This window comes from Dermacentor albipictus, chromosome 9 (assembly GCF_038994185.2).
Source record: "Dermacentor albipictus isolate Rhodes 1998 colony chromosome 9, USDA_Dalb.pri_finalv2, whole genome shotgun sequence".
NCBI classification, from domain to species: Eukaryota; Metazoa; Arthropoda; class Arachnida; order Ixodida; family Ixodidae; genus Dermacentor; species Dermacentor albipictus.
The window spans coordinates 42,642,812-42,714,900 of record NC_091829.1 but is presented as its reverse complement, the minus strand read 5'-3'; the positions used below and the strand labels follow the sequence as shown (position 1 = coordinate 42,714,900).

The 72,089-nt window shown below is 48.1% G+C and overlaps 1 protein-coding gene and 1 non-coding gene across 2 annotated transcripts; both read left to right on the top strand.

Annotated features, from left to right (window-relative positions):
• Positions 1-20,940: 20,940 nt before the first annotated feature.
• LOC139049830 (ATP synthase subunit b 1-like) lies at positions 20,941-62,108 on the top strand (the record flags this gene model as incomplete). The annotated part of the gene is made up of 3 exons (XM_070525648.1): positions 20,941-21,234; positions 28,430-28,479; positions 62,036-62,108. Coding segments are annotated over 3 exons (417 nt in total), but the record flags the coding sequence as incomplete, so codon positions are not given.
• Positions 61,800-61,871, top strand: TRNAA-UGC (transfer RNA alanine (anticodon UGC)). The gene has a single exon. It is a non-coding gene; the product is annotated as a tRNA-Ala (tRNA).
• Positions 62,109-72,089: the final 9,981 nt, after the last annotated feature.

Genomic DNA, 72,089 nt, shown 5'->3' with positions numbered 1-72,089 from the left:
ACGAGCGTTTTCCATCACGCGCAATTGTGCAACAACCTCGCAATCAGATTCTTTAAATAGAGTTGTTGTCTTATTCATACATGCAGCTGCGAAAAGTATTGCGCGCTTTCAAAAAGTGGCGCAAGGCCGTGCCAACAAAGCTGTTCTAAAATAAGACAATCTTTTGCCGATAAGCTTTACGAGGAATTGTGTTTCCCCCGAGCATTTCAACCAACCAGGTCATAATGACCAACCAACCAGATCATTTCAACCAACCAACCAACCATTTCAACCAACCAGATCATTTGATGAACTTAAACTCTACATCTTGCAGTCAGATTTCCATCCTGAACGACAAAGAAAATACAGAGAATCATACCTTATCCATAAATTCAAGACATTGCAACCAATAGGCATAAACGTTTCAAAGGGAGCTTTAGCAGCTATTTCAAGCTATAGGCAACAACACTTAGTTTGGTTTCTTGGCGTATCACCCCATCCCCTTTTTTTCCTTTCCTTTCCTCCTCTTTTTTTTTTTAGCCGGCGTGTCAGACGCGTTGACATGCCGGCTAACACGCGTGCGTTGACACGTGGTTGACAGAAAATGGGGGGGGAGGTCTGGCCTTGGCCTTGTGCACAGCATTCCTTTATTCTCAATTCGACATGCTAACACACCTTGCCTCACTACCGCACCCACCCGCTTTATCCCCTCTCCCCTTTAGAAGAACCCCACCTATATATAATGTGGCGAGGAAATCATACGTCGCCTTGAAGAAGACAAGTCCACTGTCGAAACGTTGGTTCCTGCTTTGACCTCGCTCTCGTTTTGCTCATCGTCTTGAATTGCAACGGCGACGTAGGACATGATCTACTAAGCGCAAAATTCTCCCATTTTTGCCACTCGATTAATAATAAATACCACGAAGACTAAATTCGTTATCGTAAAATTCAGTGCCTTTTCTCGTTGTTCATAAATCATGAGATTATGGAAAAATGTGTCATCGAAGGGCTGGCTATCCCAAAAATGTGTCATCGATTGCAGGGCTGGCTATCCCTGCAATCAAAACTATACTACGAGTAATGGGTATATGAAAAAGCCAAATTAACAAGAAAAGCAGACAAGACGAAAAAAAAGAGCCAACGCGCCAAAACACAATGTCATCGACCTCACTGGTTCCGCTTTACCATAGCCAGTTATCTTAATGACCGAGAACAAATTGTTTGTATTTCTGGAATTTCCGGCCTGTCGAAGCGGCCGGATCGATGACGCGCAAAGCTTCTCGTCACCCTGCCTGGCTTTCCTGCGAAAAGTCTCTTTTATTGAGGTAAATAAAGGATTATTGGGGCAGCGCGGACAGGAACTGCCGCCGAGGGTGATAGGAGTTTATACGAGTAGATTAGAAATTTGCCGGCAGAGGGTAAGCTCGATTAAACGAAGGCAGGAGCGAGTTATCGCCAGCCCCACTGGACGTTCATTGCAGGAAGCACCAGGGCTCTCCCATCAATCCATGATTCCCCCTTTCTTCAGTCAGAAGGGTCCATCCTATTCCTGCAAATTCCTTAATCTCAACACACTACCTCGTTGCATAACCTTGTCTTGACTGCGCTTTCCTTCCCTTGGCGTCCATTCCCTAAATCGGTTATTTGCCCGGTTATTTGCTTAACACCGCTCATTAGATCTACGCATTACATGGCCTGCACAAATTAATCCCTTCCTCCTCACTTTAACTGCAATATCAGCTACTCTCCCTTGCCATCTGTACCGTCAATCTTCCTCTCTCTTAACGTTACGCCCATCCTTTGTCGTTTCACTGCTTGTTGCGAGGTGCTTAGCTTCTTTGCGGGGCTAAACGGATATCTTTTAAGGATGGCCCACTCCGGTAGTATATTTCAATCGACTAACGATGGCTGCTAGACTGTTTCACAGTTCTCGCAGGTGGCAGAGCATAACATTCATGCGACATTTTATTGCACGTATAAAAATAATGATAATCTATACGGAGAACATAAACATCGTGCTACTGTTCCTGCCTTGAATTTGTTGCCTGACCAAGTTGAATTGAGCTCACGTTGCGAACACTTGCACAAAACCTGAATACCGATGGTACTGCTTCACTTTTGACACCTTTGCGACAGCCTGCCTAACGAGAGGAATTTCCAAAGTAAGTAAGCAAAAAGAGAATCATTCCCGCATTTGTATGTTTCTCGCAACGGTTAAAAAATAATATACTGCGACAGGCAGAGGGTCGATGCCGACGAAATAAACGACAAGGCTAAAGAAAGGTTGCAGCCGTGGTCTAAAGTCAATCCACACTATTTGCCAAGCGAACCGCACAACACTCGCTGGTTTCTAGCCTCGCTAGAAGTGACCTTGACAGTTACTGGCAGCGTTTGCTCAAGGTTCCGCAGAACTACTACGTCAAACTCTTGCCTTTGCTTCGTGTTGTCGACAAATTCGACTTCGCCCTGCCATCTGCTAGCCGCCTGGTTAGCTCAGATGGTAGAGCGGCTGCCCCGGAAAGGCGGTGGTCCCGGGTTCGAGTCCCGGACCAGGACGAATTTTTCTTCAACTATGAGGCTTTTCTTTCGAGGAACCCGTATGGGTTTCCTTTGTAGCAATTGCTACGAACGGGTGGATGTCTGATTTTCCCTTTATTCATTGCTTCTCTCCACCTTGCGGGTTTCCGAAGAACTACTACGTCAATACAACATGCAGTGTTGCTGGCAGCTGCAAGGACGTTTTTCCACGTTTTATTTGTTTAAATAATCGCAGAATTCCTTAATGGAGCCGTATGTTTACTAGGAACCGGGGCTTACTACGTGATGTGGACGCCTAACTGACTGAAATGCGTGCGCCGGAGTTGTTTTCAACGTAGGCACGGCAGTACGCAACGACCACTTCGGCTGTCAGCCACAGGCACGCCTGCCCGTGACAGGTTCCTTCTGGCTATGTGGGAGCCACCCGATAAACAAGCTGTCAGTTTATTCCCTTCACTCTCGACTAAGTCCCCCCAATTCCTCAGCTTGTGTTCCTTCCATCGGCACTGAATAGAAAAATTGGGCAGTCGTCTGTATCCCGAGCTTCCAAAATGAACAAACTTCATGGTCCGGAAGAATTTTAATGAACTAAAGAGTTTCTGAAGAAATGTTTTCGATCCTTCACATGTAAGCAATTTTCTGCCGTTTCAGCGCAGCGTTTATTTTCTAAGTGCACGTCATGGTATGAGGGAGCCTTTCAAGTACCACGCTTGTGCCCGTGACAGAAGAGTCAATTACTAAGTCGTCCATTGTGATAAACTGCCATCATAATTTTGCTTCGATATATGATGCAGGACTGCGCAATAAACGCCACGCTATGAGACCAGTATGAATTATGCGCAGCAAGACCAAGAAATTTCCAGTTCCGCCCGAAAGGCACTGCCCCAATTGAGATAGCAAACTTGTATATAGCTATACGAAGTAAAGATACTAATTTTATCCGCCGTATAAACTTGTGAACATTCGCTTACTAACTCAATTAACAATGATGGAATATGTAAGCGTGACTCAATGAGGACGTCTAAAGAAACATACACAAAGAGACAACGCTGTCTTTGTCTGTCTGCTTTTGTCTACGTCCTTGTTCAGTCGCACTTACACATTCTATCGCAGATTCAAACCATCTAGCCCGCCAACGTGTTTTAACTAAATTAACCAGCACGGTGTCACGCGTGCACAGGTAAACACGAACACATCTCGCTCGATGAGCGCGGAAACTGTTTGTGAAAACGCTGGAGTTAGGAATCGCGGCAGCAGCCGCGAGCCAATTGACCTCCGTGCATCTGTCGCTTCAGCGCAAACGAAACGTCGAAAGCAGGGCCCATACGAAGCTACCGGCACTACGCGCGCTTTGCGAACATCGCAGATCGCTTGGAAGATGAAGCCCGCGCGGGCGCGCACTTTGTCCACGTCGCAGATCGCTTTCAAGACACACGAGTGCCGGCAACGCGTCCTTACGGCGTCCGCCAAAGGCGTCAACTAAAAGGCCTCCCCGATTCTCGTGGCCAACGCCGTAGTAGGCGCCACGGTTGTCTCCACTCTGTACGAAGCGGCGGGCGAGGAGGAGATCGAGGCACCGCATTACTCCGTTCCATACATAGCAGTCAACGCTATGGAAGCTACGCAAGGAGTTCGGTAAAGTTATCGTTCCGTGCTTTCCGTCTATGCTCATCTGGGCGTTCCGTCCATGCTTCACTGCGCGCCAACAGCATTCGCTCGAGCTAGCACGCACGTGAGGCTCTACGCGACGCGTTGCAAATAAAAAAAATCGAAAAGAACAACATAAATAAATGTGATCTAAAACAGGGCACTAGCAGCCTTATACCACAGTATGTTTGTTTCTGAGGATTAAAACTTCTTTCATTTATTATTGAGCCTATATAAGCAACAGTTGCGCAGAAGCGCGGTCAAAAGTAATAAATACCATGAAAGAAAGAAAAAAAACTCGTGGCTGAGTGGTACGGTCTCCGTCTCCCTCTCCGGAGACCCTGGTTCGATTCCCACCCAGCCCATCTTGCAAGTTGTTTTTTTATTCATGAAGTGCCTGCTGGGATTTATCGCTCACGGCCAACGCCGCCGACGCCGACGACGCCGGCGACACGAGCTCCTTAACGCTGTCGCGTTGAAACGTCGAACTATATCCAAGTGCGAGCAAAGCCACAGCAAGAAGTCTCTCTAGCCCCCACAGCTTTGACTGCTACGTGTGGAACGGAGTGAAGAACGCCCTTCCTCCCTCGCTTGACCCCCGCTGCCTCGTGCGCGGCAGGAGAGGGTATGCATTCAGGGCCGCGTTCCTCGCTCGCGCACGTGAGATTGAACCGCGTTCGCCGGCTCACCCTCGCAAGCTTTCACTCATACGGAACCTCACGCTGACACCGACGGCAGAAATGCACTGGGCGTGTACATATAATTGCCATCGCAATAAAAAGAAACTCTTATATTTCTGCAGTCGCAAGAACAACGACGTAAAAACACATTGAAGCTTGAGACAAGGGCTCTTTAAAGAAAACTGGAGAGGTTTACCTAACAGCATACCTAGAAAGCTCATCCAGGTGAATGCGGTGATAAATGAAATGAAACTGACAGGATATGCTAGTCTTACCACGCACATAACACAAACATCAAGCTGTAAAATGATTACGAAGCACATTCTATGGGATTGATCACTTAGAATTATTAGGCCACGTACTGGCCCCGGCATCTTTCACTAGTGCTTACAGCGTCGTCGCTTAGGGAGACAGCTGACCCGTTTGTAACTGGATACCGCCACCCACCTACTCCGGTACAACGATCCTAGCTCGCTGCTCGCTCGAAGAACATGATATATCTCAATGTATGGAAACGCTCACGTCCAAAAGATTCGCCCAAGCACTTTCGGGCTCATTAGGCGGAGAGATGGCGCGGAGGGTTCACAAGTGAAAAGCGCTTGTTGTAACATTACTTTGCTTCGCATTAGAGAATGCGAGGGCTGAGTATGTTCACGTTTTTTTTTTTTTGGACGCACAAGAAATGCGAGGACTGGGATTTAGGCAGAAGAAAGAAAGCCACTCTGGGAATCGGCCGGTGAACAAGATGCCCTGCTGCCTCTTATAAAGATTGTAACCTAACCTTCGGCCTGCTTCTCGGCCATGCACGTCATTATTTAAATTAGGCACTCGACCCAACGCGCAGTTACCCGAATCTCTCCTATATTCCACTCATATTAGAAGTAACGTGTGAACTTGCTCTTTTATACAGTCTTGAACACAGTTGCTACGGTCCTTTAGACGGTCATTTAAATTGTTTATTTTGTTTCTTTTTACCTTTTTTTTCGCGTTTGATGGAATTGATCGTCCGTGAGCGGCAAAATTTGACGCTGTTCGCAAACATTGTCTAAAGCTTCAACAGCGTTACTGAGACGAAACCTGATTGCGCTGGTGGGAAGCATAGAAGAGCGGTGAACTTAATATTAAACCGGCAACGCAAGGGCAGGTGCTCTTGTCAATCAAACGCGTTTGGGTCAGCCGACACTGAGAGCTAATCACCAAGCCCTTGAACGGGCAATTCCTCGCTGCTATCACGCGCCGTGGTTGCTCAGTGGCTATGGTGTTAGGCTGCTGAGCACGAGGCCGCGGGATCGAATCCCGGCCACGGCGGCTCCATCTCGATGGGGGCGAAATGCGAAAACACCCGTGTGCTTAGATTTAGGTGCACGTCAAAGAACCCCAGGCGGTCGAAATTTCCGGGGTCCTCCACTACGGCGTGCCTCATAATCAGAAAGTGGTTTTGGCGCGTAAAACTCCCTAATTTAATTATTTTTTTCCTCACTGCTATCGTTCGCTTTGAAAATCGTACCGTGAGCCATGCGCCGTAAAGGGACGTAGTCGCCATGTAAGCCACCCTCCCACCACTCGTACCCTCGTCCCGCCTAAGTTCTATCTATCAGTGGAAAATTATCGCAAACGTTTTCCTCTTACTTAAACGAAACGACGTTCTGCACGAAATGGCAGTATGTACGAAACAGTATTCTCCAATACGAGTTTCTTGTTGTTCACCTTCCTTAAGTACACCTGAGAATGAATACGTAGAACTATGTCCCTGTGAAATAGCCACTGTTATCTGGACACTGTTGTACGTATATGAGAGCCTGTACCTGGAACCACGTTTGCACGACGACAATCTGGTCCTGCAAGGGCTTCCGTTCTACAATGAAAACGCTTCTGGCGAGCATGAGAGGATCACCCGGTGTCGCGTGGTGACGCCAAGGCGGCCAACAGCACACAGGGACATGCGGGTGAGCATAGAGTTTCCTACAATAATAACTAGAGGGAGCTGTGGCAGTGCGATCGCTGAACCACCATGGAAATGATGGTTTCCACTCGGATTTGTCTGATTTTCGTGCTTGTGATTTTCGTGCTTTTATTACGCTTAATCTGCCTTCATAGGTCAAAATTTCACAGCAATCTTTATTCTTTTGAAATGCAGAAGACGATAAGAATCTGCGGACCCGAATATCGCTGCTAATTTCAGAGGTTCCGCTTGTTCATGCGTACAGGACTCAATGATTTCAGTATATCGGACTTCTGTACTGGAGATCCTGTCTTCGAATCTTACAATTGATCAAACTTAATAATGTTTATTGAACTATTCATAACGCAGTATTTTGTTCAAAAGGATCAGTTTGCAAAGTCACAAAGTCTGGTAAAACCAGAAGGACGAAGTTAGGCAAATCCATGTACTACCCATCATTCCCACGCTGACTGAACTGCCCTGCTTGAAGCTCCCATGGGCACTAGCGACACAGTTCCTTTTAGTAATTGTAGGAAACTCTGTGCAGGTGTGTACGAAATAATACGGTATTTGCGAGCGTGTGCCAAACTGCATTCTTGCGCCTTTACCTAATCAAGCGCCTTCTATGGCGTAGCGCATGCGTGTATTTTTATGCAAATTATCATCATAATTAGCCTATTTTTGTCCAATGCAGGATGAAGACCACTCCCAGCGATCTCCATTTACACCTGTCTTGCGCTAGTTGATTACAATTTGCGCCGGCGAATTCCTGAATTTCATCACCTCACCTAATTTCCTGACGTCCTCCACTACGCTTCCATTTCCTTGCCTTCGAGTCTTTTACTCCAATCATTCGTTGCAATTCATTCCCAGTGTTGCTGAACAGGACAATGTTATCTGCAAACTGAAGGTTCTTGAAGTATTCGCCGTTGATCCTCACTCCTATGCCTTCCCAGTCTAATAGCTTGAATATTTCTTCTAAGCATGTAGTGAATAGCATTGAAGAGATTGTAACTCCCTGTCTGACCCCTTTCTTGATAGTAATTTTCAACTTTGTATGTCGAGAATTAAGGCAGCTGTAGAATATTTGTAGACATTTCCTAGGGTATTGACGTAGGCCTCCTATGCTTCTTGATTACGCAACGCATTTCCGACTGCTGGTATCTATATTGAATCAAATGCCTTTTCGTAATATATGAGAGCCATATGGAGAGGTTGATTGTACTCCGCCGATTTCTCAATTACCATATTGATGACGTGCATGTGACCCATCGTAGAACATGTCTTCCAAAAGCCAACCTTTTCTCTTCTTTGGATAAAGTGTCGCCCTGGCTCTACTGAAAATTATTTTGGTGAATATTTTATACAATACTGAAAGCAAGCTAAAGGGCCTATATTTCTTCAAAACGTTAATGTCTCCTTCCTTGTGTATTAGCATAATGCTGGCATTCTTCCAGTTCTCTGGCACACTTGAAGTCGTGAGGCATTTCGTATAATATAAAGGGCCGCAAGCCTCACAAGCATAATATGTCCTCTATCTTTGACTAAATCGACTGTTATTCCCCTTTCTCCTGCCGCTTTTTTCCGGGTCATGTCTTGCAAGGACTTCCTAACCCCATCGCTAGTCATACAAAGAGCCCCTGTATCCTATTCATCACTACTTCCAATGGACGTTGCGTGGCATGACCTGGGTGTACAGGTCAGTATGCGATTCTTCTGTTGTTTTTACTATATCATCGAACTATTTCATGCTCGCGTGCCTGCACACGTTACCAACGTTCTGACGGCCCGCTCTCGGTATCACGATGGTCGCAGAAGATTGCGCTAGGAGAGCGCTCCGGTTTTTTGTCGACGGAGTGTGCAGTGCGTTGCCACACTGGCCCAAACATGCAGCGCTCTCGTCACTCCCACACCCTCGACACTCCCACAGCAGGCCGTCAAGAAGTGGGCACGCGAGCGGGCACGCGAGCGGGCATGCGAGCATGAAAGGACCCGCATGCCCAAGCGATATATGTCTCGGCAGTAGGCGCCTGCTTCGTTAAAAAGCGCAAGAACGCAGTTTCTTGCACACGCTCGTAGATCTCGCATTATTTTTGTTTTCCTCGCCTTTCCGCGCGTACGTTCCAATCCTTGTGCTTGACTGAAGGGGCTCCTAGCCCTCCCCGCGGCGAAGAACTTGTAAGCAGCTTTGACTCCCTTCCATCGGGCGCAGGAGAGCTCACATCCTGGAATGTTGGCTTCGAAGCCAGGAGGCTTTGCGGAGAAGACGAAACGCGGTGCCAGGTTTTGAGACCGGTAGGAGGCCACTTCACAGGGGGAAACCAATTCATTACCAAGTGAACTATAGCTATAATAGCGAACTTGTTCTTAAAAAAAAATATTGCGGCTCGTGTTTAACATATCGCGTAGCTCGGTTGAGTTGACATTGCAGTGTGGCCCTTGTGTTTCTATATAAGTTTTTATCGGGGAGCGCGAGAACCTCCTCTCTGGACTGCGCGGCTGGAGCACAAAGGCACGCGCGGCAGCTTCCGCGATATTTGTGCGCGGATGTATACACGCGCAATTAGCACAGCCCCGAGGGCAGTAGGGCGACGCCCAGGGCGTTCTCGTTGGAAAGGTTGATAAAATTCAAAGTCGCCTTGTTGAGTGAAACGACATCCTTAAAACTATTCAATAGATTTACCTCATTATGCTAGCGGAACCGCGAAGCGTGGCTTGCGTTGCGACCCCCCTGTGCCGTATAGTGAGGCGGCGTAAAACGAAGCTTCGCCATACCACGAAATAAAACGGTCCGTCTCAGCCCTACGGCTGAAGTTAGTATGCGTTCTATCAGGAAGCTGCTCAAAGCGCCAATCTGTCATCTGCGTGTGGGAAGGAAGAAGCGTGACGGCAGCTTCACGGTCAGCAACCATCCCTTCGGCTTCCGAACCAAAGTAGCGCTGGCGCTTTCCAATGCAATACCGTAGCGGACTAGTGATGTTCAGTTGTGCACATATCGGCGGAGTACAATCAACCTCTCTATATGGCTCTCATATGTTATGTACAGGTATTTGATTCAGTATAGATACCAGCAGTCGGGGATGCATTGCGTAATCGAGAAGCATTGGCGACATACGTCAATATCCTAGGAAATGTCTACAAATACCCTACAGCATCAATGCATCAGCTTGATGTTAGATTTTTTTGCATACACGAGTATGGCGGAATGTACAACTAACTACTATTCTAGACCGTCGATGCCGTGGAAAAATGGCTTTGCGTTTGGTCCCACGGCTCGTCCCAGTACCTGCTGTGACGAAACCAGGCACTGTGGTGAGCTTTTCCTGAATTGCGCATTTGCAACCGGCTCAATCAGTAGGACGTAAAATAGCTTTGCGTTTATTCAAGTAAATCTATTGCATTTTCTAGTGCCACCTTTCCATGTGCATGCTTATTTCTATTTTTTTTTATTTTTCCTTTCTTTTTACCTTCAGAAGCGGAAGTACTCTGTAACCTCTTTGAAAATCGCAGCCCGTATTTTAGCAGGTGCATTTCCTATTCGACTGCAAAAGCTTAACTATTCTGTAGTCTGTAGGTGCAGTAGTTGTATTATGCAAATGGGTGCAGCTGAGACTTCGGGAGGAAATATTTATATGCAAAGCAGATTCGCACTTTTTTTTAGTCTAATGGCACCAGCCGAACTTCTGACTCGAGATCGTGACGTAAAAGAATAAGGTACAGGTATTACATGTGCGTACACAGTATAGGTGAACTATCGGGGTTCGCACGTTCGGGTCGCTTCCTCAAAGCATTATGCAGGTGCTGTACTGTTAGCCTATGGTTCGTAACGTTTAAACTCAGAACCTGGAGCACACTTGGCTCGCTTCGTAGAAGAAGCTCGACGTGTTACCGCGCGAGAAATCAAGCTAGCGTAATATTTTAAAAAACCGGGACACTGTATGAATAGAGCGCCGATCCTTGCACTTCTAATGCAGAACTCATTGCACGTATAGACAACAGAAGTAATACGGCGCCTTTCTGTTTCTTTTGCATTGGAACTTATTTTAAGCTTTATTTCAGTATTCTTCAAAACCGTCTTCGCTAGTAAATTTCATCGTGCGTGAAACGGGAAAAAAGAAACGAAAGATAGACAGAGAAGGAACATACAGAACGGGCTACCGTGTTTACTCGAATGTAGGCCAATGCTCTCCTTTAAAACAAGAATGAAGTACGAAAATCGGGCGTCGGCTGAGATTCGAAGATGCGATTAAGGCGCGACCGTCAGGCATAGTTGACCGCAGAAAGGGCGAAATATACCACAAGGTGTACAAAGATGCTGCCGGCTTTATCGGGGCACAAAGATAGGCAAGAGTGCACGTAACCACGGAGATCGTATGCAGGCTATATTGAAGGAGCTTGCCAACAGCCAACGCATTCCTCGGGGCAAGTTGGGATGCCCTGTCTACTTCTGAATGGCTTCGACATGTCTCGCTTAGAAAAAGTTTATTTCAACAAAAGACGATACGAACACTGAGTCACAATGACGGGACAATTCCACCAGGATGGTAACATCTACAAAGCACAAAGCATTGCGTACATGGCAAGTTTTGAAAGAAGCGCTTGGGTTCAGACTCACTGACATATAACCACATGGACCCACGGAAACGCACAGTTACACATGAGCTAATCGTCACATTATACAAAATGTTGTTCAGTTTATACAGCATGCACAATGGTTATGTACAATGATGACGTGAGTTTACATTGTTTTGTAGCGGTGCTATGAGATGTGTATATAAAAGATGTCTACTTCACTAAGCCAGGCAGAGAGCTGGATCGCGGCGGCACATGGCGCTATTCCGGCCGATCTGATAATGCGACCATTCCTAATTTGCAACCTCTCGGAGATGTTACTTTTTTCTTCTCTTTTTTTCATCGGTGAATAAATTTTTCGTCGTTCGGCTTAGATTCCAGAAAAATCTCTTCCTTCTAGCCTTCCGAATTTCAGGAGGTCGACCTGTGGAATCGAGGCTGGCTTAGATCCGAATAAACACGGTATGCTTCGCAGCTCTGGATTTGTGCTCATAAGCCGCACGGTGAACCAGGAGCGAGACGCGCGTCCGTGAAATGCGCTGGCGGCACACCAGGCACGCGTGATTTCCAGGCGGAGCCGTGCTTATGCACCGCACGTCCGAGTGCGCGTCGTTACTACGGCTCGCGGAGACGCTGATGAGAAGTGCTCGTGACTCGAATAAAGCTGCGAAAACTATCTGCACGTGTTGCCCGATGAGGGGAGTCTGGTTGACATGGTGTGTGCGCGCTCTCCTCCGCGTTTTCTCTTGTCTCGCTCGGGTGCTTCTCGCCTTTCCTGCTGCTTTCGTTCCGCGTTTTCTTTTGTTTTTGTTTTCTCTTTAAGGCGTGTACGCGCCTGTTTGAACAAACACGCGGGGAGTTGCTCCGAGTTCCCAACGCATGCATGTCGTCGCAGCAACTTAGTTAACACGTGTATAACGAAACTGTTTAATATCATGCTGTCTTCTAGGTGCCGAGTGTCACACAGAATGATCCGGACCATGAGACCCGAGCTTGCCGCTACGTTTCAGTAATATAACGGTGCGGTGGTAATAACAGTGCAGCGAAAAGCGCGAATATCGGTGGCCTGAATTGGTGTTCATTGTGAAGCACGTGATCCCGAGCTGCGATAATCTGCGGCGACCATGACTCTTTGCGATATCGTCTCTCTTTGCCATTCCCCTCTCTCTCTATCTCCCTCTCTCTCTCTATCTCTCTCTCTTTCTTTCTCTTCTTCTTTCTTTCTTTACTTTCTCCTTATATTTCCACCTCCCCTTTCCCGCTTCCTCACTGTAGGGTGAGGAAGCGGGAAATTTCCGTTCTGAGTAACCTCCTTGCCTCTCTCCTCTCTTCCATCTATCTCTTGACTCTCTCGGCGAAGACACCCTGGACAGTCGAGAAAGAGCTCTTGGGCAGGGCGGTCCGCAGGTCAGCAGTGGGGCTGTAGCGACCCCTTCAACGCGGTACGAAATTCACTTACATTGTTTCGCGAATTCTTTGCGGAATAATTGGCAAAGCCTGCTCAGAATCCCTCTACTGAATCTATCACGTACTTAATTGGGCTAGCGACGCTGTATAGGGTTGCGTTCGAGTTTACAAGGACAGCAAGTTATGCGTCCCTGAATCAATTTTGTTTAAGTGCATTCGGTTTATGTCGTCGTCTTCAGCGGCAGTGACGCCGGTTACAATGAAGAGACGTGTGCGCTGCCGGCCGCCACAGTACAAAATCAGGACAATCTTGCTTCTGCCGCGTTAAGGAATAGGTTGTGAGTGTATCCATATGATTACGCAGGGTATGTAACAGAAAAGCAATCCGGATGCCAGCCATTCACCATCGATCGTAGAAAGTTGCCGTCGGTCGTAGAAAAGTGAAAAAGACATCTTTTCTTTGTCTGTATGTATCCCATAAAAATCCCGTTGTTTAAGGGGTTGCGGTGAATAAGGCTGTTTAGCTTTGTATCCTTACTGCACGGTGGTTATATTGTAGCGCCCCTATTTTTCCAGTACTTTGTATTCCATCTAACTTCTACAAGGGAGTATTTATTCTTCTGAAGAAGGCCTTCCTGGTTTGATCATTTTTGCAATTTTACAGTATTGATAGATAAATGAAATCAACTTATAATTCGCGACACTTCGCTCAAATATGCTCCGATAAAGAAACCGGACCAGGCTCCTCTTCGATATCCTCTCGTCATTCTTATAAGATGAGCATTGTTTTGCAGTATCCAGCTACAGATTGAATTGTGCCAGTTGCCTTCGGAAAGTCCTTTCCGGAATATGTAAAAGGAGTAGCAGCATATCAGAACACCTATCCAGAGTGTATTTTAATGAAAAAGCACGCCGAGTGACTCTGATTCCACAAAGCACACCGGCAGGCTTTTTCGGTCAAAGAAGCTGCTGCGGCAATGTAGCACAAAAAGCTAAGTACAGTTGTCAATCCATATGAAAGCTGATACGCCATCTTTTGATGTAGGGTTATACAAACTGAGAATCCCATGTGCCTTCTTTAGGCTTACGTCCCAGTGAAGTCAGTCAGGCAAGTGTCCAAATGCAAGAGCGTGCGGGTTCTTCATTACTGCGTCTCCCTTCGTGATATGTATCTGGTTGACGTTGCATTTCATGTTAGACGATAAATTATAAAGGCATAAAAAAAGGTCAAAAAGCAGTAGTAGTCATTCCGCCATGCTTATGAGCGACCTTGGCCAGTGACCATCGCGAAGTTGGACGTCACAGGAATATCTCTCACATGGCCGAAGTAACGGAAGTCTCAGAGTGACAACTAGAAATGATAAACAAACGTGACTTCCATTACACTGCGTCGCTAAATTGCTCAAATTATAATCGCGTTACCGTCGACAGTTATCGAGAGACGAGTTCGGCCGAACTTGTCATCCATGCCCCTTGACTCACATTAACGCAAACCACTAAGCACTTATGAACGCATACGTATACAGGGCTCCACTGAAAACGTCAAAGACACGCATTCCTCGGCCCTTCTCTGTATGAGCACAGAAAAGCGGTAGGAGGCGAGCAAGATATATATCCCTTACAAAAAACTTTATAGAAAGTCTATACACAGTCTATAGACGTCTATAGACTCTCTATAGACTTTCTATAAAAAAATTTGTATGGTGAGGTACCTGTTCCCGAGCTGCGAAGTCACACGAAGAGTGAAATCAGAACGATACGTAAAAGCACTGTGCCGGCATAATTACTTCAACCATGTGATCAGATGATATAATTTCAATATAAATAGTCAAGATCTTCGCGCAAAACAAAACAAATAAAACGCTCTAAAAGAAGATGACTTGGAAGAATTTAATGGGAAATTCACGAGCAGAATTTTTCGGCCCCTCTTGATCTCTCTGCTCGTAGAATATCAAACACGTGAAGAAAGCGGGCGTTTTTTTACTGAAGAGTGAGTTTATATTTATTTGCCATTGTAAAATAATTGCGTTCTTTTTTCTAGTCCATTGATTTAATTCATTCCGTGACAACGCCAGCATTGCCTTCCAAAGAGGAGGTGGGCACGTCTGCCAGTTCACTCCTCTCCCTGTGACGATGGCGGCCTCGAAAAATGGTACATATATATATATATATATATATATATATATATATATATATATATATATATATATATATATATATATATATATATATATATATATATATATATATATACGTATATATATATATATATATATGTGTGTGTGTGTGTGTGTGTTTGTGTGTTTGTGTGTGTGTGTGTGTGTGTGTGTGTGTGTGTGTGTGTGTGTGTGTGTGTGTGTGTGTGTGTGTGTGTGTGTGTGTGTGTGTGTGTGTGTGTGTGTGTGTGTGTGTGTGTGTGTGTGTGTGTGTGTGTGTGTGTGTGTGTGTGTGTGTGTGTGTGTGTGTGTGTGTGTGTGTGTGTGTGTGTGTGTGTGTGTGTGTGTGTGTGTGTACAGGCACGCGCCACGCGCAGACTTCGGGGTGGCAGCGGCAGATGGCGGCGCAGCGTGTCCATGCACGCTTCGTGCATAACGCGTTTCGGCGGGGGGGGGCCTATACGGTGTTTCGCCTACATTGTTGCAATTTTAATCGCATTACCGTCGACACTCATTCTGAGATGTGTTCTGCCGTAATTTGTTCAAGTTTGTCTACGAGTTGTACCTTAGCCCGCCTGCCATCTTTTTTTAGGCCTTTTCATGTTAATAGAAATGACAACCTGGCTAGTTGGTAATAACTCTTTATGATCAAGTATACGGTACAACGCAAGACAAGCCGCGGAAGTAAACATGAAGGGTACTAGCTCCCATCTATACCCAGCTACCCACATCGTGACTGTAACTCTACAGTGGACATGCGCGGAATGAGAACGAAAAGGCACGAAATGAAAAGGAGGGTTGGGATCGATGGCATATCCAACGCTTCTACTTCTCGTACCTTTAAACAGAAAGCTCGGCAACACCTTGTCTGGGCTAAGGCGCGCGCGGTTGGCTGAAAGGATGAACGTGCGCTGCGTGGAAACTGGTCGCGTGTAGTGCTTCTCTTTAATCAGAGAGCAGCACCGTTCGTTTAAGCGTACGCTTTGCGAGTCTCAGATTGTCTGAGTTATCGCGCTGGGGCAACGTTCTCGTTCTTAGTGGAAGGTTAATTAAGCAACACGCATCTGCCCGAAACACTTTTTTCCGCGAATCGCTCCGAAGCGGCGGCCCGGTGGCTCTGATTTCTTAATTAGGGGCTCGCGGAATCACTCGATCTCCTTTGTTCGGGAAGCATGCATTTCTCTTCGCTTCACGCTTGGCTCATAAGCCCTGCTTTTCCCGACACCGTCCACCATCGAATTTGTGAAAAAAAAATTTTAATCGTGACAATATTGTCGCCGTTAAGAGGAAGCTTTGGTTCGTCTGCTCCTATGCCAAATACTTGTAAAAGGAGAATTCGTTTTTCTCGGCGACCATTGCACCAAATTTGAAGAAATTTGTTCCATTTAGAAGAAAAAAATCTAGTGAGTTGTGGTTTCTATTTTTTTATTTAGGTCGCCAATTCTTTACCAACAATCGGCAAAGATTGCAAAAATTCAGACAACGAAACTATCAAGTTTACAACTTCGTAACTCAGCAACGAAAAACGATATCACAATTCTGTGAATTTCATGTCATAGTACATCTAATGCGGGCAAAATTGATATGTTGCACATTAATCTCCAAAAGTTTAGTAATGTGTAAATACAGGCTTTGCAGAACCCTAGTAGACAACGTAACAAACTCAAGTAATATATAAGTTGACATATTGAATGTGTTCGCTTTGTATGATCTAATGTATGCCGTTTACAGAATCGCGATATCTGTTCCTGATGCAAAGCGATTAACTTGTAAACTTCGTGCTTCTAATTTTTCTTTCGAACTTCCGAATTTTTGAAAGTTCTTTCAAACTTCAGGCTCTAAATCGAAATACCGTGGCCAACAGTCACTAGAGCTTAACTTTCTCTCTCAAATGCAGCAAATTTCGTTAAAATCGGCCCAACGGTTATCTCAAAAACGCATTTTTGCATTTTACTTCTATTTGAATAGGCCGCGTCGGAGTTGGGCTCGCGATGAAGCTTCCTCAAAACCCCTTTTTGTCTTTCCGTGAAGTTTTTTTAGCCTGGGTGCGGAGAAAATCACACAATAGAAAGGGAAATTTTAGCCTGGCTTTCTCTCTGTTATTTGAATGAATGCCTGAATTCCTACAGGTAGCTCTGTTAGCGAACCATCCACGAGTTAGATATAAGCATTGAACCCACCTGAGTTCCTTACACTGTGAGTTCGTGAACATACGATTGCCCTGCAAGATTTGGGAAAAACAATCCCAGCACGATTTCAGCGACTTCCTTTAAAAAAAAATGCAGGCTCCAAGTCGCAAGCACCAATGTTTAAAAGGGAGCGAGAGATAATAAATGCGGTCTCTAAAGACTCATACCCACTGGCTACTCGCAAGAGGCGTGCAAATGATCGAGAGAGAGAGAGAAAACAAGGGTAGGAAAGGCAGGGAGGTCAACCAGAACAGCATCTGGTTTGCTACCCTACACTGGGGGTGGGGGAAAGGGGAATAGAAAGAGGAAGAAAGGGAGAGAGTAACCACTGAGTACGTGTGGGAGGGACACCATACACGAGGACACTATAAGCGGTCTGTTAAGCCCGTGCACTCCAAGTACCGCACTAGTGCACGACTCGCCTTTCGAGCCAGTGACGAGTGTGGCCACGGTCCGAGTATCTTTGACTCGGTGAACGGTCTCGAGTCCAGTCTGCGTAAAGTTGCCCGCAGAGAAAGGCGTTGGACATCGTAGCGAGGGCAGGTACACAATAGGTGCTCGATGGTCTCCTCGCACCCACAGGAGTCGCACATCGGGCTCTCGGCCATTCCCATACGGTAGGAGTATGCGGTTTAGTCGAAAAGCTACTGGTGTGCGTCCTGGATGCTGCTCAACGTTTCACTCGCGCGACCAAAGCTTCTGAACCAGTCAGCGGTGCAAGAGGACGTCGGTATATGCTAGTGCTTATTTTCCCCAACGGTAGCAAAATGCGGGCCGACCCGAACGGCACCAATCGTGAGACATTTCTGGCGCATTCACACCGAAGGCGGGGCGGGCAAAGCGGGCAGGCGGAAAGCGGAAAGCGGCGAAAACCTCCTCGCCGAGCGGGCAAAGCAGGCGGAAAACGCGGCGGGCAGCCCGATCGCTCTCGGACCGATTTTTTCCGCCCCGCCGGAGCTTCCCGCTTTCCCGCAGCCAACCAGGGCTCGAGGAGACATGCCGACTCAAAAGGCATCCACCGAGACAGCTGAATTTTTCGCTGCACTTTTGATCGACACCTTGTTGCGCGATGCTATGTGACAAGAGACACGACGTACTCAAGGACACTGAATACAAGCATCAAAGCACTGGCATGACCAATTCGCTCTCGTTCTTGCAAGGCGGGGCGGACCCACCAGCGGTGTTGGCGGGCGGTCTTCGAGCTTTCTGCTGCTCGTCTTGAAAAGCTCCTGAAGTGGCGGCGAGTAGAATGCCAACTATTTCGTCTTCTTCGTCCGAGCTGCTTCACAAGTGGTTAGCAAGCGCGAGCGGTTGTCCAGACGACGGTGGTGCGATGACGACGCTCGCGCGCGCGTTGAGGACGGGCGACTGGTGTCAAGAGATGGCGACACGTGTGCCACGAAAACGCCGGATGCTCCGCCCTCGCTGCAACGCGGGCCGCCAGGCCAGCCGTCCGGTCTGAACAGGCGCGCGCGCTCACCGCCTCGCCGCGTTGAAAATCCGCTTGGCCGCTTAGCCGCTCCGCTTTCGGTGTGAATCGTTGCGGCGACAGGCTAGTCGCGCTTGCCGGTGTGAACAACGGCCGTCGTAAGTCACGCCTTGGTTGTCAGTCTAGGCCTTTCGTGCGACTTAAATCAATCGCTTGTGTGAATGCGCCCTAAAAAGCAGGCACATGGGGTTTTTTTAATTAAATATATATACATGAGTTGAGAAACTGTAGAGAGAGAAAGAGTATGCATTAGAAAGGCAGCAAGGATGGGAAGGCATGGCTCTTGTTGACTAGGCTACTCGGAAAGGAGTGAGGGTATGTGAGAATAGAAAGATAAACAGAAGAAAACGTTTGCAGCACCAACATCGTGAAGCCAGGTGTACACTATCTAGACTCAACAAACAGCGTTCGGATGAGAAGTCTGTGCTGGCTTGATGGCCAGTGGCCTCACAGGCGAGTGTTAGTTGAGAAAAGAGGTGATACAGCTAGTGATCACACAAACACGCAAACGGCGCACACCGCTTCCCACCCTTGCGCTGTTACGCGGCCTGTACAACTACATTTCTTCTTCTCAACCTGAACTGCAGTGTCCGCTACCCCGGTTAGTGCTTTTGTGCACACCGCTGCCTTTCGGTCTCTTACTTTCTCCTCACGTTACGCGCCACAGTTTTCCTTTTGATCGTTCGTGACGCGATCCTCAACGTCTTCTCAAGTTTCTTCGTTAACTTCCAGGATTCTGCCGCGTATCTTTTAACGAGAAAGTTACAAATATTCTACTCTTCTTTATTTTCTCTTTGTCCCATTCCATCAGAGATTAGCCTTAGGCCGACCCTAGTCTGCATTTGTCGTTTAAGCTTTTTTTTTTATTTCTGAATATAGTTCGCTGAAAATTTAGTCCTTCTAGGTCGTTTGTGCACCAACTCCCCGCAATGCGACGAAAACTGATTTCCAAAGAAAAGAGAGCTCTCCGCATAGACGTAGCAAAATAAAAGGTGCATATTTCTTGTAAACTGCAGGTGGGCTGTCTCAAGTTACAGTAACAAAGTAGAAACTCATATGGATAAATGTACCTCCCCTCCCCCCTCTTGCTCTGGGAAGTGTGGAGCCACCTCAACTCATCGCGTCGTGCCAAACCCAAGGAATGCTCCACGCGACAAATGATACGCATGGCACTGTGTCCCTGAGAATCCTCTCGACTTCTCCTCCAGTGCAAGATAGCAAGATAGCAAACCAGAGACTTATCCGGTTAACCTCTCTGCGTATTCCATTTCATATCTCTCTCTCTCTCTCCATATATATCTATATATATATATATATCGTCTTCGTATTTTCCTTATACGCCCATGACAGGGCCACTTGCGGTTTTTACTTTTCTTTTTCGTTTTCTTTCTTTTTCTGTCTTCCTCACTCCTCGTGTTTATATTTATTTGCGATTTCAACTGCTTTTCTTCCAGAACGACTCAGCTTTCAAGAATACGAAGGGCTTCCAGGGTGTGTGACTCGAGCGCGCTTCCTAATCCGCGTCTTTAACCCGCAAACCGAGCCCGCAGCAGGAGTTCCAGGTGCTACAGGGGAAGATCGGTCACGTCGGACTCTCTCTCTCTCTCTCTCGGAGACCGCGAGTAATCCGCGTAAAAGCCCGACCGAAAGACGTTTCCCGTCCGTCGCATCACGTTTGGAGGTCAGGATCTTTCCGTAATTCCCTCACACGGTGGGACCGAAATGTGTACGACCGTACGTCGGCGAGGAAAGTAACGTGGCTCGTATATCTCGCCGACTGCAAAGGCGAGCGCACAATTCCACGCGAGGCTACAGACAGCCGAGATGCGCATGTGGACAGTAGATGCAGCTCGCTGGCGCATACGTTGCCCAATATTTCTGTCACGTCGCGCGTCGTTTCTGCGAGGCGACTGGTGGGCGCTGCGACGCGAGGACGAGCCTTCCCTCCTAACAAGGTGTGCGTGGATTAGAGGAGCGGAGCGATAACACGCGTACCATTCCGCTATTCTCCGGAGATCGAAAGTTGTACGAAGTGTCTCTCGCCACCCTTGTTGTTGTTGTTGTTGTTGTTGTTGTTGTCGTCGTCGTCGTCGTCGTCGTCGTCGTTGCTGCTGCTGCTGCTGCTGCTGCTGCTGCTGCTGCTGCTGCTGCTGCTGCTGCTGCTGCTGCTGCTGCTGCTGCTGCTGCTGCTGCTGCTGCTGCTGCTGCTGCTGCTGCTGCTGCTGCTGCTGCTGCTGCTGCTGCTGCTGCTGCTGCTGCTGCTGCTGCTGCTGCTGCTGCTGCTGCTGCTGCTGCTGCTGCTGCTGCTGCTGCTGCTGCTGCTGCTGCTGCTGCTGCTGCTGCTGCTGCTGCTGCTGCTGCTGCTGCTGCTGCTGCTGCTGCTGCTGCTGCTGCTGCTGCTGCTGCTGCTGCTGCTGCTGCTGCTGCTGCTGCTGCTGCTGCTGCTGCTGCTGCTGCTGCTGCTGCTGCTGCTGCTGCTGCTGCTGCTGCTGCTGCTGCTGCTGCTGCTGCTGCTGCTGCTGCTGCTGCTGCTGCTGCTGCTGCTGCTGCTGCTGCTGCTGCTGCTGCTGCTGCTGCTGCTGCTGCTGCTGCTGCTGCTGCTGCTGCTGCTGCTGCTGCTGCTGCTGCTGCTGCTGCTGCTGCTGCTGCTGCTGCTGCTGCTGCTGCTGCTGCTGCTGCTGCTGCTGCTGCTGCTGCTGCTGCTGCTGCTGCTGCTGCTGCTGCTGCTGCTGCTGCTGCTGCTGCTGCTGCTGCTGCTGCTGCTGCTGCTGCTGCTGCTGCTGCTGCTGCTGCTGCTGCTGCTGCTGCTGCTGCTGCTGCTGCTGCTGCTGCTGCTGCTGCTGCTGCTGCTGCTGCTGCTGCTGCTGCTGCTGCTGCTGCTGCTGCTGCTGCTGCTGCTGCTGCTGCTGCTGCTGCTGCTGCTGCTGCTGCTGCTGCTGCTGCTGCTGCTGCTGCTGCTGCTGCTGCTGCTGCTGCTGCTGCTGCTGCTGCTGCTGCTGCTGCTGCTGCTGCTGCTGCTGCTGCTGCTGCTGCTGCTGCTGCTGCTGCTGCTGCTGCTGCTGCTGCTGCTGCTGCTGCTGCTGCTGCTGCTGCTGCTGCTGCTGCTGCTGCTGCTGCTGCTGCTGCTGCTGCTGCTGCTGCTGCTGCTGCTGCTGCTGCTGCTGCTGCTGCTGCTGCTGCTGCTGCTGCTGCTGCTGCTGCTGCTGCTGCTGCTGCTGCTGCTGCTGCTGCTGCTGCTGCTGCTGCTGCTGCTGCTGCTGCTGCTGCTGCTGCTGCTGCTGCTGCTGCTGCTGCTGCTGCTGCTGCTGCTGCTGCTGCTGCTGCTGCTGCTGCTGCTGCTGCTGCTGCTGCTGCTGCTGCTGCTGCTGCTGCTGCTGCTGCTGCTGCTGCTGCTGCTGCTGCTGCTGCTGCTGCTGCTGCTGCTGCTGCTGCTGCTGCTGCTGCTGCTGCTGCTGCTGCTGCTGCTGCTGCTGCTGCTGCTGCTGCTGCTGCTGCTGCTGCTGCTGCTGCTGCTGCTGCTGCTGCTGCTGCTGCTGCTGCTGCTGCTGCTGCTGCTGCTGCTGCTGCTGCTGCTGCTGCTGCTGCTGCTGCTGCTGCTGCTGCTGCTGCTGCTGCTGCTGCTGCTGCTGCTGCTGCTGCTGCTGCTGCTGCTGCTGCTGCTGCTGCTGCTGCTGCTGCTGCTGCTGCTGCTGCTGCTGCTGCTGCTGCTGCTGCTGCTGCTGCTGCTGCTGCTGCTGCTGCTGCTGCTGCTGCTGCTGCTGCTGCTGCTGCTGCTGCTGCTGCTGCTGCTGCTGCTGCTGCTGCTGCTGCTGCTGCTGCTGCTGCTGCTGCTGCTGCTGCTGCTGCTGCTGCTGCTGCTGCTGCTGCTGCTGCTGCTGCTGCTGCTGCTGCTGCTGCTGCTGCTGCTGCTGCTGCTGCTGCTGCTGCTGCTGCTGCTGCTGCTGCTGCTGCTGCTGCTGCTGCTGCTGCTGCTGCTGCTGCTGCTGCTGCTGCTGCTGCTGCTGCTGCTGCTGCTGCTGCTGCTGCTGCTGCTGCTGCTGCTGCTGCTGCTGCTGCTGCTGCTGCTGCTGCTGCTGCTGCTGCTGCTGCTGCTGCTGCTGCTGCTGCTGCTGCTGCTGCTGCTGCTGCTGCTGCTGCTGCTGCTGCTGCTGCTGCTGCTGCTGCTGCTGCTGCTGCTGCTGCTGCTGCTGCTGCTGCTGCTGCTGCTGCTGCTGCTGCTGCTGCTGCTGCTGCTGCTGCTGCTGCTGCTGCTGCTGCTGCTGCTGCTGCTGCTGCTGCTGCTGCTGCTGCTGCTGCTGCTGCTGCTGCTGCTGCTGCTGCTGCTGCTGCTGCTGCTGCTGCTGCTGCTGCTGCTGCTGCTGCTGCTGCTGCTGCTGCTGCTGCTGCTGCTGCTGCTGCTGCTGCTGCTGCTGCTGCTGCTGCTGCTGCTGCTGCTGCTGCTGCTGCTGCTGCTGCTGCTGCTGCTGCTGCTGCTGCTGCTGCTGCTGCTGCTGCTGCTGCTGCTGCTGCTGCTGCTGCTGCTGCTGCTGCTGCTGCTGCTGCTGCTGCTGCTGCTGCTGCTGCTGCTGCTGCTGCTGCTGCTGCTGCTGCTGCTGCTGCTGCTGCTGCTGCTGCTGCTGCTGCTGCTGCTGCTGCTGCTGCTGCTGCTGCTGCTGCTGCTGCTGCTGCTGCTGCTGCTGCTGCTGCTGCTGCTGCTGCTGCTGCTGCTGCTGCTGCTGCTGCTGCTGCTGCTGCTGCTGCTGCTGCTGCTGCTGCTGCTGCTGCTGCTGCTGCTGCTGCTGCTGCTGCTGCTGCTGCTGCTGCTGCTGCTGCTGCTGCTGCTGCTGCTGCTGCTGCTGCTGCTGCTGCTGCTGCTGCTGCTGCTGCTGCTGCTGCTGCTGCTGCTGCTGCTGCTGCTGCTGCTGCTGCTGCTGCTGCTGCTGCTGCTGCTGCTGCTGCTGCTGCTGCTGCTGCTGCTGCTGCTGCTGCTGCTGCTGCTGCTGCTGCTGCTGCTGCTGCTGCTGCTGCTGCTGCTGCTGCTGCTGCTGCTGCTGCTGCTGCTGCTGCTGCTGCTGCTGCTGCTGCTGCTGCTGCTGCTGCTGCTGCTGCTGCTGCTGCTGCTGCTGCTGCTGCTGCTGCTGCTGCTGCTGCTGCTGCTGCTGCTGCTGCTGCTGCTGCTGCTGCTGCTGCTGCTGCTGCTGCTGCTGCTGCTGCTGCTGCTGCTGCTGCTGCTGCTGCTGCTGCTGCTGCTGCTGCTGCTGCTGCTGCTGCTGCTGCTGCTGCTGCTGCTGCTGCTGCTGCTGCTGCTGCTGCTGCTGCTGCTGCTGCTGCTGCTGCTGCTGCTGCTGCTGCTGCTGCTGCTGCTGCTGCTGCTGCTGCTGCTGCTGCTGCTGCTGCTGCTGCTGCTGCTGCTGCTGCTGCTGCTGCTGCTGCTGCTGCTGCTGCTGCTGCTGCTGCTGCTGCTGCTGCTGCTGCTGCTGCTGCTGCTGCTGCTGCTGCTGCTGCTGCTGCTGCTGCTGCTGCTGCTGCTGCTGCTGCTGCTGCTGCTGCTGCTGCTGCTGCTGCTGCTGCTGCTGCTGCTGCTGCTGCTGCTGCTGCTGCTGCTGCTGCTGCTGCTGCTGCTGCTGCTGCTGCTGCTGCTGCTGCTGCTGCTGCTGCTGCTGCTGCTGCTGCTGCTGCTGCTGCTGCTGCTGCTGCTGCTGCTGCTGCTGCTGCTGCTGCTGCTGCTGCTGCTGCTGCTGCTGCTGCTGCTGCTGCTGCTGCTGCTGCTGCTGCTGCTGCTGCTGCTGCTGCTGCTGCTGCTGCTGCTGCTGCTGCTGCTGCTGCTGCTGCTGCTGCTGCTGCTGCTGCTGCTGCTGCTGCTGCTGCTGCTGCTGCTGCTGCTGCTGCTGCTGCTGCTGCTGCTGCTGCTGCTGCTGCTGCTGCTGCTGCTGCTGCTGCTGCTGCTGCTGCTGCTGCTGCTGCTGCTGCTGCTGCTGCTGCTGCTGCTGCTGCTGCTGCTGCTGCTGCTGCTGCTGCTGCTGCTGCTGCTGCTGCTGCTGCTGCTGCTGCTGCTGCTGCTGCTGCTGCTGCTGCTGCTGCTGCTGCTGCTGCTGCTGCTGCTGCTGCTGCTGCTGCTGCTGCTGCTGCTGCTGCTGCTGCTGCTGCTGCTGCTGCTGCTGCTGCTGCTGCTGCTGCTGCTGCTGCTGCTGCTGCTGCTGCTGCTGCTGCTGCTGCTGCTGCTGCTGCTGCTGCTGCTGCTGCTGCTGCTGCTGCTGCTGCTGCTGCTGCTGCTGCTGCTGCTGCTGCTGCTGCTGCTGCTGCTGCTGCTGCTGCTGCTGCTGCTGCTGCTGCTGCTGCTGCTGCTGCTGCTGCTGCTGCTGCTGCTGCTGCTGCTGCTGCTGCTGCTGCTGCTGCTGCTGCTGCTGCTGCTGCTGCTGCTGCTGCTGCTGCTGCTGCTGCTGCTGCTGCTGCTGCTGCTGCTGCTGCTGCTGCTGCTGCTGCTGCTGCTGCTGCTGCTGCTGCTGCTGCTGCTGCTGCTGCTGCTGCTGCTGCTGCTGCTGCTGCTGCTGCTGCTGCTGCTGCTGCTGCTGCTGCTGCTGCTGCTGCTGCTGCTGCTGCTGCTGCTGCTGCTGCTGCTGCTGCTGCTGCTGCTGCTGCTGCTGCTGCTGCTGCTGCTGCTGCTGCTGCTGCTGCTGCTGCTGCTGCTGCTGCTGCTGCTGCTGCTGCTGCTGCTGCTGCTGCTGCTGCTGCTGCTGCTGCTGCTGCTGCTGCTGCTGCTGCTGCTGCTGCTGCTGCTGCTGCTGCTGCTGCTGCTGCTGCTGCTGCTGCTGCTGCTGCTGCTGCTGCTGCTGCTGCTGCTGCTGCTGCTGCTGCTGCTGCTGCTGCTGCTGCTGCTGCTGCTGCTGCTGCTGCTGCTGCTGCTGCTGCTGCTGCTGCTGCTGCTGCTGCTGCTGCTGCTGCTGCTGCTGCTGCTGCTGCTGCTGCTGCTGCTGCTGCTGCTGCTGCTGCTGCTGCTGCTGCTGCTGCTGCTGCTGCTGCTGCTGCTGCTGCTGCTGCTGCTGCTGCTGCTGCTGCTGCTGCTGCTGCTGCTGCTGCTGCTGCTGCTGCTGCTGCTGCTGCTGCTGCTGCTGCTGCTGCTGCTGCTGCTGCTGCTGCTGCTGCTGCTGCTGCTGCTGCTGCTGCTGCTGCTGCTGCTGCTGCTGCTGCTGCTGCTGCTGCTGCTGCTGCTGCTGCTGCTGCTGCTGCTGCTGCTGCTGCTGCTGCTGCTGCTGCTGCTGCTGCTGCTGCTGCTGCTGCTGCTGCTGCTGCTGCTGCTGCTGCTGCTGCTGCTGCTGCTGCTGCTGCTGCTGCTGCTGCTGCTGCTGCTGCTGCTGCTGCTGCTGCTGCTGCTGCTGCTGCTGCTGCTGCTGCTGCTGCTGCTGCTGCTGCTGCTGCTGCTGCTGCTGCTGCTGCTGCTGCTGCTGCTGCTGCTGCTGCTGCTGCTGCTGCTGCTGCTGCTGCTGCTGCTGCTGCTGCTGCTGCTGCTGCTGCTGCTGCTGCTGCTGCTGCTGCTGCTGCTGCTGCTGCTGCTGCTGCTGCTGCTGCTGCTGCTGCTGCTGCTGCTGCTGCTGCTGCTGCTGCTGCTGCTGCTGCTGCTGCTGCTGCTGCTGCTGCTGCTGCTGCTGCTGCTGCTGCTGCTGCTGCTGCTGCTGCTGCTGCTGCTGCTGCTGCTGCTGCTGCTGCTGCTGCTGCTGCTGCTGCTGCTGCTGCTGCTGCTGCTGCTGCTGCTGCTGCTGCTGCTGCTGCTGCTGCTGCTGCTGCTGCTGCTGCTGCTGCTGCTGCTGCTGCTGCTGCTGCTGCTGCTGCTGCTGCTGCTGCTGCTGCTGCTGCTGCTGCTGCTGCTGCTGCTGCTGCTGCTGCTGCTGCTGCTGCTGCTGCTGCTGCTGCTGCTGCTGCTGCTGCTGCTGCTGCTGCTGCTGCTGCTGCTGCTGCTGCTGCTGCTGCTGCTGCTGCTGCTGCTGCTGCTGCTGCTGCTGCTGCTGCTGCTGCTGCTGCTGCTGCTGCTGCTGCTGCTGCTGCTGCTGCTGCTGCTGCTGCTGCTGCTGCTGCTGCTGCTGCTGCTGCTGCTGCTGCTGCTGCTGCTGCTGCTGCTGCTGCTGCTGCTGCTGCTGCTGCTGCTGCTGCTGCTGCTGCTGCTGCTGCTGCTGCTGCTGCTGCTGCTGCTGCTGCTGCTGCTGCTGCTGCTGCTGCTGCTGCTGCTGCTGCTGCTGCTGCTGCTGCTGCTGCTGCTGCTGCTGCTGCTGCTGCTGCTGCTGCTGCTGCTGCTGCTGCTGCTGCTGCTGCTGCTGCTGCTGCTGCTGCTGCTGCTGCTGCTGCTGCTGCTGCTGCTGCTGCTGCTGCTGCTGCTGCTGCTGCTGCTGCTGCTGCTGCTGCTGCTGCTGCTGCTGCTGCTGCTGCTGCTGCTGCTGCTGCTGCTGCTGCTGCTGCTGCTGCTGCTGCTGCTGCTGCTGCTGCTGCTGCTGCTGCTGCTGCTGCTGCTGCTGCTGCTGCTGCTGCTGCTGCTGCTGCTGCTGCTGCTGCTGCTGCTGCTGCTGCTGCTGCTGCTGCTGCTGCTGCTGCTGCTGCTGCTGCTGCTGCTGCTGCTGCTGCTGCTGCTGCTGCTGCTGCTGCTGCTGCTGCTGCTGCTGCTGCTGCTGCTGCTGCTGCTGCTGCTGCTGCTGCTGCTGCTGCTGCTGCTGCTGCTGCTGCTGCTGCTGCTGCTGCTGCTGCTGCTGCTGCTGCTGCTGCTGCTGCTGCTGCTGCTGCTGCTGCTGCTGCTGCTGCTGCTGCTGCTGCTGCTGCTGCTGCTGCTGCTGCTGCTGCTGCTGCTGCTGCTGCTGCTGCTGCTGCTGCTGCTGCTGCTGCTGCTGCTGCTGCTGCTGCTGCTGCTGCTGCTGCTGCTGCTGCTGCTGCTGCTGCTGCTGCTGCTGCTGCTGCTGCTGCTGCTGCTGCTGCTGCTGCTGCTGCTGCTGCTGCTGCTGCTGCTGCTGCTGCTGCTGCTGCTGCTGCTGCTGCTGCTGCTGCTGCTGCTGCTGCTGCTGCTGCTGCTGCTGCTGCTGCTGCTGCTGCTGCTGCTGCTGCTGCTGCTGCTGCTGCTGCTGCTGCTGCTGCTGCTGCTGCTGCTGCTGCTGCTGCTGCTGCTGCTGCTGCTGCTGCTGCTGCTGCTGCTGCTGCTGCTGCTGCTGCTGCTGCTGCTGCTGCTGCTGCTGCTGCTGCTGCTGCTGCTGCTGCTGCTGCTGCTGCTGCTGCTGCTGCTGCTGCTGCTGCTGCTGCTGCTGCTGCTGCTGCTGCTGCTGCTGCTGCTGCTGCTGCTGCTGCTGCTGCTGCTGCTGCTGCTGCTGCTGCTGCTGCTGCTGCTGCTGCTGCTGCTGCTGCTGCTGCTGCTGCTGCTGCTGCTGCTGCTGCTGCTGCTGCTGCTGCTGCTGCTGCTGCTGCTGCTGCTGCTGCTGCTGCTGCTGCTGCTGCTGCTGCTGCTGCTGCTGCTGCTGCTGCTGCTGCTGCTGCTGCTGCTGCTGCTGCTGCTGCTGCTGCTGCTGCTGCTGCTGCTGCTGCTGCTGCTGCTGCTGCTGCTGCTGCTGCTGCTGCTGCTGCTGCTGCTGCTGCTGCTGCTGCTGCTGCTGCTGCTGCTGCTGCTGCTGCTGCTGCTGCTGCTGCTGCTGCTGCTGCTGCTGCTGCTGCTGCTGCTGCTGCTGCTGCTGCTGCTGCTGCTGCTGCTGCTGCTGCTGCTGCTGCTGCTGCTGCTGCTGCTGCTGCTGCTGCTGCTGCTGCTGCTGCTGCTGCTGCTGCTGCTGCTGCTGCTGCTGCTGCTGCTGCTGCTGCTGCTGCTGCTGCTGCTGCTGCTGCTGCTGCAGCAGCAGCAGCAGCAGCAGCAGCAGCAGCAGCATGAACTCGGCATGCTCCCGTATTTATCAGGACCAGCAACACCAGGCTTTGAGTGTGGACTTCGCACACATCGAAGCTTCTGCGCGTCTGACTGGGGACGTATTCTGAAACGTTCGCCACGGCGAAGTTTCGCACTGGCCACGCCTTCGCCGTTGCGGCGCGCTCTGAATGGCTGCTTTGACAAAACCGGAAATTCAGGTGGCGCAAGTGCATTTCCAGTTTTGTCAAAGCAGCCATTCAGAGCGCGCCGCAACGGCGGAGGCGTAGCCAGTGTGAAAGTTCGCCGCGGCGAACGTTTCAGAATACGTCCCTGGTTACGCATTTAGCACGTTCGTAGTCGGCGGTATCTGCCACATTGCCCCCGAACAATCACCAAGTGCTCATACGTCACCTTGGGTGTGCGAGAACTTTAAGGAATAATTAAACTCGATATTTGGCGGGTGTTTGTTGCCTTGACCGCTTCGTAGCTGTAGTTTCATTGCGCTTAATCGCCAGAGCGGCGAAGTTAAACGAGTTAAGCGTGCGAGTGGACTGCTAACGTATTTATTCATTAGTGCATGAAAAGTCTTACACTGAATTAGCGCAGTATAACAGTATAACCTTTCGTAACTCCTGAGCAATGCGGACTGCTCCATTGTTTCGATGAGCGGCTTCCCACAAAGAGTTATCTGTGAGACATTAGTTGAATCAAAGATACGAGACCTGGGTGGCTTCGCAACTCTTCCTGCAAACTCAAAAAAAAAAGAAAACCACCTCTCAGCCTTTATTGCCTATAAATATTAGTTTCCTAGGATGACATGACGAACAATTTGTTCTTTAAGTTGCAGTTACTAAATGTCAAAAAGAAGAACGTTGTGCTCTCATCCATGCTGAGAAGGTGGTTGAGCAGCGAAGCTGTGGTATCACTTGATCCAATAGACCAATTTCACGTAGCCTTGAACGATTTAGCAATGCACTACATGAAATGAGCGACGGCAACACAATTAAATGCACTGTGTTAAAGCTTTATTCCTTCAAAATGATATTGATAACTGTTTTGTGATCGCTGTTGTAAGCACGGAGGTTTTCCTTTGCTAATTCAGAAAGATTCTTAGTTAAAGTTACATCTATACACGACCTGTGCACAGTTGTTGGCTGAAATGGTGGTGGTAACAACTTTATTGAGATTCTGCTCAGTTATCTGGCAGGCCCGAGTCCTAGGATGGCCCCTCACGAGGAGCGACCCTTTCGGCCCAGGCAACGATTAGATCAATATCGAGTGATCAATCAATATGAGTGATGAAGATTAGTTAATGAAAATGAGAATGAGTTAATGAGTGAGTTACTGAGCGATCGAAGCCCGACAAGCGGGACCCCGAAAACGTGCGAGCGAGGGACATGAGCCTTTGCAGGTGGAGTCCGCGCCAGTCGCAGCGGCTCTTCACAAATGTCTTCGCGCACGACCGGCGCACTCATACGTAACAATTCGCCTCATGCAATTTCTGTCTCATCGTACCGGAATCGAATTTATTGTAAAAAAAAAAATAAAAGCTGCCCGCATTTCCGATACTATCAAATGTGCCAGTCCATTAATTTCCATCTGCTGGAGAGAATCCCCCGTTCTTGGCGCGTGAAAGCCTTTATGTTCGTTTAACGGCGCGATATTTTATGACTACTTGATGCTGAGCTTGTTGTCCCAAATTTACTGCGGCGGTAAAGACGCGAAAACATACCAAGATTGGACATAAAAGACCGCCCCTTCCTGCCCGGTTATTTATTCATATTGTTTCGCTTTAGTACCACCATTAAAAGCAATATGTTTGTGTCTTCTTTCTTTCCCTCGTGAGCTCATTATATTTTAAACTATACTAAAAGTGATATTAAGAGCAGCATACTGCTTCGTTTCCCTAAGGGCCAGCCGAAATCACGTTAATAAATGCCCACCGATGTATATATATATATATATATATATATATATATATATATATATATATATATATATATATATATATATAAACTGGGATCGCTATGAATGCTTCTTCTTGAACTGTATAACTTTGAATTTCATAATTGTCATTACGTTCAGATCAATGGTGCTTCAATGGGAACTCGAATAGGCCCACATTACGCTAATATGTTGATGGGTATTCTGGAAAAGGATTTTCTATTCAGTACTAAACTACGTCCTCTCCCTTACAAGCGTTTTATTGATGATATCTTCTTGATTTGGGCACACGGGGAGGCTAGCCTGTTGGAGTTCACGGAAAGGTTTAGTCACGTTCACCCTTCAATGAAATGTTCGCCCAATTACTCGTCATCTTCGGCCAACTTTTTGGACGTCACAGTTACGCTGTCACAAGGTGAACTACTGACGAAACTCTATCGCAAACCTACCGATAGAAACCAGCTTCTACATTTCCAGAGCAGCCATGTGTGACATGGCAGAACCGGTATCGTCTAGAGTCAGGCTCACCGTTTCAAGAGATTGTGTTCCGATCGCAAAGGTTTTATTTCTCATTGCGAACAACTTAAAAGTGATCTCGTTAAACTGCGGTATCCATCAAATTTAATTCACGGCGCCATATGCCAAGCACATAAATTAAACAGAGCCGATATTCTTAACGGAAACTGGTTACCCGAAAGACGTATCAATACCAATATTGTGCTAACATTCACGGCAACAGCTCCAAAAGTTGTTTCTACATTGAAACGCCACCACAATATCCTTGCCCACAGTAAATATATTTTCAATATCTTTTCTGAACCGCCTCGCGTCGTGTACCGATGGTGCAAGGACCTCCGCGATATGTTAGCATTCTCAAAATTAAATGCGCACATCCGAGCATCTGGCTGCGCCTCATGCAACAAAGCAGGTTGCAAGGTGTCTGAATGCATATGCAAACCACCCAGGAAGTGATTAGTACGTTTTCAGACTTTACCCTAAAAATTAGCAGATCCTTTAACTGCGATACCACCAACGTTATATGCATGCTTAAGGGCACCGTCTCCAGAAAACAGTATATTGGCAAAACAAAAACCTCTTTTAGAATACGCTTTAGTAACCGCAGACCACATGCAAATGCGCTTCCTAACCTACCATTACCAAGACACATTCGCTTGCCAGGGCATTTTTCCAAAAGCTCAGGGCCACTGTAATTGAATCAGGCTTTCATTCCTGTCACGATTGCGAAGTCCGTGAGTCTAGCCTAATCCGACCTAATGGCATTACCGAAAGCACCGGCACACTAACTAGCGGGCATATACTAAGTATCCTTGGCATTAGCCGTGACTTCCTATGTATGCCATTAGACGCAGCTTTCTTTCAAAGATCCTCCATATTTCTTCTTTTTTCTTGCGCAGTTACGTTCATTTTACGTCACTAATTTCCATAGTCGCTGCACGACACAGTATTCCGCCGTGCACATGCCAGTAAAAGCCCTCATCATTCATCCTGCTCACTATATGGCGCTTAAATGACGTTCTTGCTGTACTGTCGCGCGGCGCTTTACTGTCTCGACGTTTTATGCGAAGCATACTAGCCGCACAACCACGCTCTTCCTTGCTGCGCCGCGCGCGGCCGCGTAGCTACCATATGACGTCATAACAGCTGCAAAAGCGGAGGCTCAACTCGTGCGCTCGCTTGCGGCCGCGTCGCTACATAGCCGGGTCTCAGCTCGTGCGCTCGCCTGCGTCAGTTGTTTCTTCGTCTAGCCGAACCAAATATAGCCAAGTAACAGCAGTTCACCAGGCTAAACAGTGGTTCAAGAACTAAAATAAAGGCTAGTATGCTTCGCATCCTGGGCTTAACCTTAGCTAAGCCACAGCCATTTTTTTTATTGTTCTCGAGTGCTTTGCATTGTAACGTTTAGTACACTAACCATTCATTTCCATACTGTATGCCACGCGTGTGCCACATTTCTGTGTTTCTTTTATTGATCTCGGAAGGTCTGCATCGCAATGCTTATTAAACAGGCGATTGATATCTGTGCTTTGCGCCGCGTGCGTATACTGTGCTGCCACCTCTGCTTACATTACGTGATTAGTTCCTGCCGGAACATGTCCGCATATATTGTAGTTGTGAAGTGTGTCTCTTTTCTGTCGCGTGCGATCTGGCTGCGCTGTCGAGAGTACTGTCTGCATGTAAGCTGTCTGTAATGTTTAATTCCCTGTCACTTACCGTGTGATCAACTTCACTGGTGTTATCGCTGCTTTTACGTTGTCACTATCGTGCACAATACTATTTCATGTATAGCGTGTTTATGTGGAAACCCACAGGCAGTACTTGCTACTTTCACAAAGGCTGGTCCACCAGCCTTTAGTAAAGTACACGGTGCAAATCCAACGTACGTCGTACTCTCATATATATATATATATATATATATATATATATATATATATATATATATATATATATATATATATATATATATATATATATATATAAACGAGAAGAAAGGGGGTTAACCGAGGGACCCGATAATTATTAGTCATATAATGAGAAGCCAACAAACACTGACACCAAGTACAACATAGGGGAAATTGCATGTGCTTAAGAAATGAAATAAAGCAATGATAAATTAATGGAAATTAAAGTGGATGAAAAAACAACTTGCCGCAGGTGGGAACCGAACCCACAACCTTCGCATGTCGCGTGCGATGCTCTACCAATTGAGCTACCGCGGCGGCGTTTCCCCATCCACTTTCTTGGGTATTTATGTGTACTAGTAGAACCCTGGGAGTGTTAGCCAGCGCCCCCACTCACAGACCTAGGCGGCGGACGTGGAACGTCTTTTTTGCCGCAGGCGTCACGAGAACGTGATCTTTTCGGGTGAAGGCAACTGGTCAATAAACCCACATATGCTACCTGAAGGCATCAATGTTGCCGGATTCGAGACCCTCGTTATGTAATAAACGAGAAGAAAGGGGGTTAACCGAGGGACCCGATAATTATTAGTCATATAATGAGAAGCCAACAAACACTGACACCAAGTACAACATAGGGGAAATTGCATGTGCTTAATAAATGAAATAAAGTAATGATAAATTAATGGAAATTAAAGTGGATGAAAAAACAACTTGCCGCAGGTGGGAACCGAACCCACAACCTTCGCATGTCGCGTGCGATGCTCTACCAATTGAGCTACCGCGGCGGCGTTTCCCCATCCACTTTCTTGGGTATTTATGTGTACTAGTAGAACCCTGGGAGTGTTAGCCAGCGCCCCCACTCACAGACCTTGGCGGCGGACGTGGAACGTCTTTTTTGCCGCAGGCGTCACGAGAACGTGATCTCATGACGCCTGCGGCAAAAAAGACGTTCCACGTCCGCCACCAAGGTCTGTGAGTGGGGGCGCTGGCTAACACTCCCAGGGTTCTACTAGTACACATAAATACCCAAGAAAGTGGATGGGGAAACGCCGCCGCGGTAGCTCAATTGGTAGAGCATCGCACGCGACATGCGAAGGTTGTGGGTTCGGTTCGCACCTGCGGCAAGTTGTTTTTTCATCCACTTTAATTTCCATTAATTTATCATTGCTTTATTTCATTTCTTAAGCACATGCAATTTCCCCTATGTTGTACTTGGTGTCAGTGTTTGTTGGCTTCTCATTATATGACTATATATATATATATATATATATATATATATATATATATATATATATGTATATATGTATGTATGTATGTATGTATAAACGAGAAGAAAGGGGGTTAACCGAGGGTCCCGATATTATTAGTCATATCATAAGAAGCCAACAAACATTGACACCAAGGACAACATAGGGGACATAAATTGTGCTTAATAAATGAAATAAAGAAACGAAGAATTAATGGAAATTAAAGTGGATGAAAGAACAACTTGCCGTAGGTGGGAACCGAACCCATAACCTTCGCATTTCGCGTCGCACGCGAAATGCGAAGGTTTTCATCCACTTTAATTTCCATTAATTCTTCGTTTCTTTATTTCATTTATTAAGCACAATTAATTTCCCCTATGTTGTCCTTGGTGCCAATGTTTGTTGGCTTCTTATGATATGACTAATAATATCGGGACCCTCGGTTAACCCCCTTTCTTCTCGTTTATTACATAACGAGGGTCTCGAATCCGGCAACATTGATGCCTTCAGGTAGCATATGTGGGTTTATTGACCAGTTGCCTTCACCCAAAAAGATCACGTTCTCGTGACGCCTGCGGCAAAAAGGATTTTCCACGTCCGCCGCCAAGGTCTGTGTGTGGTGGCGCTGGCTAACACTCCCAGGGTTCTTTCTACTAGGACACATAAATACCCAAGAAAGTGGATGGGAAAACAGCGCCGCGTTAGCTCAATTGGTAGAGCATCGCACGCGAAATGCGAAGGTTGTGGGTTCGGTTCCCACCTACGGCAAGTTGTTTTTTCATCCACTTTAATTTCCATTAATTCTTCGTTTCTTTAGTTCATTTATTAAGCACAATTAATTTCCCCTATGTTGTCCTTGGTGTCAATGTTTGTTGGCTTCTTATGATATATATATATATATATATGAAAGTGCATGGGAAGACGGACGGTGCCGCGGTAGCTCAACCGGTAAAAGCATGGTACGCGTAATGCAAAGACGTGGGTTCGTATCCCACCCGCGGCCACTCATAAAATATTGCCTTTTCTTGTTTCTGTCTTCAATTAAGCTTTTTAGTGTTGCGTCAGTTTATTCGATAACCCCGTTAATATATCTTGATCTAGTAGAGAGGCTGCTTAAGGTTTGTCAGCAAATAAAAGTTTCATACGAAATTGGCGTCTTAATTAAGATGCGAGACATGTTAATGACTGCCAGTATTTAAAGTCCACACGCATGTAAGGACGCTTTTGGAAGCTGGTAAATAAATTGACTGGCCTAATCACATACGCTATTCGTAGAAGTTAATTAAATAACACCTAGGTAATATCTGCACATTGCATGTCACTTGATATCAATGCTGGAAAATTTGTCGTTCTCTCTAAGGCGAACTATTTTGCATTGGTAATTTCAAGAAGCAACTTTCGTTCTTCGACTTTCTGCGCTGCTAATTGTGATCGTCACCGTCTCGTATCGAGATGTATTCATGTGCAGATTAAGTCATATCAGTTTTTGTTCCCGTGTTTTGTTTTTTTTTTATTTTATTATTTCGTGTTTCTCTCTTTGTTCCGAGCCACTGAAAGCGATGTTTTCCCATGGAGTAATGAACTTCAGTGAAAACGTAATTAGGCGGCTTATTGAAGAAACGATTGACATAGGTATGCTTAATTCGGTGCTCTAATTTGCGCATGCGCTATTGTTCGGTTTCGTGTTCGATTTCCCACAAGCTTCGGTATCGAAATTTCATCTGCTTCTCTAAGGCTTACTTGCGCACTTTTCGAAGCATATATTTTTCTCAGTCTGAGCCCGTAATTTTTATTTAGCTTTGCCTCTGAGTCATAGATATTTTTATTGTATATTTTACTCACCCCAAAACCTTTTTACGCAGTGCTTTTACATGCGTCCCAATAAAAACTTACTTTGAAGCAATAAAGCGCATATATGTAACACATCGATATTTTTCCACCCATAATTATATGCGCGTGTCCCCTTCAAAAAAATTTCAACGCAAATTATTAGAACGCGTACCTTATTAAAGTCTCTCTAAAGAAAGGACACATGGAAATGATAGTGTGTAGAAAAATCTTAAGGGGCTGAAGAATTGTCTTTAAAATTTCACTTACTATGAATTTCCTAAAGAACAGCATTTGTAACTGTATTCGCCAACATTACATTTGCTCGTTCGCCCCCAGATCAGGACGTCACTGCAGCTAATGTTCATCTGTGCGAATTTCACGAGGCTGGTGGCAGCAAGGCGCAAATGAGCTATAGCAGCCGACGCGATGAGAGTCATATTGCTTCGGATATACAAGTGTTCTATAGGTTGTCTACAGAGAAAGATAAGGTGTCTATTTGTTTTTTTTTTGTTTTTTGTTGTCTTTAAGAATAAGAACATAAGCTCCGCAGTAACCTCAGTAACGAAATGAAAGTGACGATTTTCGAAATTGTCTAATTCGTAAGTGCGACATGCCAGTGATTGCAATCAAAAAGTTAAACATTGTCCCACCTCTACGCTGCATACAGGGATCGTTCTCGTGTCTACGCAGATGGTTCACGTAAAAGCGGAAGATCAAGATACATCGGCAGATTATATCGGCAGACCAAGAGCGAAGATCATTTAGTCTGCGTCACCTTACAACGTCTGCCACGGCAGAGCTCTGTGCTATACTTCCCGCATTAGGCTTAATATGTCCGCACTGAGTGTTTTTTTCGATGGGTAATGGTGAGCCATTCGGAAGATTCACTGCCGTGCATAGAGCAAATCAGCTTTGGGAAAATAAACAGTACAATAATATACCAAATAGAAAAGGCTTACGCTACAGCAAATGGCATTCTTTACGAGCTCGTACTCCAGTGGATTCCAAGTCATTGCGACATTACAGGGAACGTGACTGCAGATGCCATGGCCTGCGTAGCTCACCAAAATGATGCGCATACTACCTCTACTGCCATAAGATGCTGTCAGTATGTGTGTTCGGGAGGAGGCTGAGGAAAATGTAGAGCATCGTCCATTACACTGCAACAGTTATCATATTTACCGTAAGAGGCTTTTCGCGAAGACGGGGGCTCTGGATAGCCGACGAATATCACTTGATATAAATAATGGGTGCGTGGCCATTAGCGAAACGAGTGCATTAAGTACAATGCGGTGCAGCAAGTGAATTACTACGTACAGTTTCTTGAAGAACACAAATGTATCAAGGTTACTAAGTGTTATTGCGGTAGCTTTGATCATGACGTTGTATTTGTAGAAGCTCTTATTTATTTTTTTTCCCCGCTCTTTCGCAAACTCGTGTTTTTTTTTTTCTCGTGTCTATGTCAACTTTAGAATGGTTGTCACTATAGCTTATTGTCCTACATTCTTTGTAAGCAATATTTCTTTTTTTTATGCGCGATCGTGAATTAGGAGTAGGAGACGGTGCTGCACGAAGTCGCGAGCTCGATTGCCGACCGCAGCTAAAGCATTGTTATAGGAGGGAAATACAAAAGCACTAGTTTATCGTACATTGGGTTTGCACGTTAAAGAACATCCCACATGGTCAAAATTAACGCGGAGCCACCCCCCCCCCTCCTCCCCTTTCACGACGTGCTTCATGATCAGAAATGGTTTTGACTTCTAATATCCGAGAATTTAATTTGGTTTCTGACCGCGTAGTTGTTCTTGTTTTTGCTTTGTTTTTCCTCAACCGTGGGTAAATGAGTTCGTTAAGGCACACGACGTTCCAAGGCGACCGCCATCGCCTGCAGACAGACGACGCCTTCGTGCCTTTCTCGAGAACTGCATCGTGCATCGAGCAGTTTTATAAGTTACGGTAGCGACATCTATCGTTTGTACTCTCCTCCATGACACGCTCGCCAATAGCTTGGCCAGCTTTCCGAAGGACGTGAGTAAGTTTTTCATCCCGAACCGCAGGTACATCCTTAATTTCAATGTTTCTAACCCGGGAATATTTCGGGCATTGTCCCCCGTACTTATCAGGTCATAAAGTCAGGCCCCACGCTCTATTCACCGTCCGAAACGACTGGCTGGCTGTCTGTAGCACGTGAAAGTGCAACTTCGTGCAGGGCGCAGTTAGCAAACGCAGCAGTGCGGCAAGTATACGTGATTACTGTTGTTGTTGTTGTTGTTGTTGTTGTTGTTGTTGTTGTTGTTGTTGTTGTTGTTGTCGTCGTCGTCGTCGTCGTCGTCGTCGTCGTCGTCGTCGTCGTCGTTGTTGTTGTTGTTGTTGTTGTTGTTGTTGTTGTTGTTGTTGTTGTTGTTGTTGTTGTTGTTGTTGTTGTTGTTGTTGTTGTTGTTGTTGTTGTTGTTGTTGTTGTTGTTGTTGTTGTTGTTGTTGTACGTAACACGCACGTACTGACGCACGCGCGCATACTTTTACACAGCTCGGGCGTCGCGGTGGTCCATGCGCGTTCCCATGTGACGCCGCGCATACATCTTACCACGAGAGATCTTCAGCAATGCGCTTAACGACGTGCAAGGAATGACGACATATTGAGGCCCGTTACTTCGGTCGTTAGCAGAGCGAAAAAAACAGGGTCACTGGTAACGCCATGTTCTACGAAGTATAATCGGTGGGTAGTTCATCTTCACAGACCTTTATTCCCTATAGGGTACGCAGAAAACGTCAAAGCGGCTAGGTCTAGCTAGGTCAGCTCAGTTCGTTCTACAAATGGTTAATACGCAGCAGCAGCAGCAGCAGCAGTGGCGGCGCGTCTACGCAGGCAGCGAAACACCGAGTAATCGCCGGCTCTCACCTGCGAGATTTCACTTCTTTTCTTTCTTTTTTTTTGCGCGGCTAGAAAAAGTTTCCCCCGAAACCAACCGCCATCACCTGAGAGCCCCCTCAACCAACTCCGAGTTCTCGCCTTTCAGGGGATCACGTCGCCTTCCTATCTTTTCTAAAGCGAGCCGCACACTCACTTCTCAACTCTCTCGAGGAAGGGGTTTCGGTGCTGGAGAAGTCGCGCGCCCACACATTTGCGGGGCATCGTCTCGCCGAAATTTTCACCCCCCTCGAGACCAGCGCACAACGGCGCCCAGCCCCGCCACACTGGGACGGCGCTCGCTTGGACCTTCGCTCGCTGTATAAGCGCTCTCCGTCCGTCGCGGCTTCTATACCTTTTCTTGTCGAAACAACCTTTTTTGTACTTTTTCGAAATTTCGAGGTCCTCCACCTAGCTCCCTTTCTAGAGTCGGGGTCTCCAGCGATCGGAATTCACACCATTTTTCTCAATACTGCAGCGAGTCTAGCGTCACTGCGTCGCTTATTCGGCGCCCGCTAAACTCTGTTCTTTGCCTCAAACTTTTTCCAGCCTTATAATTTCCCTAGCGACAAGCCCTTCGAGCACTTCTACCATCTGCCTTTGCTACTTGCTGCCTTTCGCTTTAGGCCGTCAGGGTGTTTCTCTCTGACCAAGTTTACTTGCCTCAGAGCTTGCTTGATTTCTATAACTTCTAAGTATACCAGCGTACTAACTTCCACAGAACACTATTGCCTCCCACAACACATATATACCTTTTTTTCATTTTCTCCTTAAAAATACATCTGCAGCCACGAATATCGTTCCCCTGTTTCATTATTGCTGCGAACTCGGCGAAACTTTCGACCTCGTCAGCCACTCACTGCTTCTGTCCAAGCTTACGCACTTTGATGTTTACTCTTCAGTTGTCCGTCTTCTGAACAGCTGCTTTCTTGGTAGATCATGTTATGCTAACGTCAATTGCGAAGCTTCTTCTTTGTACAAGACAATTACCAGCGTGCCTCAAATGTCAGTATCAGAACCGCTGCTGCTCTTCATTTTTATTAACGGCGTGTTTGTTTCAGCTTCCTCTTTCCTTCTACGTGCTTATGATACGAAGATATTTAGGCAAGTTCGCGCCAGATATTCATGGCTGTCTGGCGCTGCAGTCCGACCTGTTTTCATTTTTTACGAATGGCGCAAACTTACAGCCTCACCTTGAATGCAGCTAACACAAAAGTTATGGCTTTCACTCGCAGAACGTCAAGTATTTTGTTTTCTTATTCTGTGGATTTTGTTGAGTTGTTTAGAGACCTTAAGATTAATGATCTTGGTGAACCCTCTGATACAACGTTACACTTTTCTGCTCGCACTAAACACGTTGCAATGCCGGGTCGGCGCTGTCTCGGTTCTCTTCGTGGACTATCAAGGGAATTTAATTCTCCAGCCAGCACTCCACAGGCTGTACACTACAATCTGTCTTCCTCAACTTGAATACGCGTAGGTGAGCTGGAATGGCAGTTCTAATTCCAATATTAACGTCAATAGAATGGGCCCACACAGCGTTTCTAAGCACATACTGTGATAACGGAGTGACGTGACTGAATTGGCTATCTTGTGCGCATGTCTTCCGTGTTTAAACCCATCGCACGTGTGCCGATAAGCGATGCAACGTGCCTACTTAAACCCTTGTTTTTTGTGCAATAACGCAATCTTGCAAGAGCTGCTGCTACGTCCACATAGGTTATTACACATACCATCGTCCCTGTACAAACACCGTCACTTGACCTTGTTCTAGCACTGTCAGGCTACCATTAGGTTAGGGCACTGTGGTCCTGCCTATATAAAAATAACATGTATTTATATTTATCAGAAACAATAAACACTGATTGATTGATTGATTGATTGATTGATTGATTGATTGATTGATTGATTGATTGATTGATTGATTGATTGATTGATTGATTGATTGATTGATTGATTGATTGATTGATTGATTGATTGATTGATTGATTGATTGATTGATTCGATCACTTCCGTTTCCGTTCAATGGCCTTCATGGTATCCTCATCTGGCTCCAACACCTCCATTGTATCATGCTTAGATTTGCGCGTAGGATCACCAGAGGGCATAGTTCTTTCCGCGTCCGTTCCTGCCACAGCCAACATTCCGCTGTCCACATAGTACAACATCTTCATAACACTTATTTTATTGGTCTTGATATTCTCCACAAGTAACTGCAGCTTTGCCCATTGTTCTATTGCAGCCCCTTTCCCACACTTTTCGTCTTTATCTCCTCCTCTTTGTTGGGAAATTACATTGCGTTTTCTTGAATATATAGTAAACACACGGCGTTTCGTTTGAAGTTTCTGCTGTTTTCGCGAGGGGCGAGGGGGAGAGGGGGGAGCGCTGTAATATTTTGCAGATGCGATCATCAGAGAGCGAAGTGTGCGCTGCACCTTCGTCCGTTTACAGACCGAACTTGGTGAAGTGCCCGTTAAGGATAACAGACGTGCACGAATGGTTGTAACCTCAATTTGTGTTTCTTGTGCGGCACGGGATCTTCGGCTGTGATAGCGTGCGGTGATCACGAGCGGCAGTGATCGGGCGTCTCTGCCCTCTCTAATATCTTCTTATCTTTCGACGATCCCCATTTCCCAACGTATATATTGTTGGAATCGGGGTGGAATCGAAGATACCGGGTGGTGATCAGGGCGATGGGCCGAGCAGATGGTGTGAATACCCATGTTGGCGAACTCCTGGCGGACAACGGCCTGGATCAGGGAAACAGTGACGGCGGGTGCATTGGAGGGGCTGGAGTCGAACGCAGCCGGATAGGCGGCCTCGATCTCACGCCGGACAATCCTGGTAACATCGCCACTGTTGTTGGGACGAGGAGCGTCGGCACAGGAAGATGTCGCTGGGGTGTTGGGCAGACGGGCAAACTGTTGGTCGATACGGCGGCTTTTAGCGAATTCCAGGCGGTGGCACTCTTTTATAACTGCATCCACCGTCGCGACGTTGTTAAATACGAGCAAGTTGAAGGCGTCATCGGCAATGCCTTTGAGGATGTGGGAGACCTTGTCGGACTCAGTCATGTGTGCGTCAACTTTGCGGCATAGAGCCAAGACGTCCTGAATGTACGTGACGTAGGGCTCCGTGGACGTCTGCACACGACCGGAAAGCGCCTTCTGCGTGGCAAGTTGGTGACCGTAGGAGTTGCCGAACAAGTCGCGAAGCTTTAATTTTGCTTAAGCGAATCCCAACTGGTCAGCTCATCTTCGTGCGTCCGATACCAAACTCGAGGTGTGCCACCGAGGTAAAAGACGACGTTGGCGAGCATGATAGTTGGGTCCCACCGGTTATTGCGGCTGACGTGTTCGTAAAGGCTGATCCAGTCCTCGACGTCTCCCCCATCTTTTGCCGAGAATACGCCAGGATCAGGGGGAGCGGAGAGGGTGATGTCGGTCGTCGAAGTGGCAGCAGCTGTCGGAGCCGGTGGAGTCGGGTTGGCGTCGCCGGGAGCCATGAAGGTAGGCTCGACGTACCGTCCACTGCGAAGCTCCGTGACGAGGTACAGGAACGTCTACCTCCACCAAATATGTTACGTAGGAAGACACCGACGAAAAGCTATTTACAAGTATATTTACAAGGCAATACGCCGCAGTTGTTGTTGTTGTTGTTGTCCTTAGTGGCCGTGGCACCTACCCACAGTGGGGGATTGGCCAAGAATCGGGCGGTTTAATTAGGTGCCTAAAAATAATAATGATAACAAGGGAGTTAACAATTTGGGCGTGCGAGTTTAAAAGTAAACGTTTTGTGTTTGGAGAAAAAAGGAAATAATCAGATGAAAACCGGGTATAGGATAATAATAATAATAACAATAATAATCAATAAAAGATAAGAAATAAAAAGAAGCTATGGTTGGGAGGGAGAACGATCAACCTAACATGGAAATCGATTGGTTTCAATGATGTAATTTTGGATCGCCAAGCAAACATTTCTGTTGCTGAACCCAACAATGGAGGCTCCAAAAGACAGGATCACAGGCACTGATAAAGTTAGACCAATAGAGCGAAGCGGGATTTCGAGTAGTCGTTTTCTTATAATAGAAAAACGTCTGCAAGACGTTTTTGAGCAAGAATGAGCATAATGGTGAGGGGACCAGACCAGACCTGTGGAGGTAGAAGTTCAATGCAGGTATACGGCAGCGCAGCTTCGTGATGGACACTTCAATTTTCCGTGTTCGGCAAAAATCTCTGTTCCAAGGGTGCAGGAGATGTCCGTAATCCGCAGAGTTAGTAATTGCGGAGCCTGATACTGACTGTATAATGATACTCCTGCGAAATCTAGCTGCAGTAACATAAGCAGTCAAAGGGCAGCAAGGAAGAATCGGGCCACTTATCGATGCCTTGGCTAGAGAGTCTGCAGTTTCATTAATGATTAGTCCTTTATGGCCAGGCACCCAAATCAAACGCACGCTTCTCAAGTCACCAGGTACCAATGACTGAAATGTCCGCAGTTGACCAAGAGGCAACAGCCCGCGCTAGCTTCCAATCGTCGTCTTCGTCTTCTTCCTGCTCGGCTCTTCGTCATTGGGAATACTACCCCGTAGCAATATAAAGCCGTATCTTCCGTTCTGCTTAACCACTCTGCGTTTCTCCTTGCTTTCTTCTTTTTTTCTCTCTCTCTAGGCAGAAGAAAAAAATCAACAGAAAGGCAAAACAGTCCAGAGGAAGTCTGCAGACAGACAAAGTTTGTATGGCGGCACCTCTGTCAGCGTTCCGTTTCGTGAAGCCCCTGCCCCACCTTCCTAATTCGTGAGTAACTTGTTTCATCTGAGTCCCAACCCTATGCAGAAATAGTAACAACTCATTTTATATCGCCGTAAGGCCGGTTGAAAATATAATCTTACAATTTTGGCCAGCCCGGGTACGTATTGCAGTTTACGCAATTACGGAGACGCCAGATAAATGTCCGGTGATGATGATGATGATGATGATGATGATGATGATGATTGCGGTGGTGGTGGTTATTATGATTATGATGATGATGACAACGACGACGACGGTGGTGATGGTGGCGACCTCCTCTTTGAATCAGGGTGACAACAAATTGTCACTAATCCTGCGTGAGCTACTTAAGTGTTGCCATATTCTAACCTATAGCACTCTGCGTACCTCTTCTTTATCTCTTAAACTTACCTACCCCTATGGAGATACCGCCACCCGCCGCGGTGACTTAGTCAATATAGCAGTGCAGTGCTCGGGACGAGATCATAGGTTCGTCAAAACTGAGAGTTGGGCGAGTTTACGTGGTTCCATCTTAACGAAAAAGCACGCGAAAGAGACGCAGGCGAGAAAGAGAAACGACGAACAGGGGCGCTACTCGCCACTAATGGTTTATTTACAAAGAAACAGAATAAGAAAATTGTTCTCCTTTCAGCATAATTTTCTTCATATTCTGTTTCTTTGGAAATAAACCGTTAGTTGCGAGTAGGGCCCGCATTTGTCGCTTCTCTTTCTCGTCTACGTCACTTTCGCGCGCTTTTTCGTTAAGATGGAATCATAGGCTCCGTCCCAGCACCGCGCTTAGGGTGCACGTTTAGGATCCTCACTAAGCCAAAATAAAATCCGGAGTGCCCCCAACGAGGCTTGCCTGGTATTCGGATGGTAGCTTTAGCACGCAAAACCCCAGAATTACATCTTCTTTAGCTCATAATTTAGCAATCCTGCCCTGATCCCTTCTTTGCTTTTATTTTTCACCATTACATTGAACATCTCTTGCTTCTCTCTACAGTTGAATAGTTGAGCCCGCCATCAGCTTTGAACCCTAGTGCTCCTAGGAGGTCGACTGGATTACCCCGACGTGAACAGACTATGCTCTACCGTCTGTGGCTAGGCGTTGCCTTTACAAACGCCTATGCTTTCCTCATAGGAATGGCCAACAGCCCCACGTGCGACACATGTAACATCGACGAGACGCTCGCACACATTATCTGTGTCTGCCCGCGATACAGTGCTGAGAGACAAGTGATGTGCAGAGTGCTGGACCAGTTGGACAATCGTCCACTTTCAGAACTAAAAGCTTTAGGCCAATGCTCCGAAAGAACATCCGCGTTGAAGGCCTTACTCGCGCTAATAAGGTTCTTGCGGTCTACGGGGCTTCACGACAGACTCTAAGAATGCCGCCCCCTACCGCTCTGTAGTGTACGCGCTTTGTTCGTGCTTGTCTCCCTTTCTTTCTATCTCCCCCTTCTACTCTGTTTCTCTTTTTATCCCTCTTAATCCTTCCCCCTGCGCAGGGTAGCCAACCGGAACTACCTCTGGTTAACCTCCCTGCCTTTCTCTACATTATTTTCTCTCTCTCTCTCTCTCTAGGAGGTCGACGTTGAAGGCGCTTTCTGGATGGGTGAATATTTTGGTATTCCATTAAAATGTGCTGAGTCACGTGTAGAGAGAGAGAGGGGGGGGAGAGAAAGGCAAAGGAAAGACAGGGAGGTTAACCCGAGATTATCTCCGGTTGGCTACCCTGTACTGGGGGAGGGGCAAGGGGAGATTTCTTCCGCAGCAGGCACTTGTCTCACCCTGGTGGGACCATAAGCTTCAGCATTTTTTTTTTTTTTTAGCCGGAAGCCCCGGCCTCGAAAACGAGGTACTGTCACAGAAGCATTGGCGGCAACATCTTGCGACGTTGACGTAAACTGGATTGCGCTGTACTGTAATTTCAACGACCACGCTGGCGAAAGTCACCCACGGCAGCAGTCATCAACACATGGTAGATATTTTTGTTTTATCTTTATAGGGGTGCGCGGAATATTACAAACTGCGAGTACGAATCGAATAGGATTTGCTTTTCCATTCGTATTCCGGATATCGAAATTGCGAAGATGTGAAACACTGATTCTGGTTCGAATATGAGGGAGCCACATTTATTACTCTACGCGAAAGACGCCATGTGCAAGTGGTGATTGTTCCGGATGATTACGTTGCAAGGAAGGCGTGGCCGCTGTGCAGAGGCAGTTTCCGAGCGAAGCGCTTCAAGTGGAAAACTTCTGCTCAATAATTTCCAGTCATGAATCACTCTCATACGCGGAAGTTATGAATGTTAACTCTTCAATTAGTCGCAGTATTGCCCAGAAAGAAAAGCCACGTCTTATCTTTCCCGTTCGTTAGTTATACACGGATCATTAGATATTCCAGAGTAATTGCAGTTGCTCGCGTGCATTCGAAAAAAAATGTACGCGTCGCGCGCGCTCAATCGGATTCCACACGAAGAAGGCTCGGCGTGTTGCAACAAGCGATAACAGCGACAAGGGGATAAATGGTCTCCGGCGAAAAAAATAAAGGCAGAACAATGCACGCTGGACAACCTACAAACCAATTCTGTGCACGGCCCATCAAATATCGTGCATACAATGCAATATATCGATGTGCCGGCTGCCTAAACTTCATGAAGCGAAGTTACACGTCGTGACGACTGTCCCTACTGTGTCGTTTGATTTATCACGGACTTCGCTCCGTCTGGCCCAATCAATGCACATTACGTTCTCGGCACACCGCTCTCTCTCTCTCTCCACAGCTGTAAGCTCCCACCTTAGTGTCGCCTTACCCCTCTATTTTTTTTTTATAACGTTGCCGCTTTTACGCTACTGTCAGGGCGTCAATCATCGCTAAAGAGATAACCGCTCTCGGGGGGCCGATGACAGTCCCTGCCATTTGCTTTGATTTGTGAAGACAAAGCACGCCGTCACTCAATTTGCCCTGATCGTAAGCCTAAATCACCATAAGCACCTGCTCGCAGTGGTCCGATAATTTCTTTGTGTGTTTTACGCTTTGCCGGGTGTCGCTGTTTGCGCACCTATGGCGTGCGCACTGCACCGGTTATACACTGGAACGACACTGAATGACCTCCCCACCCTTTTAAGCTTTGAAAGTCTTGCCTTCTTGGGTAATACGAGAGTACGGCTGGTACGCTGTGAAATAACTTACACCCTTGTAAATCAGTCTATAACTCACACCACCCTTACACCCTCTTTGTGGTGTAAGGCTGGGAGCTATAGACAGCATTACACCTTTCTTAACAGCTAAGGGTACAAACAATTTTACAGTGATATAATTTTAAGCTAGTTCAATCTGTTTTTGTTCCGAATTCGTCATTAGCACTCCGTGATTGGTCAGAATAGCTCAGGCCTCGCCCATATGTTGCGCGGCGCCCAAATATATCGGCTGGGCCCGACCCGTTCTGACCCATGACGAAGGAGTAATGGCGGATTGAGAACAAAAGCTGATTGGAACAGCTTTGCGTTAAACCTGCACACGTTCGCTGATCTCACCTTCTGTGACAGGAATAATTGCCGTGCTCTTCTTTCCCATGGTTACGTGGAAGTTATTGCAGTTACTATCGCAGCAGAGGGCGACGAGGGCACTGTTGAAGTTTTTAAAGGCAACACAATTGGACAAGCGGCTATAGCCTGAACAGATATTTATAGTGCTGCAAGTGCTACTGTGCTGTGCGGTGACAGCATGCGGCGACAGTGACCGACTGTGATTGTATGTATGTCTATGCTCCTTTCTTTCTTTACCTCTACTTTGTTATCACTTTATCTCTCCTTCCCCTCTCTCCCCAGCGTAGGGTAGCAAACCGGATCTTCCCCTCTGGTTAACCTCCCTGCCTGTCCCCTTTTCTCTCTCTCTCTCTCTCTCTCTCTCTCTCTCTCTCTCTCTCTCTCTCTCTCTATTGCAGTTATTAATTACTATGTCTAATTATAACTCCTAAGTATAGCTAGGTCTCGAGCCTTTCTCCGAATCTCCCTTACCGGGATTCTTTTCTTACTGCCCAAAACTGTGGCACGAAAAACGAAGGCGTCAAATACTGTACACAAAGTGGCATGAGGCGGGAACAAACCACGTCTAAGACGCTTTCGGATGTCATTTACACCGAGGCCGTCCAATATGACGATGCGAAAAAAAAAATATGCTTCGAGGACAACGAAACTCACAGCCTTTTTTATTTGTTTCATCACTGCTTCTGAGAAAGTGGACTTTCGTAGACTATTGCCGACAACTCATAAAGCTTACACGCGTTGTGACATTGTTTCGGAGTAACCAGGAGCGGCGCCAAAGGCGAAGTTGATGTTCAGCAAAGAAGACGATTTGGCGAAAAGAGCTCGCAACTTTGAACTTCCCTTTGCGTCATCCTGCGTTTTTGATTACTGCTCTAAGGTTGTCATAATTTGGAGCTGTGCCCTTTCGGAAGCGGCCGCAAGCTAATATGCTTCGTAAGCTTCTACGAGCACCCAGCAGGTTACTTTGTTGCGGTCCCATCTCTCTGCCGAGGTTCTTGTCCCATGTTCTTTTAATTTCTTCTGTTTTTTTAGGTTTCGCTATATTCCCAGTGACGGCAGATCCGGATCATAGTGATGGCAGATCCGGATCATGAGACAGAAATAATCAGAAGAATAAGAATTGGCTGGGGTGCGTTTGGCAGGCATTCTCAGATCATGAACAGCAGGTTGCCATTATCCCTCAAGAGGAAAGTGTATAGTAACTGCGTCTTACCAGTACTCACCTACGGGGCAGAAACCTGGAGGCTTACGAAAAGGGTTCTACTCAAATTGAGGACGACGCAACGAGCTATGGAAGGAAGAATGATAGGAGTAACGTTAAGGGACAAGAAAAGAGCAGATTGGGTGAGGGAACAAACGCGAGTTAATGACATCTTAGTTGAAATCAAGAAAAAGAAATGGGGATATGGGCAGGACATGTAATATATTCCCAGTGACGGCAGATCCGGATCATAGTGATGGCAGATCCGGATCATGAGACAGAAATAATCAGAAGAATAAGAATGGGCTGGGGTGGTCATTAAGGGTTACGGACTGGATCCCAAGGGAAGGGAAGCGTAGCAGGGGGCGGCAGAAAGTTAGGTGGGTGGATGAGATTAAGAAGTTTGCAGGGACGGCATGGCCACAATTAGTACATGACCGGGGTAGTTGGAGAAGTATGGGAGAGGCCTTTGCCCTGCAGTGGGCGTAACCAGGCTGATGATGATGATGATGATATTCCCACATTAAATATGTGTCTTTTCGCGATATCTTGAAAAGCTTGTTAAATATATAGATGTGTTTTGTTAGTTATAGGTTCCATTTCATGTTTGTGTTGCCAATATTTGTGTGAGTAAAGAGCTTGCTGATATGTTTTGTTTTAGCTGTTTGTTTTTGCTTGACTAAAGAACTTGGGATTTCGGAATAGCCGGCTGCAACGTAGCCCGTACCTTCTAATGTTTCTAAATTCTTAAAAATCCTTTTCTGGGCGTGTGCCATGTTGGAAAGAAATCGACATCAACATGTTGTGACCTTGTTTTAGCAGCGATGTTGTTTATGTATCGTATCCCGGTTTGGAAACACTTTCTAAACATACCTTTACGCGTAACATATTCTGTTATTACGCCCCCTGCACAATACAAATGCTGCCGGAGGCGAATAACCGAAACGTGGGCAAGTCCGCTTCGTCCGTGTGTTTCGTGCGCGACACCGATGTATGAATGTGACCACCGGAAGCGCCGGACCGCCCTTCTCGGTATAGAGACGTGGCCTGCGCCACCTAGACATCGAGGTGTTCACTGTCTCGAAAGGAACGCCACCACCTGTTTCTTTCTGCGTTTGCACGGCTCCATGAGGCCTATATAGGTAGGTGGCGACAGAGGCACATAAAGCGGCGAAGCCGCTCGTGCCGTGCGAAAGTACGTCGTGCGCTTCCAACGGAAACACCGCGTCGAGCACTGCATTTCAGTGGCCGTATAGTAGCTGTTTACGGCAGCCGCAAATAGAAGAATGCGTAGTTAAAGCGTCTTTGCACCACTAAGCATTGCTGGCTGGTCCCATGGCTTGCGTTTTAAGACGTTTTGAGTTTTAGAACGTTTTCTGAGGAACATCACTCGCATTACCCGTAATTTCCCTTTGCGTCAGAATCTGAATGTCAGGTGGCGAACAAAGCCTAACCCCCGTATGCAGAAATGCAACTTAAGTTGAAGCCCATGCTTGACTTGATCTGAGTGACGCCTATCGGGAACGCGCCGAAGGAAACGCAGTGAGCGTCTTTCGGCACGTTAACGCCGTGCGTCATCTAAATCAAGTCAAGCATGGGCTTCGACTTAAGTTGCGTTTCTGCATAAGGGGGTAAGCGTATTCGCGTCCAATCGTGGACACTTGTGCACAGAAGGTGTGTTCTAAGACCTCGAGGTATACAGCTTCGCTAACTGGAACGAACTGCCTATATGCAGACCTTGCCGGCTTGCGTCATCTCTTCGCCTCCCGTATAGTAGCCATGCTAGGGTGGGGCCAGAATGGTGTGCGCTGGTGCGGCGTTTCTGCAAATAATAATAATAATAATATTTGGGGTTTTACGTGCCAAAACCACTTTCTGATTATGAGGCACGCCGTAGTGGAGGACTCCGGAAATTTTGACCACCTGGGGTTCTTTAACGTGCACCTAAATCTAAGCACACGGGTGTTTTCGCGTTTCGCCCTCATCGAAATGCGGCCGCCGTGGCCGGGATTCGATCCCGCGACCTCGTGCTCAGCAGCCCAACACCATAGACACTGAGCAACCACGGCGGGTGTTTCTGCAAACGAGGCACCGCGTCCCTAAACATCGCGCAAACATGCCCCCGCATGTGTACATAGAGCGTCGGCCGAACAGCTTCAGCGAAACGCTAATCGCACTTAAGCAAAGCGGGCTCGCACACGCGCCAAGACCACTCCGTTTGTTTAGATGCAGACACAATATGTACTTCCGCGCGTAATCCTGCGAATACTGCAATTCAAAAACGCGAAGCGGACGCGAACAGCATGCCCGCCGTGAACGTGCTGCAATACGGGACGGTGATGTCTTTGGGATGTCTTTGGGATGTCTTGATGAACTTTGGGACTCCCCGTGTAGTGCTAATTCTGTATACAATTCTTTGTAAAACTCACATCGCTGATGAATAAACTTGAACTTGAACTTGAACTTGAACTTGAACACAAGGCGACAACGCCGACGAGACCCCGTCGTTCCAATCGATGTTGCTCGCGCTCGTCGAGTTTTCTCCGTTCTCGTGCACACGTACGCCCCACCAGGCGTGTTTATTTACTTAGCTTACGTCTACTGCAATTCATCGTGTCACTACGACTACGAGCCCACGGTGTGCGAGCCTATCTCGCGCAATAGTCTAACATGTTGCAATCGAATTAATTGCTTCGCCCTTATGGCGACGCTGCAATTTTTCTTTTCTTTTTTTCATTGATCTGCGTCGAGTCGTTTCCAGATGAATGTGTGAAAAAGTACGAAACTATTTAGTACACTGAAAGCTAGAGACCTAGCGTTGGCGTCTATCCTTTTAGCAGCAACAGTAACAAAGGGTTCTTCTGGAACTTTCCTGCTTTTGCTCCTCTAAACTACTAATATTTCCCATTGGCAAGAAGCAAAAAGGCTACTTTTCGCCAAGAGCGTGGAACGTTATATTAAGTTTGAGAAAACGAGAAAACAAAGTTGGAATAAAACGCAATTATCCCCGAAATATTGCCGATTATTTTTCGCGTGTTGCAAAAGTCGGCAATGCGAATGGCGCGGCCGGTTCGAAACTGAGGAACGCGCTGAGAAAAGCCGACGCTTTAAAACGGGTCAAGCTGCACGTGTTCTTCATGAGGTGCAATAAAATATCAGCCAATATGCTGATTCATTTGTTTGTGAATCAGCATATTGCCTGATATTTGATTGCCAGCAAACAAATGATTCAGGACTTTACCAGAAAAATTGTAAGAGTGGGATCGAAGATTAATATGCAGCAGACAAAGATAACGGTCAATAGCCTGACAAGGGAACAAGAGTTCAAGATCGCCAGTCAGCATCTAGCGTCTGTAAAGAGTACGTTCGCCTAGGTCAATTACAGGGAACCCTGATCATGTAACGAAAATTTATAAGAGAATAAATGTCGGTTGGAGTGCATACGGCAGACATTGCCAGATCCTGACTGGAAGCTCAGCACTTTCATTGAAAAGATAGGCGTACAATCAGTCAGTTTTACCGGTGTTGAACTATGAGGCAGAGACTTGGAGTCTGACAAAGAAGCTTTAGAACAAGTTAAGGACCGCGCAAAATGCGATGGTACGAAGAATGCTAGGCATGACGTTAAGACACAGAAAGAGAGCGGTTTGGATCAGATAGCAAACGGGTATAGCCGATATTCTAATTGACATTAAGAGAAAAAAAAGGAGCTGGGCAGGCCATGTAATGCGTAGGTTAGATAATCGTTGGACAATTAGGGTCACAGAATGGTACCAAGAGAAGGGAAGTGCATTTGAGGACGGCAGAAGACTAGGTGGGGCGATGAAATTAGGAAATTTGCGGCCGCTAGTTCCAATCGGATGGCGCAGGACAGGAGTAATTGGAGATCGCAAGGAGAGGCCTTCGTTTTGCAGTGGACATAGAATGAGCAGACTATTATTATTATTATTATTATTATTATTATTATTATTATTATTATTATTATTATTATTATTATTATTATTATTATTATTATTATTATTATTATTATTATTATTATTATTATTATTATTATTATTATTATTATTATTATTACGTGTGAGGAAGTGGGAATGGCAGAAATGCAACTAACGTTAAATGCATGACAGTGTACTTAAAGCCAACGTGGTACTGTGGTTACGGTAGCAATACTTAAATCAATTTCGAGGCGTTTTGTAAATAGTAGATTTCTTTGTGCCCTCTCATCTATCCCCATTTCCTGGCCAAAGCTTTGTTAAATCATGTGGGACATTGAGTTCACTTCGTTGCTCTGAGATTTTCAACGAATTAGGCTTGACTAATGCCCAAACATAGAGTAGAGGAGTAATATACGAGTTTAGGGCGAATAAAAAACACTTTGTAAAACAGAAAATTTTCTGAGATTACTTTCCGGTAAGTCGAGGTATAACTGTGGATCATCCCTTTCAAGTGATGTGTACGAAATTACGCCAAGATAGTGCTGCAAAAGAAAAGGCACTCATAAAAATAATGCTAACCTAAAACGTGTCGCACACACATAGACTTCGCCTTAGACCTATGCTGCAGGTTTCAATAAGTGTAGTGTTTCAGTAAAAACGAGTTGAAAGATAAATGGCTGGTACGCGACAAAGTTATCTTCAACTGCGAAGCATCCTCTCTGTGAAACCCTTGAGGGTTTTCTTTGTAGCTTACACCTACAGCCAAGTGGATGATAATCTCTCCTTTCATAAATGTCATAATTTCACAAGTTTCATACAGGCATGTCTATTTTTTTTTCTTGCTTTAGTCGTTCGCTTTCCTATAAGCCCTGTGTCTCAGTCAAAATAAGTTCTTTTGGGGACTTGCCATGTCTAAAACGCGTGTTCCCTGTGTTTTTGTACACTCCTGAGCTTCTTCCTTGCGTGTTTACGAATAAATCACACTACTGCTTCATTTTCGAGATCATGCGCAATGCGTGGAAGTTTCCTGTTTATTTTTTTTTCCTTTGTATTTTAGATTGCGTTTATAGATGATTCTCAAACTTTATGTTAACCTGGTTGTATAGTTATTCCTAATCTCGGGCAAGCGCCTATATTCGTCTTTTCTCGAGCGGGTACTTCGCCCCGGAATTTTCGGCCTTGTGTCGGTCTTGTCATGGAGACGCAAATAGCGCCCAACTGCCCTCTATTAGTGCAAGTGCAAAACAATATGGCGCAGCCGCGCCAACCGTCTCGCAGGCTGTAAATCATGCCGTGGATCAATGCGAGCGCTCTCGAATAGGTGGCAGCACTCGACGGTGTCAACGATTGCAAAGATCAAGCGCTTCGATCCCTTTACTTTTTCTGCCAATACCTACTTCTCCCGGTCATCGCCTTCTTTCCGCATATCTGCTAGAAGCGTTACGATTAGTTATCATCAACAGAGTTATTTTTTTTTATTTGATTCACGCTACTGTCGGAACGAAGCCATCGTGCTTTTTGAGACGCTTGGTGGGTGCATCACGTGAAAGTTAATGCGTAAGCATTCGAAGCCTACCTCATTCAGAAATCCGTCCGTCCGTCCTTTTAAACCACGACACGATGTGTTATACGATGTATGATTATGTCTTATGACTACGTAATGACTACTGAGATTTATGATTATGACTATACAACACTTACATTTGCAGTCGGCACAGAAAGAAAGTAGGCCACTACAGTCGGCGCAACATGCAACGCTATCATGTTTTCGCAAGATGCAAAGCCTACGTAAGACAGCAGTTCAGACTGTTTCATTTGGTTTTACTTAGGGAAGCGTATAGAACACCTACAGTTGCCGCACCAGTCAGCGCAAAAAGGAAGCAGACAATAAAGTTGCCGTAACAAGTAACTATAACACGGAGAAAGAAAGCAGGCCGCTACAATTACAATTAACTATTCTGCAGCAAGTATGCCATACAGTCGGCCATGCCATGCAGTCCGTGCAGGCAGAAAGCAGGCCCTACAAGTGCCGCAACAAGTAAATAATTAAGGCTAATCAACATTAATTAAGACTACTTCAGATTTATTGAGCCTAATTTCGACTAACAATAAATTGAATAATACTAATCAGCATTAATCATTGTTAATTGAAATGTTTAAGCCTAACTTGCGACTAATTAACACTAATTTGACTAATTGTAATCAGAATGAATTAGGGGAGTTAAGGTGACTTATGCCTACATAATGTTAATTACGATTACATTACTTAAACCCAAGCAAGAATAGTAGTGGTAATGAAAATCAATTCATACTACATTACTTAACACTAATTCAGAATTATTAGGATTACAATAATTTTGCCCAATAATATATAATTCTAATTATTCCACCAAATAAGTAATTGCAACATGTCTATCTGTACTTGCAGAACAATGCGTCATTTTGCAGAACCGTGCGTCAATCGGCCACTCAATCAGTCATTCCTTGAATGAGCGCAAGATGAGCAACTGGAAATAGTGAATGAACTTGTCCGGCGTCCCTGTTGCGTATGTTCCAGATTGTGCTGTACCTTCCGGGACTGCTGTTGCATGTGCGGGTGAAGCACCGTGGAAATTCTCCACGGCAAGCGCAGACGCTGATAGCTCAAGTTAATATAAGAGGGAGAGTTGGAGATAAGGCCGGCATAAGGATCACGAACTAAAAAAAAAAGTTGCATTTGCTTTGTCAGATATATCCACTCATGCCATGCCACTAGAATGTCACACGATATTTATTTATTTATTTATTTATTTATTTATTTATTTATTTATTTCAAAATACTGCAGGCAGCAATGCTGCCCTAGCAGGAGAGGGTTACATCAAGTGCAATGACAAAGATTTCACAAAGGAATCTACATTGGCACAATCAACAACAGACGCTGGCAGACAATTCCACTCTTCAATTGTGAGCGGAAAAAAAGACTTCTGAAACATTTTCGTCCTCGCAAAGTACGGGCAGATAACATTCGAGTGATTAATTCTAGAAGATCTATGTTGTGAGCGGGAAAGATAAGTTTCGCGCGGGAGACCGATTTTGTTTTGATATATCAAATAAAGCATCTTTAGTCTCGCAATCTTTCGGCGTACACAGAGGGGTTCCAGATTCAGTCGCTGCAACATGTCAGTAACAGATGATGTAGATCGATAGTCAGACACAATAAATCGAGCAGCCAGGCGCTGAATTCGTTCTACTTGTGCGATATCTTTAACGTAGTATGGGTCCCATACTGCGGAAGCGTACTCAAGGACTGGTCGAACCAAAGTGCGATATGCCTCGAGTTTAACACTTGACGGCGAGTCTTTTAGCTTCCTGCGCAAAAAGCAAAGTTTATTGAACGCTGTTGTACAAACGTTCTTCAAATGTTTGTCCCATTTTAAGTTGCTTGTGATGGTTAGTCCTAAATATTTGGCAGACGTTACCGATTGAATAGCTTTATTAGCAATGTGGTACGTATGAGACAGTGGCTTTTTCTTTGTGGTTATTGTCATGGCAACGGTTTTATCAAAATTTATTTGCATACCGTTTCGTTCGCACCAGTCCGCGAGTGTACAGATGCTATTGTTCAGTAGTATTTGGCAAGAGGAGCTCTTGACAACACTATACATCACGCAGTCATCAGCGAACAATTTTATTGTAACAGAGTTATCGATGTTAGAAGCAATGCCGTTTATATAAATTAAAAACAACAGAGGACCAAGCACTGAACCTTGTGGAACTCCAGACAATACCGGCAGATCAGCAGACCTAACACCCGCACACTCCACAAACTGTGATCGATTACTCAGATAAGCCTGCAACCATAATATCAATCTCTCAGGAAGCCCGGCATCCCGACGATCAAAGGCTTTTGACATGTCAAGAAAAACCGCATCTATCTGCCAACAATTATCTAGAGCTGAAGCAAAATCATGTATAACTGAAATTAGTTGTGTAGTTGTTGAGACAGTCCTCCGGAAACCATGCTGATACTCAACGAAGAATTTTTTTGATTCAAGGTACTGAGATATATGGTGAGCTATTACATGCTCCAGCAATTTACAGCATGTGCTTATTAGAGAAATTGGTCTGTAGTTACGAGCTTCTAGCCTGTCTCTCGATTTAAATATGGGAACTACTCTTGCCGTGAGCCAATCTGCGGGTAAGGAGCATTGGTTGAGTGATGCGTTAAACAGAATATAAAGGTAATGGGACACAATCTCTGAGTACCGTACAAGGAAGGCATTCGGTATGCCGTCAGCACCACTTGACTTTTTCACTTTTATATTTAAAAGAAGAGAAAGTATTCCTTCGCGACCAAGAACTAGGTCGGGCATTGAGTTTGCATTGGGCGGTGGGTCAGAGTATTGCGTTCGTAAATGTTGAGCATTTGGTCTTGTAAACGCTTGATGAAAAGTAGTGTTAAATTCATTTACAACAAGAGTAAGATTTGTACACATGTTACCATTAATCTTTAGATAATTTACGCGCGGTTGGGAACCTGACAAGTAGCGCCAGAATTTCTCAGGAGATTCCTTCAAGAAAGCTGTAAGAGTTTGGCCATAAAATTTACTACGCGCAAGCTTCAATTTAGTAACCAGCTGTTCTTGAAGGGCGGTTAATGCTGACGTAGTTTTACCCTTCCTTTTTCGCTTAATACGCCGCTTTAGATGGATTATGTCCCGACTAATCCATGGGTTCCGACGCTTTGTAATCTTTCTACGCAAAGGAACAAACCTGTCAATGCATGATGACACTAATTTCTTGAACTCGTTCCAAAGATGAGAAACATCGCCACCATGCTCAAAATCAAAAAGTGAGAAATGCATTGCATCTAGGACAGATTCATCATCTGCAGCAGAAAAGTCATGAAGAGTTGCTACCGAGGGAGGTGCTTTTGTGCTATTGATCTTTAGGGTAACTTGAACAATCTTGTGGTCCGAGATGCCATCAGAAGTAGTAACTGAGTAATCTTCAGGAAAATTTTTCAGAAAAACAAGGTCGAGAACCGATTGCACAGTTGCAGTGGTGCGAGTGGGAATAGTGACTATTTGTTTCATGTCATGAAAAAATGAAGAATCGAGAAGTAGGCGTGCGTTGTCTGCATCATCGGGCCCCGAGATAGCGAGTACATTCCAGTCTATGCCTGGCAAATTGAAATCACCAGTGAGCACCAGCTTGTGATTTGGTTTGAGCATGCGCTCTAGGTAAGCGGCCAGTGCTTCCAGGTATGACACATTGCTTTTTGGTGGCCGGTAAACCACGCCAAACAAGGTACAAATATTTCTGTAATTGATTTTACACCAGACACTTTCATGGCTTCGGATCCCCTCAAGCTCGACACATTGTACTTCATTTTTTTGTTATTATAGCCACGCCCCCTCCTCGTCCTTCGCGATCGCGTCTTATTATTTTGTGGGAAGGCGGAATAATTTCATAATCATTAATATTAGGTGTAAGCCACGTTTCAGTTACGGCAAGTATATGTGGGTTGTGAAGAAAAAGAATATCTTCAAGCTGATTAGACTTATTGGCAAGACTTCTTGCATTAAGCAAGATAATACGGAGTTCTTTCGTTTCGGGTCAGTTAGATGTCCGTGTAGATCGAGATTTATGAAGAGCGACAACCTGCGAGCTTACTTCGTCCCATTCGTATATGTTGTCGTCTACACGTAGCCGGTCATAGTCCAGTGAAATTTTTCGCGCCTCATCTTTAAATTGCTTACCATACCGCCAAAGATGAGAACGCTTAGTCAGCGTAGCCTTACAGTAATCGTGACAGATCGATATACCTGTTTTCTTGAGCTTAAAGCAATTCTTCAATACAGACATTTTTTCATTGTAGTCAAAGAAATTAAGCAACACAGGTCTAGGTTTATCGCTGATTCTACCTATTCTGTGAATCCGTTCGACTGTATTGGTGGTGACACCTAGTTTAGCACAAAATATGTCATCAAGAACCCGCTTTCTCAAGTCACCAGCGCTCTCATTTGTTGGTTCATCAAGGCCAAAAATTATAAGGTTCCTTCGTCGACTTCGGTCTTCCAAGTCATTTAGCTTCTTCTTTTGATTGTGTATAGTTTCTTTCAAAGAGTTGACCTCTGACCGTAACTGAGCCAGTTGTTCTGTGTGTTTTGCAATAACAGTTAGTACGTCGTTTAGTTTATCGAACCTATCATTCATAGTTTTTTCAAGAGATGTTTGTGAAACAGAAACGCTGGTTATCGAGGCCTGCAAGGTTTCTTGCATGTTTTTTAACATTACCTCAATACCAGAAGGTCCGGGATTCACTTCTACATCCCCAGCCAGCAGTAGCAAAAGCACATTCCACGCTTCATCAATCAGTGACAAACATACAGCCGGGCACGGCAGGACAATCATGAACCTATTATCGCTACGAAGACATATAGATGAGCGTTGCACACCAACCTGTACAAAAATGAGCAACGGATTCATCGTTGTGCTCACGAAGGTCCCGCCGTGCCCTCTGATGTGGTCCCCGTCGGCGTGGCTTATATATCCCAGTGGCGGCGCTGATGTCATGTCCGGATGGTCTGGCCTCGTCATGAAAGCCCGTCTTCCGTAGGTGAGCACGTGGTCTTGAGCATCGGCGATTGTTGTCGTGTTATCCGATGAATTGCGAACTGGTATGGACGCAGTCCACAGCGTGACCTGTACAAAAAGGAGCAACGGATTCATCGTTGTGCGCACGAAGGTCCCGCCATGCCCTCTGATGTGGTCCCCGTCGGCGTGGCTTATATATCCCAGTGGCGGCGCTGATGTCATGTCCGGATGGTCTGGCCTCGTCATGAAAGCCCGTCTTCCGTAGGTGAGCACGTGGTCTTGAGCATAGGCGATTGTTGTCGTGTTATCCGATGAATTGCGAACTGGTATGGACGCAGTCCACAGCGTGACCTGTACAAAAAGGAGCAACGGATTCATCGTTGTGCTCACGAAGGTCCCGCCGTGCCCTCTGATATGACCTAGTACGGATTGCCCGCCCTACATAGTCGTCTTATTTTGGCAGACATTACGAACAAAAAGAAAGGAGTATTACTTTAGATAAATATATCTTTTTATTATTTGCACTTCTTCCAATAGTTACGGACCTTACAGTTATGTATTATATGTTCGGTGCTTTCTCTAGGTTGTTTATTTATATGATTTAACTATTTTGACCATGAGTTTCTAGAGCAGTGTAGAAGGTGCATCTATAGTAGGCTACAACTTAAGAAAACAGCAGTTGGCAAGCAAAGCACATGCGCCGCGCGACGTTGTGTTACTCCACTAGCCAATCACAGAAGCAAAGCCGTCGTCATGCGACGTTTTCGGAATGGCGTCGTACTTGATAACTCCGGAGCACCTGCTGTTCTTGGAGAGTACTTTCATCCGCGGGACCGATGAGGCGCGCAACAGACATGGATAAAGTGTATGGATTGAGTCTGAGCATTTGACTCTTTAAAAGTTCTCGGTGCAGTTAATTTCATTGCTGAGCCCGTTCTACTCGTGAAACGTCACTGCCAACTGAAGTGAAACTTGACAGTAAACAGCTGCAGCGAAGGAAGCGTTTCGTTTCAGTTCAGTAAAGAACTGGGCTTTCGCCGTTTCACTAGAATAGACGAGTGAAACCGTATGAAATTACGCGCGTATAACTTTTACTTTCGTGGTACAGCCTTATTTAGGTAACAAGAAAAGTTTCAAGTTCGAACTATTTGCAGCCTCGCGCAGGAACAGTGGCTGGCGGTTATGAGGGCGTGGGCGGGGCTTGTGTCGTACTATAGACGCGTTTGTGGCAGCTTAACCTTGTCACTGCTTTTACGACTGCTTGCTTTTGCAAAATTGTACTAGATGCCCACCTATCACTGCAGCCACCTTCTTGTTTTCAACTTTACAAGAATTCACGCGTAATTTATGGCTATATAAGTGCTATAGACAAAGTACCTAGCTCACATTATTTTTTAATATATAGGCAACATTAAAGCAGCAGTGAAGCAAACGTTCGGCGCTTTCCGCGACCACCAGGAAACGGTGGTCGCGAACGGTGTGCACGAAGGCGGGCTTTCTGGTAGAAACGCGGCCTCTTACGGGGGACATGACGCGGCGGAAGCGAGCGCCATCTGGAGGCATTGCAAGGAACTGGGCGCGCCGCTCCGTGGCCCCCAAGAACCTCGGGCGCCGGCGAGCTCAAATGGCGGCCGTCGTCGCTGGCCTATGAATGGTAGAACGGCTGGAAAATGTGTTTCTTTGAGTTTTCGCGTAATAAAATTATGTTTTCTCGTATAGTGAAATTGCAGTCCGACGCTGTGATGTCTGCAGGTTGTGCGTAAGTCGTACTTTACGATTTCTCTACGTTTTTTAGCTAAAGAAATGCAATTAGTCCAGTAACTTCCTTGCGTCACATGGAGGGCCTGAGTATGGGTGGTTAGAAAATCCTGTTGCCGAAACGACGTCCGACGCGGAACCAGTGATGCCACGGCTGCTGATTTATCAGTAGATCTACTGATTTTTAAAATTTTCTGCTGATTCAGTGATAAAGCTCTTGAATCTGGTGATTTTCTTGCTTTTCTACAGAAACGAAAGCGAAATCTGCAACTTTTTCAGTACAGGGAATAGATGGATAGATGGTTATACAGGTTACAGAGGTTATATTAATGTGATGTCACCTAGCGAGAGAAAAAAAAACGTGGTTGGCTCCGAGGTTAACATACACTCCTGCGCTTCCAGACAAAAACGTGGCGCTACCTCTGTCTTTGAGCAAAGCGGGGAAAAGGCATAGAGTTTCTATGCTCTATGGGAAACGGTGAGGCGGTGAATTTGTGAAAGTGGTTGCACCACCGAACTGCACAACTACGAAACGACAATTATCATCATCATCATGACAACCTATTCTTATGTGCACTGCAGCACGGAGGCCTCTATGGAGGCCTCTCCCAGCGATCGCCAATTACCCCTGTCTGGAAGATACTATACTCTAAAGCTTTCAGGGACTAACTACCATCTGACGCCTTTGAATAGGCCATCGGAGGGCTTCGCTGTTTTTAAATTCGTGCTTGACAATGGCTCTCTGGATCCCCGGGTTTTTCAGAAGTATCGCGAAGAATCTCGGGGTCAATTTTTGTACTATTTCCTGGAAGCTACAATACTTCAACAGAGTACTAATATAAGCGCTGAATTCGTGGGCTCATAAACTGAGTGCAAAAATTGAAATGAAAAATTTACTGATTTCTACTGATATTTCACAAAAAAATCTACTACTATTTTTTAATGTGTCGTGGCAACACTGCGCGGAACACCGACGCCGGGTCTCTGCGACGCGGGGCCCATAATGCTATCGCGTTAATACCTCGCCCACTGCATCCTTTTCCGCTCTTAGATAAATCAAATAAAGGACGATTATTCAGATAACGGCAGCAAATGCGAGACTGCCACGACGAAACGTTTGCTGTGAACAAATGAACGGAGCTTATGGAGCGCACCTCGAGCTACAGCGGCTTTCCTGCATGGCGCGCGCGGTAGGAGGCGTATACGCCGCGTCGGGGGTGTAGCTCAGTGGTAGAGCGTTCGCTTTGCATGTGAAAGGCCCCGGGTTCAATCCCCGGCACCTCCATGTGTGTTTTTTTTTTCTTTCCATAACGCTAGAGATGAGCATTGATTAAACATTTATACCTGATATTTGGGACATTTTTTGTTCAATCAAATTTGTGGATTTACTATATCGTGTCTGTGTGACAACTTTATGAATTATCCTGCAATTGATGGCCGTGGGTCTAGGGCCATGGCCGTGGGCCGTGGGTCTAGCTTCCCGGGCTTGCTGGATGGCCCAAAGTTGGTCCTGAAGATCTGAGCTAGTCAGTGCGGCTCTCCATAGCGCCTCTAGGTCATCCGAGAGGATTGCAATTCTTCTCTGAACTATTTCACAATCCCAGAGTATATGCTCTAGGGTGGCTCTTCTATCACATAATTTACATTTGGCATCAAGGTATAATTCCGGAAACATGCGGTTAGATGTACCGGGTTCGCGTAAGTTCTTGTTTGAAGGCGCCTTCAGTCGACCGCCTCAGACCTGTCCAATATTGGGCTAGGAGGTGGATATATACCTCGACTTTCTATAGAATTGAGTAATGTCGCTTAATGAGAAGAGTCTAACCCTATCCTTCCGTTCCATCTCCTCCTCGTCAGAGCTCCTCCCCCCCACAATAGGTCGCGGCTAATGAGTCCTCGCGCAATACGATGGGCAGACTCGTTAAGGTTGGGGGTTGTGGTGGATTCGCACTCTGTATGGGCTGTGAAGCAGATGATTTTCTTGAGGAATTCCTCAGATGATATGTTTGGCTTCACTTTAAAATTCTTGCAGCTTCAACTGATATCCGCCCTCTAGCGTAACTTCGCATCGACGATTGTGAGTCCCTAATTATGTATTTATATTTGGGAGAAGCGATAGCCAGAGCGATGGCAACCTCCTCCGCAACCTCACAAACCCTGGTTTTGATCGTGCACGTATGTACGCTTTCCTGTTTTGTATTAATCGCCACTGCTGTAAACGCTTGGTGAGTTGAATACTGCGCGATGTCCATGAATAGCGCTTCCTCGTCATTGCCATAGTGTTTGAGCAGAGCTTCAGATCTGCTCGTTCTCCAGCCGTGATTGTATTCCGAGTGCATATTTTGGGTGTAAATTTGGGATTTCAATGCTGCTCCTAATGTCTCTGGCCAACGCAACCTTCGGTCCTTGCTAGTTATGGTAATTAATTCGTAATTTATCAAGTATACTTCTGCCAGTCCGGGTGCTGGATAGTCTTTCCAACTAAGCTATCTGCTGAGCTTCAATCAATTCTTCCAAAGGGCTATGCATGCGCAGCTACATGAATATTTCAGTACTGGTGCTTTCAGGCAAGCATATGGCCTGCTTAAAAGTTTTCCTTATGAGTGTATTTATTTTGTCCTTTTCTGCCTTGTACCACTTAAGGTACGCAGCTACATAAATGATGTGGCTTATAGCAAAAGAGTGAATGAGCCTAGTTAATGCTATCCTCCGTCATTCCCAGATACTTAATTGTTCATGATTCTCGTGATCAACCTAATGGTGTTAGTGACCTTGGTATCGAGCTTTCTAAGAGTTTCGCCGTTAGTTCCCTTCGACTCAATGTTGAGTCCCAGGACGCTAATTTGTTTAGCGATGGGAATGGCGCCGTCATTCTTCGTACGAATGTGTATTTCCTCGTACTGTCTCTCCTTGATATATCCCTTGGGCGGCCTGCTCTTGAGGGTGGGTCCGCAGAGGAGGTCTGATTTATCTATGGTGCATTCAAGCCCCGTGCCTGTGACGTACTCCTCTACTTTATCTTCTACCGCCTCCTGTGTTTTTTGTTCTATCTCTCCGTCACTGCTTTGCGAGATCGATATGGTAACGTCATCCGCGTATAAGGAGTGATTGACTCCTTCGATGTTCTCGAGCTTTTCCAACAATGGTATCATAATGAGGTTAAAGATCATGGGCGATATCATGGGGCCCTGAGCTTCACCCGAACTGCCCGTGTCCCTCACCTCAGACGTGAGTTCCCTCGTGATGAGGGTAGCATTCCTATTCGTTAGGAAGTGTCGAATGTAATTGTATGCCCTTTCTCCTAAGTTTAGGTTGCTGAGTCGACCGAGTATTGCCGAATGGGCTGCTTTCTCAAATGCTTTCTTGAGATCCAACCCTATCGCTCTGGTGGACCTCGCTTTACAGTTTAGTACTTGCTGTTTGATTTGCAGCATGACGTCCTGAGTAGAGAGTCCAGCCCAGAAGCTCAACATAGTATTTGGATGTATTTCGTTCTCTTCTATGTAATTGTTTATCCTTATAAGTAATGCATGCTCCATAAGCTTTCCTGCGCAAGAGGTGAGAGATATCGGCCGTAGATTTGCGATTTGATTGGTTTGCCAGGTTTAGGAATAAGTATACCCTGGGCGTTCTTCCACTGTTTCAGCATTCCAGCATTCGTTTATGTATTTCGTAATGTTCTCTACTGCCTGATCATCCAGATTTCTCGGCATCTTGTTATTAATCCCGTCTGACCCCACGGCAGATTTCGTATTGAGTTTTTGCAGCACTGCTCTAGTGTTGCGAAACTCCTCATCTAAGGTCTCGTTAGGCTTTGCGTCATACCGCCATGCTCGACGATTGGGTTGGGGGAACGCATGTAGCACTTGCCTTAGTGATGAGTTCATCTTCCTTCCCTTTGTACCCATGCAGAAGCTTTCGCAAGTTATGTTTTTGAACTATCCTGCGATTGCCTGGATCTAGCAGGTATTTGAATTTGAGTACACGCCACATCTGGTCAGCAAAAAATTTGTCCATCCATAACATTGCGGAGAAATTGCCACCTTAGACCACATGCTCTGGCCGTGTGCCCAGTCACGCTCTATCATCGCTAACAGCTCGGCCACATGGGAGGCGGTTCTCTGCAGCCCTCTCTTCTGGCTGACCAACTCTGGGCTGTCTAGCAGGCCCACGATGCGGCCGAGAGGCTCGGCCTTCCGGTTCCCACGTGGGAGCGGCCCACTTCGTGAAGACTCACGATCTGCAGGACTTAACTAGAGTTTTCCCATACCATACCATACCATACCATACCATACCATACCATACCATAGCATTGCAGAACTCATCCCACTATTACGTGCATAAGCGCTTGCTATGCTCTTCAATCTTTTTCTTTAACTCAGCTATTCGCTTACGTAGACTCCCATTGTACTTTGCTGACGCCATCTATGTAGTAGCGATTGTTTCGCATCCCACATATGTGCGAGACGACTATCACTCTTCTCTACCGGTTGTTACGACGCCATAGTGTAAGTGGCTACGCTTACCTCTTTGATAAGGTCTCCAGCCCATTGTTCTGTTTTCGATCGGCTCTTCCTTCCTATGGTCTCTTATATTGAGAAACCTGTCCCCGTCGATTGATTTAACGTATCTAGTATTTTCGGCGTCTGCGGCTTCTTTGATCTTGATTTCTATAATTCTATGATTGCTGCCAAGGCCTTCGAAGGCGTTTCTCCGTTTGACCTTTGCAACCTTGTTTACGATTGTAAGATCCGGTGTGGTATTCCTCTTGAGCCCGGTCCCTATAGGTCCAGTGGAGTCGGGCTCATTTACGAGCGGTAACTCTATGTCTTGAATGTCTTGCCATAGCATTGTTCCCTTCGCTCTCGAATAACCACAGCCCCGGCACCGCGCGGGGAATTGATGCCTCCCGATATGATTAGAGGACTAGTCTGCCATCAATACAGCCTTTCTAAAGAGAGTTATGAAGCGCCGCCTTTTGAGGGTTGGATTATTATATAAGTTTAGAATAAATGTACTTGAAGATTTCCTCCATCTCGGGAGGAGCTCCATAAGCACGTGATCAAAACCCGAGATTTGGGTGTCGTGACGAATTACCACCAGCCCTTTCCTCACGAGCGTAGTTCTATTAACGCGACAGCGTTAAGGAGCTCGTGTCGCAGAAAAGCCAGTGTCGTCGGCGTCGGTGTCGGCGTCGTCGGCGTTGGCCGTGAGCGATAAATCCCAGCAGGCACTTTATGAATAAAAAGCAACTTGCAACATGGGCTGGGTGGGAATCGAACCAGGGTCTCCGGAGTGTGAGACGGAGACTCTACCACTCAGCCACGAGTTGGATGCTTCAAAGCGGTACAAAAGCGTCTCTAGTGAATGCGGTGTTGCCTTAAAAACGAGCTGTTCTAAGGCTCAGGCGTGCGTCGCTTGCTCAGGCGCACATTTCGTTGCCGCGCCGAACGCGGCGCTGCTCGACGCTCACCGCGTCCGATGCGGGGCGCGTAGTCGCTGCGCCGTAGCCCACTGTCTTACACCCCTTGGCCGGTGGACGGGAACGCTGTCGCGTTCCACTCTTGAAGGCGAAGCTTAAGCGTCCTCCAATTTTTTTTATTCCCATTCGGGGGCCCGATAACTTGATATCGCGGCTGTTTTGCTAACCCATGGGTTTCCTGAAAAATCCTAACGTCTGGTTTAGTCTTGTTTCTAAGTTATTGTTGCCGGACCGCCTTCTTAGCTTCGTAGCTCCTGAAACTCCACTGCCATGTGATAAGCTCTCTTTTCTCACACTTTCCCATCTTGCGGTGTAGTTACCGTTAAAGATGGCAGAAAGAAGGTGGGTGCTCTTAAATCAATGTTAGGAGGCCTGGAATTCCCACCTGCTTGTAAATTTTGTAGATTCCGTGCCGAACTTATCACAGGAGTGTCGTTGATCGGAGGCCATGGGGTTCTTCTCAGGTTAAGTCACGTTATCCTGCTATTGATGTCGGCCATTTTGGCCTCTATCTGAACGCAGGCGCAAACTTTCAATTATACCTTCATTCGGGAAAACAAAAATCGGTTGTATTTTATGCACGGGCGATGTATCACGTGCGTAAGGAGGGATGAACAGCAAAGGCGAGATAAAAACAGGACCCTTCAACAGGCGTTATGAACAGTAAAAGTGCATAAAAAAAGAAAAGAAGAAACACTATGAACACCACGTCCATGCCGACACGCGTGACCCCTAGGCGGCTTATCTCAGCCACCTCCATGATCTCTCGTGTCCTCTTATTCCTGTAATCAGACTGCATATGCCCGTAATCTGTCAAAGAACTAGCACATCTGTGCACTTGTTTCGCCGTGCGCTGCCAGCTATCATGAATGGACTCCTACTCGACCGATTCGCCATGCTTGACATTTGATTGCGTGGGAGTCGATTCCCGTCGCTTCATCCAACTCTGGGGTGGAGCTTTCAACTATCGCCGATATTCGCTTCTTTTCGAGCCTTTGGAGGTCGGAGAAGGGACTCCTCGTGAGAACAGAGAAAAAAGTGGCTACTGACCTGGGATAGGTAAGTCTTTCTTCCGTTCTTTCTTTCTTTTTTCACAAGCCCCAGCGTATCATTTTTCATACGCTGAATTTGATGCTAAAGACTCTGATTTAAGCCCTGGAAACCCGATGTAGAGCCCATAGTAGCGTTTTTGACATACTGAACAAAGCTTACGGTCGTGGGTAGTTAAGTAATCTAATTATTAGGTCATTAATTACCGTAATAACTCATATTACTCTATCACCATTTCACTCTTTGTACCGATACGCGCTCCATGGCCAGAAGTGAATGTGAACAAGTTTTAATTTTCTTTCATCGTAAATGGCGGTCGGGCATCGTGGGGTTAATGCGCCACAGTTTAGACGCTGAATACGCAGGGTCTGGAACACGGCAGGCATCGTGAGCTCCTGACTGGGAGCTTAGTGTTATCATTGAAAAGGAAAGTATGCAATCAGTGCATTTTACCAATGCTGACATATGGCGCAGAGACTTGGAGACTGACAAAGAAGCTTGAGAACAAGTTAAGGACCGCTCAGAGAGCGACGGAACAAAGAATGCTAGGCATAACTTTAAGGGACGGAAAGGGAGCGGTTTGGATCAGAGAGCAAACGGGTATAGACGATATTCTAATAGACATTAAGAGAAAGAAAATGGCGCTGGGCAGGTCATGTAATGCGCCGGTTAGATAACCGTTGGACCATTAGGGTGACAGAATGGGTAACAAGAGAAGGGAAGCGCAGTATAGACCAGCAGGAGACTAGGTGGTGCGACGAAATTATGAAATTGGCGGTTGCTGGTTGGAATCGGTCGGCACAGGGCAGCGGTGATCGGAGATCACAGGGAGACGCCTTCGTACTGCAGTGGACATGATGATGATGGTGTGATGATGATGATGATGATGTTGATGATGATGATGATGATTGGATGCTCGGTTGCGGTAAGCGGGGGTCGCCGCACCTGTGCAGTGCTGCTTTACAGTGAATCCGTCGAGGGCGTAGTTCTGCAACGGTTTTCGTACAGCGTGTATACGTGAAGGACAACGATCGAAGGCAGACGTGTGTTTGCATGCGGTCGGCATCCACATATCGAAGAAAAGCCAGCAGAGCAGCCTGCAATGGAGCCCCCAGAATTAACTCCGAAACGCAACTGTCGCCAGTTTAATAAAGGCCAAGGGGCACCTCGCGTCCAGCTTTCGCAATTTTCCCCTTATTAATCACTTCTCTCCACCTTGCGAGTACCCGGAGAGCTATTACGTGAAACTCTTGTCTTTGTTTGGAATTGTCGATAAGTTTGACTTTGCCCTGCCCTCTGCTAGCCACCTGGTTAGCTCGGATGGTAGAGCGGCTGCCGCGGAAAGGCGGTGGTCTCGGATACGAATCCCGGTCCAGGACAAATTTTTCTTCAACTGCGACCCTTTTCTTTCGACGAACCCGTAGGGGTTTTAATCGTTACGATTGGGTGGATGTCTCGTTTTCCCTTTATTAATTACTTCTCTCCACCTTGCAGGCTTGCGCAGAACTGTTACGCCATAGACAACTTCATTGTGCTGCTTATCTGCGCCAGTAATCCGTAATTTTTTTATTCCTAATTGATAAATTAATTTTTCCTAGACAACTGTGGCAGCTTTTGAGTGGAGGAGACGTTGTGCTGGTAAGCCCGAGGTCCAAGGTTCGCTTCCCGGCCGCATTTCGATGTGAACGGAATGCTAAAACGTTCCTGTACCGTGCATTGGGTGCACGTTAAAAAAAACCAAGGTGGTGAAAATTAATTCGTAGTTCCTCTACTGCGGCATGTTTCTTAATCACGTCGTGGTTTTGGCACGTAAAATAACCCATACTTCCTTTTTACCTGGTACAACAATTCGTATAGTGGTTGTCAGAATAGACGATACAAAATTTCTGGGGTATTTGTCTTCAACCCGAAGGCGTTCCCACCTCAATAGGTGCTTTTGGAACGCCACATGGGAAGTGGCCGCCGTGGGAGCGGCCCAAGCATCACTCTTTAACGCAGCGGTGGCCTAGCGGTAGGACATCCGCCTCGTATGCGGTGAGGTACCGAGTTCATATCCCGGTGTCGCCGGAAACCCACTGGTCTTTTTTTTTTGTTTTTTTCTAATGGGTAGAGATGTTCCCTGGCATGGTTCTTGGCTTTCGGGGGGTTCGGCATCGGGAATAGAGGGCCCAACAGAGACCTGCGAGTTGTCTCTGGGCGCCTCGTTGTCCAACCACAGACTGCCCTGTTGAAAAGCATCCGCCTCTGCTATGGGAGGCAAATGCTGCCGCCGGGTACCTACCGGTGAGCTACCGGAGGTGCACGGCGTGTATACCTCCGTGTACTACCGGTAAACTAGGTGCAAGCGCGCTCCCGTACTGGGGCTCGGCCATTATGAGACCTCAACGCTTGGAAAAGGGTGTTTGTCCTCAACCCTACACCTCAATAGGTGCATTCGGAGCGCCACATGGGAAATGGCTGTCATTGGGGATGCCCAAACATCATTTCTTTTTTGTGTGTGCTCACGAGGGTTTCGACGAGAATTTAGGGCGTAGGCGTCTTTCCCAAGCGTATTGCCCCTAAAGATGAAAGCCGAACGCGACGCCGGCGTATACGCTTGTGCCCATCTGAGAGCCAGTGGGTGCCCGGCGGCGGTGGGAATCGAACCCCCAACCTCCCACAGCCGAGGCGGGCGCTCTCCAGCGCTTCCGGGTAAAAGTCACGGTTACATAGGCGGCAGTTGCCTGGACGCGTGGGAAGCAGTCAGGGATCATTGAATGCTACCGCCAAACTTTGTGCTTCAAATTGCCGGTGCTGTGTTTTTTTTTCGTATGGCGACTTGTTTCTTACGTTCGATTGCAACGCGGTTGCGGTATTCCAGTCGCACCCGGTTGTATTGTATTGTATTGTATTGTATTGTATTGTATTGTATTGTATTGTATTGTACTGTATTGTATTGTATTATATTGTATTGTATTGTATTGTATTGTATTGTATTGTATTGTATTGTATTGTATTGTATTGTATTGTATTGTATTGCGCGTCGAGAGCGCAAGCCGGCGCTTCCCATGGGCACCCGTCATGACGTCACAGCTGGTACTTAATACTTTAAGGCGCACAACCACAGACGAGCACGGTGCAAGAAGGCGGGAGACGCACGAGCGTGGCAGTCGCGTCGGCCGAGGAAAGGCCCGGTACAGTTTCGTCAAACCGTCCCGTCCAGGTCACAAGAAGGCGTCGTCGCGGAACACGAAAGATGTTCACGAATTCCGGCTACGCTACCGTGACGACGGCAGCGCCCTCGTCCGGAGAAAGCAGCTCCATGTGGCGCACGATGATGGTCTCCAATATCGTCTTGATGATCGTCGCCATGGCCTTCCCAGTGTGCGTGGTCGTGTGCTGCATGTGCTGGTGCAAACGCCACTGCGCCAACAATAAGGTACGTTGTGGACCTAAACAATAAAAACAAAGAGAAAATCACGATGCTTCGGCCGGTTGTGTCATGAGAGACAGAAGCATGACAGTGCAAAAAACAAAAGGTTAGATAAGATGCTAGTTGACATCGACAGCCATATTTGTCAAAATGAAATAGGCTCTCTTGAGTTGAAATTGCTATAACCATTGACATGTGTGGTGTTGGTTTATATTAGCAACCTCATCCTCACCACCGGTGTATTCCCTGAACAGTTAAAGGCGGCAAAAGTCACTGCGGTACATAAAGGCGGCGATAGCAACACTTTAGTCTCCTATCGACCAATATCCGTGCTTCCAACAATATAAAAAATGTTTGAATGAGTAATATTTACGATTAACTTGCATCCTTTCTTGATAAACATCATATAACGTAAAAAAGTCAGTATGGATTTCTTATCTACAAAGATAAAGTTAAACCAACGAGTCCCCCAAGGGTCCATACTGGCGTCACTATTGTTCCTTTCCCATATAAATGATATTGTCGAAATATCTGATTCCCCTGAACTTATTGTGTACGATGTACGCTGAGATACGAACGTTATCATCTTATCAGACAATTTAAGATCACTTGAAGCGAGTGTAAATAGCTATTTAAAGCATACTTAAAATTGGTTAATGCAAAATAAGCTACACTTCAATGCAAAAAAATACTACATAATATTCCGACCTATAAACAAGCCTATAAGCAAATTAAGTATAAAATTTGAAGGAAATTGTATCGCACACCTCAGGGAACAAAAATTTATTGGTGTGTGGTTACAGGAGAAACTAAACTAGAATACACATGTGCATCACTTGATTACCGCGTTAGCACAAACAGTTGGATGTTTTTACAAAATAGTACACTTCATCCCGCTAAGATAACAAATAGGTATGTGCTATGCACTCTTCCATTTAAAGGTAACTTATGGGATACTAGTCTGGGGAACGGCATCGCAAAGAAATTACCATAGACTTATTACTATGCAACAGAAAACATTGCCCTGTTTTGAAAAGTACAGGGGTAAATGACAAGACCTGCGAACTGTTCCACTGTTCATAAAAAATTCCATTATCAAGGTGCACATGTCATACTAGCTTAAATTGCTCCAGGTACTTCAACAAAATAAACTATATGAACAAAGCTCGACCGAAAGACCGGGAAGACCATATATTACTGTTTACGAGAACACACAAAACAAGCACCTAAAATAAGAACTAATTAGGTAAAATGAAGTGCTGCGTACTATGCAGACACATGTTCTGAATACCTTTGCAGGTAGATTGAACTTCAATGCTAGTAGTGCTGCCTTTAAAAAACAACCAAATAACTTATTAATTACCAGATGTATACAGCATCAACATTAACTTGTGGATTTTAATGCCTCGACCAATGCTTAAATTATTCACTAATTAGTATTCTATTTCAATGTATAATGTATATTCAGTGTATCCTCATGCATCTACGTTTCTCATTTTTGGAATTTATTTTGTTTACCTGTGTATTTTGCCGTGCACAACCTCTTCTGCACGAGCATT